General features: G+C 42.1%; 3 protein-coding genes across 4 annotated transcripts; all 3 read left to right on the forward strand.

Moving 5' to 3' along the window:
- The first annotated feature begins 406 nt into the window (after nucleotides 1–406).
- On the forward strand, nucleotides 407–1,897 carry pirt (phosphoinositide interacting regulator of transient receptor potential channels). 2 transcript variants are annotated; one of them, XM_085272697.1, is made up of 2 exons: nucleotides 407–901; nucleotides 1,169–1,897. In XM_085272697.1, exon 2 carries the CDS (start codon nucleotides 1,183–1,185, stop codon nucleotides 1,588–1,590), a length of 408 nt encoding a protein of 135 aa, XP_085128823.1. In that variant the 5' UTR covers nucleotides 407–901; nucleotides 1,169–1,182; the 3' UTR covers nucleotides 1,591–1,897. The 2 variants fall into 2 exon arrangements, with proteins under 2 accessions (XP_085128823.1, XP_085128822.1); XM_085272696.1 differs by having other exon boundaries at nucleotides 407–678.
- Nucleotides 1,898–5,723: 3,826 nt separating this feature from the next.
- tmem238l (transmembrane protein 238 like) lies at nucleotides 5,724–10,713 on the forward strand. Its single transcript, XM_085272143.1, has one exon. It carries the CDS (start codon nucleotides 5,727–5,729, stop codon nucleotides 6,198–6,200), a length of 474 nt encoding a protein of 157 aa, XP_085128269.1. The 5' UTR covers nucleotides 5,724–5,726; the 3' UTR covers nucleotides 6,201–10,713.
- Nucleotides 10,714–14,704: 3,991 nt separating this feature from the next.
- Nucleotides 14,705–32,559, forward strand: foxk2b (forkhead box K2b). The gene is made up of 9 exons (XM_085272145.1): nucleotides 14,705–15,206; nucleotides 24,787–24,981; nucleotides 26,073–26,226; nucleotides 27,260–27,406; nucleotides 27,503–27,696; nucleotides 27,790–27,992; nucleotides 28,100–28,345; nucleotides 30,026–30,226; nucleotides 30,871–32,559. Exons 1-9 carry the CDS (start codon nucleotides 14,926–14,928, stop codon nucleotides 31,071–31,073), a joined length of 1,824 nt encoding a protein of 607 aa, XP_085128271.1. The 5' UTR covers nucleotides 14,705–14,925; the 3' UTR covers nucleotides 31,074–32,559.
- Nucleotides 32,560–51,518: the final 18,959 nt, after the last annotated feature.

Consider the following 51,518-nt stretch of genomic DNA (forward strand, 5'->3'; position numbering starts at 1 on the left):
CGTGTTCAGATCAATGGCCACATAGTGGCACTTGTCTTTCCAAAAGAGCGCACGAAGCGAAGCAGACACAAATGTAATATCAGGCCGGTTTAATGGAAGCAGCAGCATCAGATTGCAGCGACACCCCTCTGACGCTGTGGTCCCCTACACACCCGAGGTGCGAAATCTCAGAAGCTCAATAAGAAGACGACAAAGGAAAATCCCAAATTTGACCAAATTTCTAAACGATTTCCTTTACTTTCACAGGGTTAATTTTACTACACAGATCTCATGACCAGTGAACAACTTGCAGATAATTGCTCCAGGGTACTTAGAGATCAATACTGTACCAACATAACCGTCCGTATTGGAAAGCTTGCTGCATCAATCTGCCTATAACAGAGAGCCATTTCCTGCCCCTACTCTTCTTTGTATGGAAAGAGTTCAGGCTAGTAAGGCAGATATTTTCCTCTCATTGTCCTGTCCTGGAAAATTTGAGGCTTTTTTTTTCTGAAAAAACAAAAAAAAGGCTGTACTGGAGCTGTTTATTGAAGTTTTTGTGAAATCGTTTTAGAGCCCAATGGAGCCGTGAGTCTGAGTGGTTTGGGGGGAGTCTATGGATATCCTCTGGGGAAAGAAAGCCAAGCACCTCGCTCTGCATGTAATATCAGGACAAACCGCCTGCGATGGTAGAAGATGGTAAGGGGATGGTGGTCACAGGGTTCTCTTGAGTAGGTGGAGATAATGTAGGAGGGTGGGTAGATGTTTGCTAAATCTGTATGGCTGTATTTTACTGGGTTCTCTGGTCAGACGGTGGGCAGAGATTTTGTCGGCTTCTCCTTCAGGATTTGTGATTTTTCACTGTAACTTATTGTCAGTTCTTCAAAAATACAGACTAAGAGACTTGATCCAGAATTCGAAGGTAGGTGTTTGTTGACTTGTTTGCTCCTTTCCTGGGTGTGGACTCGTTTCCAGTGGGCAAAGAAGCTGTTTGTATTTTCTTTAGAATTTCTGATTGCAGCATAAACGTCCTCATTGTACTTTTGTGGATTTGTTGTGACACACAGAGTGTTTTGCTTATTGCAGTATCTTGTAAATGTTCTACAATATCCTTAGTAACGTTCGTGTATAGGAAAAAGACACATCCTCCCTTCCAGATTGATTTTTATTCCACATTGCTTCCATACAGTCAGCCAGGAAGTCATGCCAGGGAGCCCAGAGAACATCCCCCTGGGGGAGTGCACGCTGTCCCAGTCCAGGGACCAGCTCACGCCCCCGAGCCGCACGGAGAGCACAGTGTTCAGCCTGTCCCGCACCGAGTCAGTTTGGACTACGGAGAATTCCCCCAAGAAGTCTGAAGTCTTTTGGTTCCCCATCCACCTCATGTCTACCGGGGGCAGCTTCCTGGCATGTGGCATCATCATCAGCGGCCTTTACTTCGCTGGCCACTGCCGGAAAGTCACCAACATCCTGGGACCAGCCCTGCTGTCCATTGGATTGATGGTTTTTGTGGTGGGCGTGGTCCTGATTCCTATTACCAAAGAGAACAGGAAGCGGTCGAAAATGAAGAAGCCCCTGAGTTATTACAGGCCTCCGGTGTTTAACCTGTGAGGGCTGTGATGTTTTTCAGCACAACTATGTTTGGATGTAATTTCAGGAGAAACGTGGAGAACACTCTGAACTGAGGTTAATATTTTCAGCTCTGTGGAAAATGATTAATAGAAGACTGTTTGACAACAATTATGTTTATCTCTCTGGATTGACGACACTATTGAAGTTTCTAGTGTGCATGATGTAATTTCATTAATAACAGCGGCTGTTGAAAATAGGATGAGAACGCATGGACAGGAATGCGCTGCAGAAAATGCAATTATTTACACCTGCACAAACAATTTAGCAAGAAGATACAAGGCAGTAAAGTGTCCTTATGAATATTTGCAAAGAATAAAATAAAAATTATGCAAAGACTGACCGTGTCAGTCGAAGTCACGACATCTTCTTATTGTCACTTTGTGTTTTACTGTGTCCAGCTGCGTGTGGCTGTGAGTGTTTGTTGAAAGAACCACAAGGAAGGATGCTTTGAATCTAAATGTATTCATCCTTGAATTATGTAAAGAGTGATGATTTGACTGGTGTGACCTGAAAGCACATTTACATAAGATTTCAATATTAGGTAGCAGCCAATTTAAAGTAACCCCTTCACAGCCAGATTCCACTGTAATGTGCATTAAATATTAATTCCTTCTATCCACTGAAAATGCACTCTTTGGGCTAGCAGTGCAGATCATATTTAAAGTAACGATAATCAATATTTGTATATTTGCAAAGAATCGTATGACTGCTACAGAAAGGAATCACTCTTTGTAATGAATGAACAACGATTATCACCAAACTCCACGGTTCCCCTCGGCTCCCAGAAGCATTTTAGCCTCTTTAACTCCTTTGTTTGGTTTACTGTGTTGGTTCACCGACTGAGCTCTCATTTGTGATGACGGCAGGCAGCTTCAGAGGAAAAAGCTCCAAAGACCTGTGTGAACCCTTCCAGCGCAGCATTGTTCACCACAGAGAGTCAGACACAAGCTGAGCGAACACAATAAAGTGTTTTGCAGCCATGAGGCAGGTTTCTAACGAGAGCAAAGCCAGAGGTAATGGAAGAGGAAATATTAGATAGAGACACGTGTGCAAATATCTGGTAACTCACTCAAATTTGTTCAGAATTAAAGTATTTAATTTATATGTATCATTACATTAAATTCTAATGCCTGCTCAGCTTAAATATTTTTATTTAATATAACGACCACAGCAGATGTCAAATAATCAGAAGATGAAAATGTTAGAGAAACTCTGAATATTTAATTAGCAAAGACATTTAAGTTTGCAATCTTTGCTTTATTTAATCAGGATTATTTCTATTTCAATACCGATACTTCTACTCTGTGTGTTGAATTTGAAACAATGCAATATATGTAATTATTGATCCAATGTTTTCATGTGTCAGTCTGCTTGTGAATTAATCTTTGAGCAATTATTTATACATTTTGTCATACAGGTTGCCAGGTAACACACAAGACCAGGAACATATACAACATATGACATCTAAAAATAAATGTTGAACTAAAGAAATACTGATTTACACAAGTTGAAGTTACTGCAGTAGTGATTACTGCACCTTCAGTCATCAACATAAATCAAGTCTAAACGTATAAAATAACAGTGAAGCAGTGAAGTGGTTATTGGTGTGTTGCTACAGGTTTATATTGAGATATATAAGATAAGATAAGATAACCTTTATTAGTCCCACACGTGGGAAATTTGTTTTGTCACAGCAGGAAGTGGACAGTGCAAAAGTTATGACGCAAAAATTAGAATACAATAAGAATAAATACAGTACACAGCTGTACAGAATAGAATAAAATAATATACTATATACAGTAGAATAAAATAGAATAAAAATATACAATAAGATAAAAATAGAATACGAATGCTATATACAACTGAGTAAAAATACAACGATGCCAGAAAGGATTATTGCACTTAGTGTTATTGCATATGTATGGATGTGTGTGCTTGATCAGTTAAAGTCTTTATTATGGAGTCTGACAGCAGTGGGGAGGAAAGACCTGCGAAATCTCTCCGTCCCACACCGTGGGTGCCGCAGTCTCCCACTGAAGGAGCTGCTCAGTGCTGTCACAGTCTGCTGCATGGGGTGGGAGATGTTGTCCATCAGGGATGACAGCTTAGCCGCCGTTCTCCTGTCACTCACCACCTCCACTGGGTCCAGAGGGCATCCTAGAACAGAGCTGGCCCTTCGGATCACCCTGTTCAGTCTCTTCCTGTCCCCAGCAGAGATGCTGCCGCCCCAGCAGACCACACCATAAAAGATAGCAGAAGCCACCACAGAGTCATAGAAGCTCTTCAGGAGTGGGCCCTCCACTCCAAACGACCTGAGTCTCCGCAGCAGGTACAACCTGCTCTGCCCTTTCCTGTAGAGGGCGTCTGAGTTATGAGTCCAGTCCAGTCTGTTGTTCAGATGAACACCAAGGTACCTGTAGCTGTCCACAGCCTCAATGTCCATACCCTGGATGTTCAGTGGTTGCAGTGGAGAATGCTTGTGCCTGCGGAAGTCTACCACCAGCTCCTTGGTTTTACTGGCGTTGATCTGGAGGTAGTTCAGCTGGCACCAGTCCACAAAGTCTTGAGTCAGTCCTCTGTACTCCTTGTCGTCCCCATCAGTGATGAGGCCGACTATTGCAGAGTCATCAGAGAACTTCTGCAGGAAGCACTGGGTGGAATTGTGGGAGAAGTCTGCAGTGTAGATGGTGAAGAGGAACGGAGCCAGAACCGTTCCCTGTGGGGCCCCCGTACTGCAGACGACCCTGTCCGACACACAGCCCTGAGTCCTCACATACTGTGGTCGGTCGGTGAGGTTTATTTATTTATTTATATTTATTATATTTAAGATTTATAGACATTTAGAAATGATCCTCTGATGTAATCAGAGTTTTATTTGCAATAAAAAGATTATTACAATAATTTTTTAATCCAAAGTTCATGGTCTTCACATTTGCCTTGGATATAACAATACAAACCTTTTGGTTTTAGACAACAAAATAGCTTTTTGAATATTTCACCCTTTTATAGAAACAAACGGATTAATTCATGCTGAAAATAATCATTATTCACAGGCCAGTAGGATGCATTCATAATGTCAGAAGCACTGTATATGCAAAGTCTTTTCAATTAGTGCCGTTATAACTTGAACTTTAGTCTTTGAAGCTTGTTAAATTTTTTGATTATATTTTATTATTAATGCTTTTGACCTTTGTGTTGAGGAGTTGTTCATCCTTTATTTTTTAAATATAATGCAGAAGACTCCTGCAAGTTAAGTGCAAAGACTCAAATCAAATGTAATAGTTTAGCTGAAAATCAAAGGTGACAGTGTTTTAATCATTATTTCAGTTATGATGCTTTTACATTTTGATTTTTGTGAAGAAGCGGTTTCAGGTTTTTATTTATTTAGCTGTCATTACTCAGTTACGACCACGTCTGTCAGTGTTCATGTAACTGCAGTGTTTGGGGCGCCACAAGTTCCACTACTCAAGTTCTGATCACAACACTACTTAACTTTAACTTGAATGAAAAAAACACCCGAAGAAGTTCTAATCCAACATCAGCACAACAAATAAATACACCTGCTTCTTCCTGATATTCACAACATACACGATGCATACATCTGTATAATTTGACAGCCAAATGTTATGCTAAGGAGTCTTGTGAGTCCTGCATTATTTGCATTGCCCAGACCAGCCTGCGAGATTCTGGACTCTAACTACAATTTTGAATCCTTTATTAAATATCAATAAATATCAAAAACGAAACCTGCCTGCTGTATCTGCTTCCTCTGTCCCCTCACCACGTGGCAGATGTCTGCTCCACCTGGCTGAGCGCTTCCTCATAAGGGGTCTTTCTAATATTTCACAGCGCGCCTACAGTGAAAAGTTCCCTGAAATGACTGTTGTTGTTGTGAACTGGAGAATTCAGGATGTTTGACTTTTCAGTGTGAAAGTGAAGTGTGCATACGTGTGTGTTTGTTTTGTGTGTACACGGAATGCACCTGCGTGAACACATTGTTTATTTCTACTTTAAGGCGGGGCGTCTCTCTCCACAGGTGCGCAGCCTCGGCTCAGGTATAAAGGATGAAGCAGCTTGCCGTTATACAAGCTTGAAGCGGCTGTGATCTGTCTAGGATGGATGCGATCAAGTGCATCGGAAACTGCTTTCTTATGTTTCTCATCGCCGTCGTGTTTGACGTGCTCGGCGTGATCCTGCTTTTAATCGGGATCTTCGCCAACTTGCGCATCAACGGACTCTTTTATGGCGACTTCTTGATCTACACCGGCTCCCTGATCATTTTCATCAGCCTGGCCTGCTGGCTCATGTGGTACGTGGGCAACGTCCAGGTGGATGACGGCTGTAAGAAGAGGAACAGCATCGTGCAGCTGGCCAGGAAACTATCCGAGAGGTTAACCATGAAGCTGAAGGGAGGGGAGGAAAGCATGAAGTGCGTGGAGGATGAGGAGAGCAGCCATGGGGGATCCTCTCCACACAAAGCCAGCAGGGTGACGTGGGGCAGATCCACCGCCTACTCCAACGAAGGCTACGATACCTCATCGGACATCCCTGACGTGGAGAGCAAAATGGGCAAAAATGACACGACCTGATGTCATGATGAGTACCTCCATGTTAAAATGCGCATCTGGCCGCTTCATTGTGCCTCTTTCTGGAGCCTTCTGTACAGTATGCAGAGAAAGAGGGATGATACTACTGCAAGTTATATTTTCCAGGCTTCTCAGTCAAACCTAGATGGGCATTATGTCTGGACCTGTTCTGTCAAACATGTTTAAATAGGCTGTAAATCACAATGTTAGAAATACTGAGGCACAAGGCCCTTTATACTCTGTTCTTTCTCACTGAGCTTATACTTTGCTTTTCTGGTCTGCAATTTCATATTAATGACTTTGTACATTTCCTGGAAAGAATTCGCAACCATTTGCAGGGAAATAAGAAAGAGAGTTCACTCGAGGCATTCTCAGCGAATCAATTCAAAATGAATTGTGAGTCCTTTTCAGTCGCAGCACAGCGGGGCACTTTAACTTGAAAATGTGTTAAAGCAGAACTTTCTTTGTTCTTTCCAGAAAACTTTTAAAAGGAATGATTAGGAACGGTGGATCTATAGAAGATAAAACACGACCTGTTGTGCTGTAGCTGCTTCAGGCCCCAGAACCTCACTGGCCCCGGACTCTTTAGAGTCTTCCAACTAATAGTTTGCAGTAACTCTTTTTATGAATCACCTATTGTGACCCACTCTCTCCCATTTTGTTGAGGCTTTTATCTATTGGAGCTTATTTTCTGCTTGTGTTGCAAATTTAATATATAAAATTGTGCAATAAAAAGGAAAGAATTGGGGGAAACAGTGAGGACATCAGGGGCCCTGAGCAGACGGACAGCCTTGCAGCTAGAAATACAATTCTGGATGCTCAATGTTTATTTATTTATTTTTGCTTGTATAAAAAAATGAACATTAACATTCATTTTAACAATTGTTACAGATTTAGAGTCTACGAAAATCAGACTTTATATTATTTGTATTTTTTCTGTACCTGATTGTAGATTTAATATAAGCTGGATAAGCAGAGAATGCGCAGATATACCTCTGAGCCACAGCTACAATTACAAGGTGAAAGGACTGATTATTGATAGCCTTCCATTACTTCATTTTTTCCACTTTTCCACTGATAACTAGACACAGTAAAGATAGGTCATGTTTGCTGTTTGCTTTGCTGTCAGTTCAAAACAAACACTGGTCAGACTGGTTTGACTCAGCAGAACGGTGATGGCAAAGCAAAGCCAGACAAGGCATAACTTTACTTTATAGCACTTTCCATACGCAGATATGATATGGATTTGTTTGGGAGAGTACATTTCTGATTGTACGTTTATATTTATAGATATGTTTGGGAGCAGCAGCCTCTGTTTGATCCGGAGGTTCAAGTTCCACTGACGGCACACCTTATGCAAACGCGGCCTCTGCAGGGTTCAGTTGATCAAGCACTGAAATGGCTTCTGACAAACAGAGTCAGTGTGACTGACAGCTCAGCTCGCTTTAATCAGAGCCGCGGCGTTACAGTAAATAAAGCTGAATCCGTCTCCGCTGTGCACACTTCCTCTAACAGTAGAGAGGACAGCGAGTCAAAGCCGGAGACAAAAAGACAAATAGTGGCAGCATGACTGGTCAAACAAGGTACTCAGAGAAGTTTCCATTACGTGCATTTCCTCTTTGCGGCTGCACTTTATAATACGTGTCACTATTGTCGAGCTGCACGAACCGTGAAATATCAAATAGTTGGAAATGCTTTAATGCAGTGTATCCACCCTGCAGAGCTGCTCCCAAGACAAATACAAAAGGTAACTAGAGTATATCTCCAGGGATAAATCTCTAGTCAGTGAGACTGAAGCGACGAGGAGGCTCTGAGCGATCTGATAAAAGATGCGACACCTCGAATCGCTTTGGTTTCATTAGCTGAACAGAAAGATCCGGGGTCCCTGAATAATTACTGCAAGCTTATCACCGTGTAAACACAAGCTCGGTGGCAGCTGATTATGAAATATATGTGCATAAATCTGTCACACTGGTTTGAGACAATGGGTTGAGGTGTCGCAGTAATGACACGTGGAAGGTGCAAAACAAGTCAGCCCTTCAGAGGAATGAAGGCGTGCTGTGGGGTTTTAAAGATCTGTTAATGAGCAAAACCCGTTGTTTTGGTTTTTAGACCAGTTTTTCCACAAAGCTCTGCTATGAAAGAAATGTAGAGGTGTGCTGGATAAAAAAAAGAATGTTCCCCAAGACAGGAAGCACAGACTTTTCAGTCTCATCAGGCCTTCAGACAACGTCCATCTGCCCGTCTCATCCGGCCCGGCTATGGAGCCAAATAAGTGCAGCAGCACATTCCTGGCGCTGGCTTTGATTTTTGACATCGCCGGCCTGATCCTCTTCTTCATCGGGATCTTCGCCCCGTTGAGCTTCTGGGACTTTTTTGTGATATCTGGACCTTTGCTGATCTTCCTGAGTCTGATCTTCTGGATATTCTGGTACATGGGGGACCTGACTGTGTCTGAGGAGGAGCTCAACTTACCCAAACATGACATCCTGTAACTACAGTGTGAGTGAAACTGGACTGAGTCGTGTCTGGGTGAGCTTCTGATCACTTTCCAGCTGATCGCACGAGCAGGTCAAACTGAGCTGACTCTGTGGTTCTCTGGAACTCACTGAGGTTTTGTGCTTTACATCCAAATCCGGCAAAGACCAGGAGCACATCTGACTACTCCCAGGACAGAAAGAAAACTCCACCATTTGTCTTCAGGCTAAAAACAAGTTTCCGGCGCACTGGACAGCAGCGATCCCCACACTTTGATGGAAATATATTTGACAGCACTTTCATGCATTTGAAAACTTGTGCCAAGTTGATGCATTGTGCCTTATTTATGTCACTGTTATATCTGTCTATATATTGTGAGTTTATATTTATATTTCAACCTGACTTTGCACATTCATGTAAGTCTTTGAAACTAGTAACTAAATATGCTCTGGGATGACTGACGTGTGATCTTTGTGTGGTAGCTCCTCAAACTGGCCAAACTGGCACTGTGGGTTTTGGGTTGGGGTTATTTTTAGTTAGATCCACCCAGTCTAAACGCTCTCACACAAAGAAATGTAAGTAGAGAGGTCAGAAACGTGTTCACTCGCGAAACAGCGGCACACCAGCAGCTCATTTAAAGTAGTTTACCTTAAAAAGAAACAAAAATGCGCAACCTGAATGCTGGATTCAGTTTACGCACCGTAACAGTCACTAAAGGGAGTGAAACGAATACTCTTTCTCCGCACCCAATTCTTCCCAGCCTTAATCAGCACTCAAGGCGCCATTAGCTCCCTCAGACATGCGAACTGTTATTAATGTGTCCATTTGGTTTCTGCCCCTGAGAGAGGAAATGGAGAAGAGGCGTAATGGGTCTCTCTCTCTTTGGAAAGAGATGGAAACCCCTCCTGCTCAGCTGCTCCTCTCCCCCCGAGGACACCACCTTCTCTATTATGCTAAAATCCCAAAGTTGCCTACATGGTATATGTTGTTGCAATCTTAATCACAGCCACACGTAACACAATCAATACTTGCACTTCCCATGTGACACGCTGTTTATGAGGGGGTAGAATGAGGCCATGAGACTCAAATTTCAATCCTGGGTGGTTAGCACAATATGGTAAAGCATACACCGCGTCAGAGAAGCGCCTGTGGTTTTAAAGAGCTTTGTCCAATATTTTCTAGCCATTAGTGGACGCCACTCTTCCTGGATTGTAGCGAAAACTGGCCTGACTGTCACTACGGAAAGTATGACGAGCATAAAGATCAGGAAGAATAAATTTGTCTTTCGTTTTTCTGCCGTGGTTTCTGCTAGGCGTCAATGAATCATTTTGAGTCCATAAATCATGAATTGTAACCTAATTTTTGAGAACTATCAATTACTGAAAATCTCTGTTGTGTATTAATGTATTATCAGATAAACATCAGCCCATTAGGAAGCTTTTTTTGATAAGCTGCACTCTTTGAATGTTGTTATTAAAAACAGATGAATGTCTGTGTTGGCGGTAGGCAGATAAATCTTTCTTTTGGCAGGCGATGAAGTGATCATAATGTGTTTATTATTTCTACTTCTCCAGCCTAACAGCTTAAAATGGCTGTTGGCTTCATGATGTCATCGTTTCAGCACCAGGGAAGGTGTATGTCTCCCCCCAGTGGTCAGTAAGGTTTATGTCCCTGGTTGGAATATTGTTGACACTACTGCAGAACGGAAAAGGAAGAAGAAATGAAACCACATGATCTCGTTTTTGGAGAGAAAGTGACCCTGTATTTATTTAGATTCTACTTACAGTTGAGTGCAGTGAACTGGCCAAACTATTCTCTCTATTAAATCTGTGGAAATAATATTTGTGTTTATGAGGTGAAATACAGCCTATAAATAAAACTGTTTGAGTTATTACACTTAAAAGGTGGAAATTTACATTAACTATACTGTAAAATTACAGCTGATTATGTCTTTAATCAATATATAGTTAAATAAAAATAAAAATAGTTTGTGTTTGCGTCATTGCATTTGTACAAAATTATCTCAGTAAAACCATTTTATAAAATTAATTTTACATCTGATTTTACTGTTACGTACACCCTGCTAGCTCTGGGTTGGACCCCATTTTTACTTTACTCTCTGGATTGCTTTGATTCTTCGTGGCATAGATTCAACCACCATCACACTGTTCCTGCAGATTTGACAGCTGCAATCTCTGATGTGAGTCTCCCGTTCCATCGCATCCCTACAGCGCTCTGTTTCATCGAGATCTGGTGAGCATGGAGGCTGTTTGAGTACAGTGAACTCATCGTCATGTTCAAGAAACCAGTTTGACTTAAGCTTTGTGACCTGGTGTGTTGTCCTGCTGGAAGGAGCCATCAGCGTGGTTATGAAGTAAGTAAAGGGGCCCAAGATGTACCATGAAAATACCCCCGATGCATCACAACAACAACCACCTGAACAAATGACACAAGGCAGAATGGACCCATGCTGTCATGCTGTTTACGCCAAATTATGAACTTACTATTTAAATCTCACAGCTGAAATTGAGATTTACATTTTCCAGTACGCTTTTCTGTAAACTTTGGTGGTAACTAGTGATTATTTCAGTTACTGTTGAGCTTCATATCAGCTCAAAGCAGACATTTTCCTCAGACATCTGGCATCAGCAAGGCATTTTTCTCAAAGAACTGCCACTCATTGGATATTTCCACAAACCATTAAATATTCAACAGTTTCTAAACTACTCAGACCAGTCTGTCTGACACCATAAACCATGCCACGCCCTAACAAAGTGGCAGGTGCGTATGTATAACGTGTACACTGGAATAAACCAACAGGTGAGCCTTTATTTATTTTTGAGGTTTATTCAAAACGGTTGCTTTTCTTTGTTTTGGACATTTAAAAACAAGAAGGAATTGACCCTGAGTAACTTTCAGTCAAGGCAAATGCATTACCCTTCCAAGTGTAAAAAAGCATAGTATTTTATGTGGATATCAATCTCCAACCTGTTGGAAATAACCAGTGAGAACCTCTAAAGTATATGTTTTCAACAAACCTCCCGTTCCTGTTTAAATATCTTTATATCTGTCCTGTACATTTTAGAATTTCACCAGAGCCATTTAGATGTTTCCAGAGGTATCGGTGTTTAAAACCAAATTAAAGCCATCCCCGTTTACTCTTTCATTTGTCTAGTTCCTGCATGGTCTAAATGGTCCTTTTTATTTATTTATTTTTATCTTTTTTATGTCTACTTAATCTTTACTATTATTTCATTTTATTTCTACTCCTTTTACCTCTTTTAAGCAAGCGGCAACAAAAAACTGCAGTTCCTCTTTTGGCCACGTGAGGCTGCTATAGCAGTGAGTCAGACCCCTCAGACTTCCATATTAAAATGTTCAGCTTTACAGCACAAATATGTTTACAGAATGATACAAAATACCTGTCCTTTATGGATAGGTTGCTCTTGATCAACACTATAAGGAAGATTATTTTTTATAACTCAAATGTGAATGATGAAGCTAAGCCTTGATGGTATTTTCCATAAATCTGTTACAAGTCACAATGACTACATCAGTTTTTATTTGGCCATTGTGTCTCTAGCAGTTTCTCTCCATGTCCAAACCTGAGTATAATTAAAGTTTTATATTTTTTTGAAATCTTCGTGAAGTTAGCCATCTGGGCACATGTAGCTGGTGCATCGTAATGTAAGGATGTTTGCACAACTGTGGAGTTCGAATGTGCATATGTGTCAGTTTGGGATAATGTGGGATACGGTAAGGTACTATAGATGTGTAAAGTTCTGTACAGTCTAGCAACTAGCTGTGAAATTAACAGAAATTCTCAGTTTTCTCCAATAGTCCAGAAGACAACACCTTCTTCCTGTTTTTACTTTTGTTACTCCTGTCCCAGACACATCTGGCCAATCAGCAGACTGAATACTCAAATGTGGTCTGCGGTGATGCATGTTGGTTCACTTGGAGTTCAATTCCATTTTTCTCTGTGTGAAAACAAACCACACCACAGGGGGGAAAAAGCTACAAATTAAAAAGAAATCATCGACTGATTTGGACCAGAGTAAACAAACTATAGGTGTGAAAACACCCAAAGGCTCAGTCACAAAAAACAGGAAGGCATGCAAACATCTACACGGGCCCTCTCACTCACAGTCCAGTGATGAAAATGATGTTAAACAGACCCTTGCATACTCACAGGTGTGACAGGTGTCCCCATGCTTGGCCCATTGACAGTCTGAAAGATGGATGTAGCCACTTGGATGTCACCCACTGGTTTGTGGAGGAACCCTGTTGCTGAGCACTTTTGCTGTTGCTGTGTTGGTGTTTTTGAAACTGGAAGTGAGGCGTGACAGCTGGATCTGATTCTGACTGACTGGAATTGAGTTAAAAAGCAGTTCTGACTCACTGCAGTCACAGACTGCTTTGAGACTGTTTAACATAATGCTGCTACTGATTTTCTTCTACAATTTTCTTTCTGAAAGACAGCGGGTCAGGTTGTAATTGTCTGGGGGCCGGTGCAGGACTTATTTTACGTAGCATTGGTGGCTGCAACTTTAGTGCTGCGATTCATACTGGTTTCAGTGTTGCTTTAGTTTTTTTTTTTCATTGATATATAACAAATCTATCAAACCTCATAAAGGGAGAAATTATGATGAGCATCCAGGCAAGAGGAAAAGATCACAGAGGAGATTCGTGGAGTGAAGGAGAGGGCTGATGTGACAGAGGAGGATGGTGTGAATAGGGTGAGATGGAGGCAGATGATCTGCTGTGAGAACCCCTAAAGAACACAGCCGAAAGAAGAGCAAGAACATAGAAGGTTTTAACGTACAAGTACAGATTACATTGCAAAATAAACAACAACAACAAAGGGGAAAAAAACATAATTGATGCAACTGATGTTGGCATTTGGTGCTATATTTCAATTTTTAAAAAAAATAGACAAAGCATTGGGAGAACGAAGGGTGGACCCAAGCGTACAGCACCACATAAGCCAACAGCTGTAATTTTGTCTCAAGCAACCCTCAAAGTGAGCGACCCAAAGTTTACTTTAGCCTCTTGATGTTCTGTGATATGCCATCCGGGACTAAAGGCTATATTATCAAGTCCACAAAATAAAACTGAATCTTTATTACTGCATAAATGTGGATTTCCAAGCTTTTTCTCCTTCATTCTTGATCATCTGTTTGCTTAAACTGCTGCAGATTCCAGCATTTTCCTTTTGTTAAACTTTCCCAACACTCTGACCAACTGTGTATTCAAACCATTGATATGTTAACTAACCTTGGCTTTACCTCGTGGATGCACCCACAGGCTGTTAACACCTAATTATCACTTCGCACCCGATCAGATGTCTGACAGAGACATTGACTAGTCTCGTGCGCGCCTGTGCCAGCCACTGTTTACAAACAAGTGGCATGCAGATGGAGGGGTCATTCACCTGCAAACCGTTACAGCGCGGGGCTACAAAGCTGCAGCAAACCAAAATGAGGTCTGCCTGTCTGTGATGGCCGCCAGATGTGTGTACTGATTACAAAGCGTAACTATAATCACTTAAAAATATATCTAACCTCATATTACAAAGTAACAAGATGCTGCAAAGGAAGCGTTGCGCAAAACCAGGCGTGGATTCTGTAGTGGAGGAGGAAGAGAAACGGCGCATGGTGGCTTTGCGCTGATACCCCTCGCAGACCGTGCCGAGCTAAATCCTTCAAACTCCCACAATATAAGCGTCAGATTCTCGCCCTGGATCCTCGATTAATCGATTATATCGACGCACACTCGCAGATTATAGATCATCGGTAGAGGGGGTGATTGCTGCGACTGATTGCACGTGTAGAGCCATCGATCCGCTCCTTTGCTCGTTTTTCGTCCCCCCGCAGCTTGCAGCTCTCCACCCAGCCATATGGGCCCCTCAACCGACCTTGAATCTGTCCTCGGATTAATTCTCGCGTGTGATTGGTCGGAGACGCGGAACCGCACCAGCTTCCCTGCTCGTGATTGGCTTTTAGCGCTGTCAGTAAAGCCATATCCTCCCCTTGCTCGATTTGGTAGCTAGCCTTTCTCTCGGCGGTGGGTCGGAGCCGCTGTCCCTGGCCTCGCATGTTCCCCTTTAGATTCCTGTTTTGAATTTGATGCCCCTCTTGTAGTTTTGCTTTATTTACACGCGCCTCTGAAGGACCACAGTCGGGCGTCCGTACTCCAGTGCTTTAGTTTCCCCCTGGTATTTTTGGCGTTTAGAGACTTTAACCCGAACATGGCTGTGGTGAGCGGATCGTCTGGGCCGGTTGCCCGGCTCGAGGGCCGTGAATTCGAATACATGATGAAAAAGCGCTCTGTGACCATCGGCCGGAACTCGTCGCAGGGCTCCGTGGACGTGAGCATGGGCCACTCCAGCTTCATCTCGCGGAGGCATCTGGAGATATTCACCGACGACAGCACCGGAGATTTTTACCTGAAATGTCTGGGTAAAAACGGGGTGTTTGTAGACGGAGTGTTCCTCAGACGGGGCGCCCCTCCTCTGCAGCTACCACGAATGTAAGTTACCCCTCTCAGTGAACATGTGGGCTCCCATCTGCAGCAGCCAGGCGGCTAAAGTTAACAACATTGGGTTTATGTAGGCTAGCAGTGGAGTCGACAGCACCACGTGTTTTAGCATGTTAGCAAGAACCCCGCATCCTGTTCCCAATGCCATTTTTCTTTGTTGACATTTTTGTTAGCAGCAGTGTTATTTAGCCGCCTGCCTAACTGCCACATTTCAGCCATAGTTAGCTAGTTAACCTAGTTAGCTAAAAATAATCAACTTAACTCGTAGCTACGGGGACGCTGTTGTTGACATTGAATGGTAGTGGTTTTTTCTCTTTCTGTCACGTGGGCACCCTTAAGCGAGAAATGCATTCTCGTGATACTGTAAACATCCGTCATTTCGGCCATGTCAACACGTTAGTTAGCGGTTAGCTGTAGCCTCCCTGTACTTGTGAATGGAGCTTCTGTTTGACCCCTAAACGTAAACAAACCTGGCGTCCCCGCCCTGTCTGCTCACAGCAGCTCAACCTGCAGGACCTTTGACCTCGGTCCGCACATATGGAGGTCATGACAGCTGTGTGTGCCATCCAACTGTTAAACACGATATTCACGTCTTTTCTGACATACATTGATGTCCTGAGAGGCTGGTTTCCGAGTTGCAGGTTGTAGCCTGCTTCTCGCCATTGTTTAACTATTAGGCTTGATGACGTTGTTTTCTTGTGAAATACTCTATCAGCCAGACCGGGGACAGGTCTGATTGGTACTTCAGTTTGGTTTCTTTGTTCCAGTAAATCCCTGTATGAATGTAGCCCATGTTGTTTATACAGACACACTTACAGGTAATATTTTTTTAAGGCATTATTTTTTGGGGGTACTGATTTGGCATTTTCAGAACTGGTGAATTGGCTATGAATTATTAGTAATTATGGAAACTGATAACTGGTATAAGGACTCGATACACATTTCCAGTTAAACCACTCCTCAAAAAAAATTATATAAAAGTAATATAGCAAGCTTAAAAATAATATTGCCTACAGTCTACTAATATAGAAATGGTAGGATAGGCTAGCCTCCAAATCATAGGTGGAGCCCAGCCTTCACCAAATGTTACTGCAGGAAAGTTCATTATTCTGGATTTCAGTGTAATGGGGAAGCTGTTCAAAAGGAGCGGGGTTGTGGAGCTGCATGGTCACATTGTGATGTTTATTGCAACTTCATTGATAACCGCTACCTTACCTTTAAACACAGCTCTGCTGAATGTGCTATTCTGGGCTCCGGGCTTTTTACCCCTGACATGTACTCATTCTGGCAGATTTGTAGGAGCTACACTGCTGACCAGCCCAGAGTGGGGACAACTGTCTGTTTTTTTTGTTTTTGTTTTTTTTTTTCCCTTTCTTTTTTTAAATGCCAAATATTGAAATATATATGCCAAAAACCAGCCCTAGCCAGGAAATAGCCATACCAGTAAATCAATGTTTTAAATGCTCAGTTATGGTTAAAAAAAAAAAAAGTCATTTATTGTTTAATTTAATTGGCCAGTTCCCAAAATGTGCTAGTTTTAACGATCATTCCTTCATTTGTACTGATTCGGTTTTCATAATGGTGTCACTTTATTTTGTCATGTGATTATTTACTTTATTTACATTTTTTTTTCTACTGATGAATGAAATCTAAAATATATATGAATTTTAGAAATGAAGTATTTGAAGACATCACCTCGAAACGTTTCTGATCTGTGAAGAGACCCAACAATTAAAATAAGTAATATTTTAATTACTATCCGAAACTCACCTTCAACATAAATATTTGTTGCTGGACACCCTTTTTAAAATTTCTATACAATAATATATGTAAATCTCTGAAACAATTTGGTAAACTTTGAAAAATATATGTAGAGTATTAATTTTTAATTTTAAAAATTGCAAGTTTGTGAAATGTCTTAAAAATGTGCTGTTTTTAGTGTATTGTATTCAACCCAGATTTTTCCAAACCTTACCTGTGCTGAATACCATCCATACTATAGTCAGTAAAAAACATAATTAGATAAAATTACAACCAAAACTAAAACAAATCAGTTTTAAACAATAAAAACTAGACTGAATTGAGTAAACCCAGTCTGGAAAGCAACTGAAACTAAAGCGAATTTAAAACAAAATGTCAAAATGAAATGATCAGAAAATACAAGACTAAAGAACTTTTAGTGTGATTTTATTTTGGGTGTAATTTCAGCCTTGTAAGAAGAAGAGAGGGAAAACAACGATACATATTTTTCCTTGAACAGAAAGTATTCAGTCAGCCTTTTGCGTGTGATTCGGTTTAAAGAAAGAAAAAAAAAACTCCTGGTTTCCATTTTGCCAAAGCAGTTATCTGGGATTTAAGCGTGCCAGAAAGTGTTTAGTTTATTCACTGCAGTGCCCGGCAATGTCGACAAGCCTGCAAACTTCTGCCAGCTCTGGTCAGACTTTGCACACTGCTCTCAGCTATTGTGCAATATCTCAATATGAAAACACGTTTTACACAACACGGACTTGTTTTGACTTGAAGCAATTTCCAAATTGTCCCTTTGCAGAAAAATCTTTTCTGCAGGCATGTGCTTGAAAGCTGAATACATTTCTGCACTGCTCTTTTTCGGCAGGATACAAATAGGGCTGCCACGATTTGTCGACTAGTCACGATTACGTCGACTATCAAAATCGTCGACGACTGATTTAATAGTCGACGCGTCGTTTGAAACTTTGTACGATCACAAAAGACGCAGGAATAAGTGGCAGGATTTAAGAGTGTAATAACGGACTGAAACAGAAGATGGCAGCATTGCATGTACAATGATGTCAGCTACCGTTAAACCCCGAAGAAGAAGAAGCAGCTGTGTCCCAGAATTCATAGCGCGGCCCAGCTCAGTTTCCAACAATGGCGGCAGCTAGTTAGTTTTAATGTTACTCTTATTATTCTTTCTGGGTCACAAAATAAACGTTTAACATATTTTCAGGCGAGAATGTAGCTGTGTAAACCTCAAATATCTGCTCAGTTTATCAAGACACCGCATATTTTCAAAAGCGCTCCGACGTTTTCGGAGACATCTGTTACCCACTAGCTCGTTAGCTAGCCGGGGGCTAGGCTCACTAGCGCCGTGAGAACACCGGACTCCCCGCAAATCGTTTTCAAACCCACCGCCGTCTTTCGCTACTCAGGTTAAATATATATGAGTCACTTAGATAACTTAAAATGTTATTGTTTGGCTTTTTTTTTTTTTTTAGTATTTTATTTGTTCCTGAGTAAATCAGTTTGTCTGAGATTAAAGTTATAGTTTTTACACAGCTGAATAAACGTCAAGCAGACAGCTGATTATCAGAAGTGTGAGATGCTGGAGAATATACTCCAGTGTCCTGTTATATTTTAGATAGCAAGGAGTTTATTAAACTTCACCGAAACAATCTGCAAATTTCATTAAAATTTAATAAACTATCATCTTGTCTTTATTTTTAGTTAGCACAGACCTTAAACACTTAAAGCTGTAAGCTAATGATAGTTATATAAGAGCAGATGCTGCTGGTGCAATAAGCTGTAGTTTTACGTCCAATGGATGATGATCTGATTAGTCGACTAATCGCAAAAATAATCGGTGACTAGTCGACTATCAAAATAATCGTTTGTGGCAGCCCTACATACAAACATCAGTGCATTCCCAAATGTAAAAGGCCTACAAGGATCAAGGAAGGAACAGCAGGGGTGTCAAATTCTCATATTGATCAGGCCAACTGTGAGCTTATAATCGCGGTTAATACGACTTCCATGAATGGAACACCACCCAGCTCGTGCTCACGTGTTTTAAAAGTAACCTTCATGTCACAGAAGACCCTTAAAAGAGCCTCGCTGCCCACGATAAGACGGGTGTAGCTGAGGAAGCAGATTGACAGCATGAGAGAACTCGTAGAGCCGCGGCTCAGGGGACAGGTCGGTTGTATTCCAGGGATTCCTTTTTGGTGATGTAAACGGAGTGAACAAAAAAGCAACAGCCTTCCCTTTCCCATCCTCCCTCCCCCTTCCCTGTCCTCTCCCACACCCCAAAATTCACTCCAAGTTGGTGCTCTTCCTGTCTTCTTTTGTTTACATTCTCTTGTGCAGGCTGGGTGGGGGTGAACATCAAGCGAAAGTCTTCAGCGAAACCAGCTTTGTTTGTTGCCGTCCTCACAGCTTAGCAGCGTAGCAACTGAGCATTTGGAGTTGAAGCCTCATTATTCACACAGAGGAAAATGAGAAAAAAAGGCTTCTGTGATTGCATGTTAGAAGGGGGGTGTTGGATACCGTAAACAGCTTTCCCCTCTCTGAGCCTCATTCAGACTGTGAAAATGGATATTAGAGTAGCCGAGGTGATTAGCACTTGTTACTTTGTGTCTTGCAAACAATGTCATTTTGTTACCTCTGAAATTAGGCCACCTCTGATCATTTCAAACAACACAGAAATGTTTGATATTTTTCTAATCTGTTTATTTAGTCATGAGCAGAAATGACAGATTGATTCTGATTGGATGTTAACGTTTTTGTTCATTACCTAAAATTCTTCGGAACATATTTGAAACTTACCTGCTGGTCCTTAAAGTTTATGTCACTACTGTGTCTGTGACTGGCAGCAGTTTGTCTGGTAAATGTGACGATGTGTTAAATCCTCTCAGCATAGTGTTTGTGGCCTGCGTTCATCCTTTTTTGAAACTCTGTAATTTTACTTGTGGATCAAGAGTGAAGTAGCCCCTGTCATCACAGTCCATACCTTGTACAGCGTCTGGGTTCATTCAGTGCACTTCAGAATCTTAACTGCACGTCGCTGGAAGCTGATGATAAATGCGTCTGTCGAATGCTAATTGGTTGACATGTGGGCAGGAAGGGAATGGGAGGACTGTGGGGCGGAAGTTTCCGAGATCAAAAAATACAGAATGAAAAGCACAGACAGTGGCTGCAGTGAACATTTGAAATTCAGCTCTTTTATTTTTTTTATACAGTAGCTTCGCTCTTCTCCACGGCTGGCTGATGGACCAACAACAGCACAAGTACGAGAGGCCCACCGACTGGTTGTTCCACATACTTTGCTCGCTGCTTCCATCTCTGCAGGTACACGGCCCATCCCCCGACTGCTAACAGATAGCAAACGCAGTAACCCTGCTGAACTTAAATTCCTCGTAAGCCAACTTTCATCAGATTGGTTACCCTTAGCAAGCAAAAAATATGAACAGCAGGTAGGTGGGGGTTTCGATTCGGGCAGCCAGAGCTGTCATCATATTAGTGATAACCCTCACTAACATCATACAGAGCTAAAAGTAGGACAAAAGTTCATTTTTGGCTCCAACAAATAGTAAGCACATTGACATTGGCGGCAATTTCTGTTAGCATCCACAACTGGAGCAGTCTCAATGTATGACAGGGGGAAAAAAACATTAATGGTTCCATTAATGTATAAATGCTGTTATAGCACCATGGAAACCTGTTGTTATGTGGTCAATGTTAGTGCTGTGGAACTAGGTCAAAGTTCAGAGTCCGGCTGGATTTACACTTCTGCGGGAAATCTGTCCCAACTTGTTGTTGTTACCAGGTCCTCGTAACCTTACATCACAACTGTTAAGTTATTGTTGCGTGGAAATTACAGCGTAGGGTTAAAAGGAGTTTCGGGCTACAACTTAGATTCCTTGCTGCTGCATAAATTATGTGACTGACAAACTTTCCCGACACGTGCCATGTACGCTAGCTGCGTGTTGCTAGTTTTTCTACTGCTACACTTTTAAAGTTGTGCACCGCGATTATTAACAACAAACACTGGTTGCTTGGTTAGAGGCTTCAAGACCTCCTTAACATGTTTGCTTAACTTCACCCCCCAACTGGTCGCGGGAGATGACCGCCCCTCCCTGAGTCTCGCTGTGCCAGATGATTCTTCCTGTTAAACGGGAGTTTTGCCTTCCCACTGTCGCATAGTGCTTGCTCATAGGGAGTCATTTGATTGTTGGGGTTTTCTCTGTGTTATTGCAGGGTCTTTACCTCACAATATAACCCACTGAGCTGATGTTGTTGGAATTTTGTGCTGTAAATATCATCAAATTGAATTGAACTTTGGTCAAACAGTACCTTAAAAATACTCCCACTGTAAATTAAGACATTTGTTAAATTATCAAAATGGTTTCCTTCTATACTACTGCTACTTTCTGACCGTTGATTAACCAGCTGATTAATGGCCTACCTGTGCAGTATAGAAAGCAGAATAAGTATCATATATATTTCAAAATGCAGCAGTGTTCATTGACAGCAGGATGGTGTGCAGCGAAGACAAAGCAACCAAATTATTTTTAAGATTTTATGATTTACTGATATATTTAGATTTCATTGTTCCCACCCTGTCAGTTGCTACTCGCTGAAAGTGTCTGATGTTTATTTAAGGATCTTCTATATCTTTAACAGATCTACAGGGAAGGCACAACCCTTCCTGGAAAGGGTGCATGAATAATCAAAGCGTCCCCCCTCACCTCACCAGCCAGGCTCCAAAAAGTGTTTCAGTCTCCTCCTGTTAGCGACAAAGCTAATTTGAGATGTAGGTGTCGAGGATAGAGTTCTCTCAGCAGATGCCAGCTCAGTGAGGGCCTGGCAGAAAAAACCCTGCTGTGCCTGGCAGACTTCAGCTAAGTAAAATGTGTCCCTGCACGGTCTCCAGGGCGTCAGGCAGCCATTTAGAAGAGTTCTTTCTAATCAGACTGTGACTGCTGCGAGACCTCCTCCTCGACTCTTTCCCTTCATCTCCTCTCGTGTACGGCAGCCGTGAAGCTGCTGTCAAATCCAGAATCGTTTCATTAAAAACATCCACTTGAAATCTTAGTTTCTAAGATTTTTTTTTTTTTTTTTTTTGCACGAACTTGAGCGTCAGTCATAACTTCACGTTCATAGATTGGATTAATAGTAACTGCAAGGTTTTATATTTGTCTGTCTTTTCCTTGCTTAGGTGGTTGCATTGTTTTCAGTCAGAACGCAGCTTAATGGTGTATTTATTTCCTGACCGAGTGTTGGACCGCTTCCCATCCAGTGTGTTCTTAGTCTTACTTCCCTTATTTTCCAATTTCTGTGTCAGTGAAATTGTCTTTTCTTCTTCTTTCGTCCTTCATAGCTGCTACAAATCACAAATGAAAAATTTTCAATGCAGGTGTTAGGCAACAGCCAGCCGGTTGGTGAAACTGAGGTAATCCTGGGCCTCGGTGAGGCCTGCGGTTCATCCGCCGACTGAAACGGCTTGTTTTAGCTCCTCTTTTTAATCACTCGCTTGTGATTAAGCTGCCCCTCGAAAAAAGATTTGAACAGTGGGTGAGTGGGGCTTCTGTGCTCACAGAGCTGTCTGACAGGGAGCCGTTTGGGTCTCATTGGGATTTCTTGTACATATGTTGAGACTTGGTAATGTCCAGTTGGTGCATCTGGTCGCTTGAGTTCAGAACCAACTTTTAAGCATCAATAACAGAGTTGAGCAACACAGTGGCCTTACCTATAGAGATTTCCCTCATGTATCGAAGACGTGCCTATTAGGCGACTGGTGAGGCTGTTGGCCATTGATGTAAGTTAATGTATGGTTTAAATGTGACTTGTAATCTTAAGCACTAAATACATCTGAATACATTACTCTTGTTGCATTAACCAGGCAGGTGTGTGTTTGTGATGGGCTGAAATGAATTGGACAAAATTTAATACGTTATTATAAAAAATGGGATCTACTGCAGGTGCCACTCCTGAACTAGATAAAGACTGAATGAACCAACAGCAAGAGAGCCTAACTGTGATACCACAGTTTCAATAATAAAACTTCAGTCTTTTGTTGAACACTGAACGGTTTCCCAAAACGCCTGATTACTCCTCGGATGATGTTCAGCAGTATAGGGACGGATGTTGAAAAGATTGTATTGATGCCATGTCTTTATCAGTTCTGGATAACTGGTGTAACTGTTTGTATTTTTATTAGTTTTTTGAGGTGCGTAAAAGCCCCGCTGCCACGATCAAAGGAATTGGCAGCCTTTGATTCCCATGGACTGGACCATCAGCAAAAGCAACGTTGTTATTATATATGTATTTTTGTAGTAATGAAAAGAGCAGCGATAACCTCGTTCACTAAGAGAAAAACGGAACATGTAGCAGATCTAACCTAGAATCGAAGAGACCACAGTCGATTGAACACTTCCTCATTTGACGATGCACCAACAACAATTTCTGCATTTCCTGCAGCGAGTTGGAAGGCAATCTGGGAAAATAAATGAAGGCTGCAAGGAAGCTGGATAAAACAGATGAGTGAATTAAGTCCCACACTGTTTGCATATTACATGTGGCTGATGTGACGGTCTTAAATAACTTCCTGAGCTATAACTGCTGGGATTTTAATTAATAATTACCCGTCCAATATTTAGTTTTGTTTTATGAAGCAGGCTTTCGTGTGTGCTGTGCAAACTGTGATTTTCATGATAGTCACTGTATGGCTGTATAAGGCGTATCCTCAGAGTTCTCGGAGGATCTCAGCCCATTCATTGTTGTCAACTCTCACACCCACAACTTCTTTTTTTTTCCCCCCCCAGACAGTTTGAGGGTCAATGACATGCTCATTCCTTTCCTGTTCCAGCAGCACTCTATAACATTAGTCCCTCTTGTTCTTCATATGCAGTTTTGTATACGTTGTGTAACTGTTTATGTAAACCAACACTCAGTATTTCTGTTTATCCTGTAGTTTAAAATAAAAAATCTGAAAATGAGTAAACAGCTGTGAGATCCACAGCTGTTGGGATTTCTTTAGATCTCCTATATCCGCCAGTCTAAAATTCACAACCTCTGGACCACACCTGTCTGAATCTTTGAACTCCTGCTGCTGCATCATGTATACAATCACACACTCAGCTGTGCAGTCTGCCTGTACAAACCTTTGTGAAAGACGGGGTCACGCTAAAGAGTTTGCTGAATTTGAGTGTGGTACTGCAATAGGATGCTGCTGTTGCAACAAGTCTGTTAAATTTCTTCACTCTTAAATTTTTTCTCTTTGCAACAATAAAGCTCAGAGTTGATCGTGGAATGTCTGAGGACCAACGCAACTCCACCAGCACTCTGACTCTATAAGCGCAGAGCTCCAATCCTCCGCCGGCATCGGCACAAAAGCTGTGCTGGGAGCTTCATGGCGTGTGGCTGTTCGTGCTGCATCAAAGTCATTGAGCAACAGATGAATCGTTAAATGACAAAGTTTCTTCTTTTTTTTTCCACTTATTTCTTACAATTTAAGGAATCGCATTGACAGATTTCTTTCATTTGCTACAGCAACATTTCCCAATCATGTTTGTAAAAGAATTTGAAAATATTGAAGACTTACTGTTGTAATTGTGCTTCTTCTTATGTTGTGATCTCTGCGATTCAATGTGCAGTTAAAACTTCTGTTCATTGACAGACGTTGGCGTGCTTTATGTGTAAATGAGTTTGAGCGCTGAATAATACCTCACAAACCTCTAAACCAAGAATGTCAGAGGTTCATGTCACCTGTGAATTACAGTTTTCATTGACAGCTGCTGAGTTTTTAAAATTCTGTGGGTTCCCTGTTTTGCAGGTGCACGTTCAGGTTCCCCAGCACAAACATCAAGATCGCATTTACGGCCCTGTCCAGCGGGAAGAAAGTGAAGCGAGAGGCGCCCGAGTCCCCCGTGAAGCCAGTGCAGCCCCAGATCTCCCCGCTGACCATCAACATTCCAGAAAACATTGCTCACCTAATGAGTCCTCTGCCATCGCCTACTGGCACCATTAGGTATTCATTACTGGAAATGATGTATTCAGCAGTAGATGTGGGATTGAAGTCTGAATTTATTTTTTTTTAAATGGCTTAAATATGCAAATTCTAATGTGCCTCACAGGTGAATGCTGGGTATTTAACCAGAGTGCATATTGCATAGATTTATGCAGGAGAGAGGCGTGTTAATAAGAGAACCCTGAATTTAAATGTGGGAGAATTCAAAAAAATGTGTTTTTAAAAAAAACTATGAGTTGACCCGACACAGGCAACGATGGAAAAGAGTTAAAACTGGGACAAACTCTCTTACGTGTAAACAAACTTGTATGTTTGTATGTACTAGAATTATTTTAATAAGCAAAAATCAATATTCAGTCAATTTAACTGAAGATTACATTAGTGGCTGATCCTGGATCAGTGCACAGGGTTATAGAACGCTCTCCCACGCTGCCTTAGTTTACCTTAAGGTGTCAGCTGACCTCGACATGTTCACTGTATATTGATCAGCTTAAGCTTAGTCCTCCAGCCACAGGGCTCGGAGAGGAAAGCGGATCCATCTCTCACACTCAGATCCTCTCAGCCAGATGGCTGCTTTCTTCTGACATGTACGCCATCTGTAAAATGTAAACATTAGTGTTCTGCTGTTAAGAAACAAACATTTAGACCGACGCTCGAGGCAGCAGGTGCTGTATATGCAGGGGTCGTGAGGCAGTGCATTTTTGTTTGGTGCACCCGCATCTCCAGAGCCAGACATGAAATATGCAAATCATCCTTTACATTAGGCCTGTTCGCCCCCTGGTTTTTCACACTGTTCACCAGATAATTAGACTTGATTAAGGTTTTAAAGCTGCGCTGCTTTAGGCCTGATTGTGGTGATTGCAGTGTTCCCGTGCGATCTGGGTGGTAGAGCGATTTGCATAGATGTCGTCGGAAAGCGTGTCACTGCAGCAAAGACTGCGGATGAGCAGAGCCAGCGAATGTAGTGACACCATTTCTGAAAAATACCAGGCGCTTATGTTGAGGTTTAATCCAAACATAATGTTGGCTGTTTATGCTTCAGCATAAAATCTCCTGGCAGCTGACTGTCCTCTTTTGTTTTGTTGCTGCAGTGCTGCTAATTCCTGCCCCTCCAGCCCTCGGGGTGCGGGCTCCTCAGGCTACAGGATGGGTGGTCGCATGGTCAGCTCTGCAGAACTGCAGCTCATAAACGACAACTCCCAGCCTGAGAACGATAAAGAGGCCTCTGGAGGGGACAGTCCCAAGGTGAGAATTCCCAGCCCGCTCCAAACTTCAGCCTTGGTCCAACATTTAATCACTTATTTCACTTTCCTGCGTCACACTTCACTTCAGACTATGTAACTCATTCCTTGCTAGATATCTTTTATGGATAACATGCAATAGGGCATGAATATGATTCTTGAAATATAAAATTATAATCCTTTAACTCAAAATGCAAATTATTATTGATGTTCACTGACTTGTGTATGTGTGATGTGTGGTGATTTATAGTGAAACAGCTTGAAACAACCTTTTTATTAACCTGATGGCATCTGAATGCCTCCTGGTTCGACCCTGAATTAGTATGTGAGTGTATAACCTGCGATGCACAGTTCGTGCTGGCCTGCAGGCTCTCTGCGGATGCCCCCACGGGATCAACCGTTAGACTTGAAGCCAACAACCAACTGTTGCATGCCTCTGAAAGCAGATGGTGAGAGTGATAAAAGCAGCTGCTGGCAGCCATTAACAGTCCTTCTACAGGTTCACCTATTAACACCTGATGAGTTTAACTTCTGACCAAAGATTCTCTTTTGGTCATCTCAGCTGCACTAAATGGTGACGAGCTTTTAATTTACAGCTTTTAAAGCCGCTGCTGTAAAAGAAGCAAACATGAATGTAAAGGTGGAAACTAAGATGAAGACGCTGTGACGGTCAGATTAATGAGATTGAAGCATTTGTCTCCTTTTCTCCTCCTCCTTCTTTTTCTTCTCCTCCTCCTCCTCCCTCTCTCTCCTTCTCCTTGTCCTCCTCGGAGCTTTTGTCAAACATTACCAGCAGCTGAGGTTATTTTGCAGCCTGCAGCTGTCTCTAGTCTAGTTTCTTGCATACCTTCAGCATCGGAGCTGAAATCTATCACGACGCTCCGTCGCTGTGGGAAAAGTGACGCATGTCTGAATGACAGTCACTTTAGGAGAACCAGCAGTGTTATGTATTCATGTCTGTTGAAAGCTTGCTTCATGTGCGCTGCACAGGTAATTTGCTCTGGTGTCTAAATCTGCGTCCTGTCCCTTCCCCACAGGACGACTCCAAACCTCCGTACTCCTATGCACAGCTGATAGTCCAGGCCATAACGCTGGCTCCGGACAAGCAGCTCACACTAAATGGAATTTACAATCACATCACAAAGAACTATCCTTACTACAGGACGGCAGATAAGGGCTGGCAGGTGCGTTTCTTTGCCTCAGTGTACAGATTCCTCAGAGACGGTCACACACGTGACCTCAGTCATCAATAAGTAACTCGAGACTGTTCTCTGTTGCAGAACTCGATCCGTCACAATCTGTCTCTGAACCGTTATTTTATCAAAGTGGCACGGTCGCAGGAGGAGCCCGGCAAAGGTTCATTCTGGAGGATAGACCCGTCCTCGGAGGCCAAGCTCATCGAGCAGGCCTTCAGGAAACGAAGGCCGCGGGGCGTCCCCTGCTTCAGGACCCCACATGGACCCCTCTCTTCCAGGTTTGGCTGCATCCTCCCGTGACAAATTTAATGGTACATTTTAGCGGACGTGGTGTGATTTTTCTCATTCCAACAACTCCTTCTGACTCTCAGGAGTGCCCCGGCATCTCCCAATCACTCAGGGGTGCTCTCTGCGCACTCCAGCGGTGTCCAGACCCCTGACAGCCTTTCCCGAGAGGGCTCCCCAGTTCCCCTGGAGCTGGAGACTTCCTCTGCTCCCACCCCAGTGTCCACCACAGCAGTCCAGCCCAAACTGGCAGTGATCAAGGAAGCACGCTTTGCACAAAACACACCAGGTGTGAGACGACACTTTGCGCCACACATACTGACTGCGCGACTCTTTTCTGTTTCTTGTTCGATGTGTTAAAACTTCTGTGCACCTCGATTTTTTTTGCTGTGCCAGGCTCGCCTGTTAACAACCAGCCGGTACTCATAGCAGTCCAGCGTCAGTTACCTCAAACCATCAAGCCAGTGACTTACACCATGGCCTCCCCAGTGAGCACCAGCACCTCCCAGCCCACTGTCCAGACTGTCCACGTCCTGCAGCAGATCCCCGCAGGGTCGCTCAGCCCCGCCACTGTCATCGCCCAGCCAGCCACCATCATCAAGAGCGAGACGCAGGAGAATGGAGAGCACACAGAGGTCAAAGGTGAGCCAGCAGCTAGGGCATTAAATTCTCTACAAGGAGTGTTTTGGCTTTGAATTTTGTCAGAGTGAAATGCTTGGCTTCTAACCCTGCTTCAATTCTTCACCATATTACACAATATTACCTTAATCCAAGACTTGGGGATGGTTTCCCGAAGAGAGATTTTCCTTCTAACCATGTAAAATAAAGATTTCCTTCATCAGTATTAATAACTGTTGTTAATTTATTACTAATTTAAAGAAGATTTTGGCGAAATATTGACATATAATGAAAAGATGAGCAGCGAAGGAGGTGCCAGACTTCAAACAAGACATGGGCGCCATTTTTACTAGCTTGTAGCATTCCTACAACCCCACTGTGCTCTGTGGGCCCGAAGATGCCGAGGGTCACCGTGATTAGCCACATTGAATCTTTTTAACTAATTAATAGGCTGGATAATTTAGTGGCTTTGCTCTTAAACTTTTATTCTTCCACAACTCAGAAACAAAGTCATGATTAAAAATATGATGGACTAATATAAGCGACCAATATTTAGACGGTTCATGAAGTTGTGTTTAATTTGAGACCCTTTAAGCTGCAGGGTTATCTCATTATCAACAGCTAAAGGCTCTGATTTCATGTTGATCCAGTTCCAGCAGTTTCTAACACGCGCTTTCATTTTTAGCTCATCCAGTCAAAGGATTGAGCTCATGTCATGGCAAAGTGTCCATCTGTTTGTTCATTTTGGCTAGTTGTGCAACACAGTCAGTCAATGACAAGAGAATCTAAAGTAAAGGAAGATTTGCATTAACCTGCGATGGAAGGAGGTAAAGTTTAAGTCTCTACACAGACTTGTACTGTGCAACAAAATGAGTAATCATAATAAAATGACATGAAATTAAAGGAGTTAGTAGCAGAACCAAGTTTAAAAGACTAACTCTTTCCACAGGAAGACATTTGAGCCCCGCTGTAGCCTTAATAACGAGTTTTGATACCTCAGTAGTTTCTGGGTTTTTCCATGGTTAGCTGCAGAGACCACCATCACTGACCTCTGATGCAAACACACTCGCGTTGTTCTATAAGCACGTCTGATATGTGACAAACTCAACTTCAAGGGTTACTCCCAGTCTGCTTCCAAGAGCTAAAGAGTTTAGCATCTCAACCAGAAGCTTGGAAATTCGACAATCTTGTATTTATTTTCTGTGACAATATTTCTTGAACCAGACTTCACGTCTTCCAAAGTTTCACTTGGTTAAAAGAAGCAGCTTTTAAAACAGTCATTCAGCTGCTGCTGCCATTCATGGTCGCAGTATTTTTGAATGCATCAACTTTCTAATCGGATCAAGTGATCCGATTAGAAAATTTCTCAAAAATGTGACAGTCTAATCTGAGATTCTGCCTTTTTTTTTTAACTTTGACAGTTGTTTGAAGTCACATGATCAAACGTGTCATGTTAAGAAAGGTTGGGGGGGGAAGCCCCAGGATTTGGCACAGCTTCATGAAAGTCACCTCGGTGTTGTTCTGAAAACATTTCGCTGTTTGCTGTACCCCAAACACCGAGCGCCTCAGCAGATCTGATCGCTTGCACTCGGTGTTTGTTTGGTGTCACACAACTGACTGAGCCCTGCTCATACCTCATTCTAACACTTGTGATGAGTTTCCACCACTAAAGCCGGTGTTTGTGTTTGTGTTCCTCATCCTCAGTCAAAGTAGAGACGGTTCCTACCATCACCTCTATAGGTCCCTCCAGTCGGATCATCCAGAGCTCCCAAGCAGCCACCCCCCTGCAGACTGTTACCATAGTTCAGCAGGCCCCCATGGGTCAACACCAGCTGCCTGTTAAGGCCATCACACAGAATGGCACCCATAGCATCACCACTGCCATCCAGGGACCCTCCAGCTCAGGTGAGACACAGGAACACTTAGCAGGGACATCAAGGCTGGTTCAAGTCGAGATGTTTTAGATGCTTAGATGGAACTGAGACATTATTGCTTTTACGTCTGGTGGTGTATGGGGTATGAAGCTTAGAAACAAGCATGCTCTCTTGTTGCTTTTGGTGTAATGTGCCAGAATAGCCACTGGACATTTAAGCAACTATTCTTTTCCTTCTGGATTTTGACATCTGGATGTTAGAGGACAAAATAAAAAAATAAACTAACGCTTATTTTACTGAAACCTGTTAAATCATCTTTATAAACATGACCACAGCATCTAGAGGGAGAGATCCCTAGTGAAGCCTCCAATCAGAATAAAGCATGCTACAGGGGAGGGGGAAGTGGGCTGGCTTTCACAAAGGCTAATAAATGAGAACTATTTTGAACAAACCACACAAATTGAAGTTAAACACGAGATCCAGCAGCAGCGTCGCCACAGAGAATTTTTCTGCCTCCTCTGGATCTGAAAAGGTTTTTGGTGTGCTCACTTGCGGCAGCTGATCCAAACCACACATCCCACAGGCCTTCTGCTTCTAGATGTTATTGAACCACAGCTCAACAGTGAAGTGTTTCCTCTTTTAACCCTCGTCTTCCTGCTTGTTTCCCCCAAACAGCCTCAGCTGTGGCAAGCCCCCTCCACTTGCTGGCGGCCCACGCCTCCGCCTCGGCCTCCCTCCCCACCAAGCGGCAGAACGGGGACCAGCCTGCCGAGCAGCCGGAAGCCAAGCGCAGCAAGTCTGAAGAAGAGCCTGCCCCGGCCGGCGCACCAGATTCAGTCTCGTCGGCAGCTAACGACCAAGGCAGCCAACCCAACTAGTTCGTTTCCACACGCAGCGCGCCACCACCACCACTCGCTCCCCCTCCTAATCCACAGTTTCTCTCTCTCTCTCTCGTCCTCGTTGTTAGTTTTGTTTCTCCTCCTCCTCCTACCACAGCCGCCCGAGGTGCCAAACGGAGAAGATTCTGTTCCTTTTCATTTTGGATAATCTTGTTTTACACCATCAAAGATTAACTAAAAAAAATTGTCTGCCCCTTTAAAGACTGGAATGTGGGTTGAGAAGAAAATATAGGAATGGGACAAAGGTGAACTTGTAGGTGTCCCACCCCCCTGAGCCCCTGAAACTGGAGAGTGACTGAAGCGAGACCACAGGAAGCCTTAACAACAATTAACACTTAAGAGCTGACCTTTGACCTCAAGTGATCCCACTAGGAGAGGCCCTGACTCGGCTCAGGCTGGATGCTGCCTTTCTGCCGCGTCTACCTCAGAGCGGATCGGAGACTCCGGCAGCCAACAGAGAACATCTCTCCCCACTGACCCGTCGGGAAGCGTGACGTGACCAACCAAGCGGCGAGCGCGATGAGCATTCAGTGGTTAGATTTAAAAAAATGAATTTAAATTAGACTTTCAGAAAGGGATCAACTCGGAGCCAATATTCCTGAAACTCTGGCAGCTAGCCTCTCATGATACTGACCTTCCTTAATCGCAGCTGTACGTAGATATGCGGTATTTTGTTGTTCAAAATGTGGAGCGTAGGGTCTTTGTTTTTGTTTTGTTTTTTTAAACTGTGTTTTCACTTACCTAGAAGAGAAATAATTTAATTAAAGGAAGCGTACAAAACGGTGAGGTCGGTGACATTTCGGTAACCAAGATAGAAATCTCACTTTCGGTTTTGTTCTTTTTTTTTTTTTTTTTTTTTTTTTTTTTTTTCCTGTTCAGTGAAGCAGTAACTTTTTTTCATAAACTTTATTTCCCTCGTTCTGACATATCCGTATGAAATTGCTTCGTTACGCCTACATATTTTAATACGTGCACAGATAACCGATATAAGCATATGAAATCTCCTTGTGTAGTTCCAGATGTTGACCTTGCATGTGTCCGACAACAGATGTTGTTAAATGTAAATTGAAGAGGAAAAAAAAAGACTGCTTTGTCCCAACCAGACCTGCACTTAATTGAATGTTTGTGTTTTATTTTCCCTTTTGTTTTTTGTTTTCTGTTTCTCCTCACACCCGCCGCCGCCTCCTCCTCCTCCTCCTCCTGGTCCTTCCCGGCTGTGTTGACGTTGTGGTGTTGGCTAACCCCGCCCAACCCCCCCTTTTGCTTAATTAACTTTTGCTCTGTTCTGGTGAACCAGCGAGTCTTTTTCCTTTTTATTTTTTATTTTTATTTTTTTTCTTCCTGATTGTACATGTTTCAACCAACAGTAAAAGGAAACAAAAATGTTTGTTCTGCTTCAGTGGAGAAATGCTTTTTTTTTTTTTTTTTTTTTTTTTTTTTTTTTTTAATAAATTAATTTAACGTCCTTTTTTTTCCCCCCCTTATCTTTTGCTTCCGTGGTGCATCTATATAGTGTGTGTGGTTCTTTTCCCCTTTCAGTAAATGGTAAACAATGTGGTTATAGTTCCACTCCTCCACCAGGGGGCAGCATTGGAACATCTTTAAATATGTCAGCTGGTGAGAAAAGCATGTTTATCATGTTCTCTAACATATTAGTGCTCAGTTGGTGACCTCATAAGTCTTGAGCCACTCCTCCTTTTTTGTTGTTTTTATGTTAAGAAAACGGGGAAATAGGTTCTAACATCCATTGAAAAACAATATAAGACAAAAATCAAGTTGTTCATTTGACCAAATTAATTCTCCACAGCACCACAACTCTTTCAGACAGCTTCCTTGTAATTTAAGTACTCATAAGGAATAGCTCTCCAGGCTTCACTGACATTCAGCCTCTTTGGATGTCGGCTGCCTTTTGTTCTGTTCTAAGGATGATCCCACACTGCTTCAGTAATGGAGGTCCAGGCTCTGGAAGACAATCAATGACTGATGGTGTTCTACTATGCTTTTGTTTTCCTTTTTTCTCTATCCAAGTACACTTTCACTGCATTTTCAGTGGGTTTGGGGTCATTGGGGCAGCTCTATTTTTAAGCCTAAAAATGTGGATGAAAGTCTGACAGATCTCTGGGTTCATAATTCCATCAGTTTTGACAAATCTCCAACACCACTGACTGAAATATAGTCCCAAACCATGACAGAGCCTCCATGTTTTACAGACAGCTGTCAGGAGAGCTAGAACAAACACTGACTTTTGCACCTCTCCTGACTTCATCATCTCTCTAGACCTATTAATTCTTCTTCAGTCTTCCACTTGTCCCGTTTCCTCAATTTTCTATCTTTAAGGACGTGCTATACACAGATGTCAGAGTATGCTGTTTGCTGTGGACTTCAGAAATCACATTGTTGGTGAAAATACTATTTTATGTCTATCAAACCCAAAAGGTTTGGGGGGGATGTTGACTTTTGTCTCAATCCCTTAGTCCTTGAATGATTCATAGATTACTGTTAAGTGGCTTAACAGGACAACTCCTGAAAATGATCAGGTACAAGGACTGGACTGAAGATGAGTGAAAAGTAGCCAAAGAAAATCTTTGAAAGATCTTCAGAAAGCCTGAAGAACTATTACGGAAGACCACTCAAAACAAAAAAATTAAAAGAAATTAGACGTTAGACTTCATTCGAAAACTGTTCCTTGGAAGCAAAATCTACAGAAACGAAAAAATCCATCAGAAAACGTTGGTTCAGGTTACTTTATTTGGGGGTATTTGGTTTACAGTATGTGTCTGAGCCATCCTCATATGCACATTTTCCAAAGGAACAAACTGGTAAGGTTAGTATAACAGTGGAAAACCAAATTATGCACACAACATCGTATTAGAAAAGCTTTTACGTCACCAGAACTCTCTTATAAAGCAGTCTTCTGCACTCTAGGACTGAAATCCTCTGGAAGGAAACAACTGACACTTGTGCCAAAAAAGTGTTCAGGTAACCGCGGCCCAGCTACTGATGTTTTTGCCTCGTGTACAGAGATGTTGGGTCAGGCTGTGGCACACCAATCAAACCCTGATAAGAAACAGAAACTGCAAAACTGAATGCACCGTGACACTAAATGAGGTTCTGAAGGGTACTGTATTACAGAGAGCTAATAATATGATGTTGGTCAGAAATTAATATGCTTCACGTGTTTTAGCATGCAACCTTAACCTTATCAAAAAGTATTTGATAAGGTTAAAGTTATTTAAACCACTCCAACTTGAATTATACAGTGCCCAGTCTGGACAGTGGTATCCTTAAAATGCTTCAATAATTAAAGACCAAGATGGTTCTTTCAGCAAACACATGGCAACAGTGGAGAGGAAGAACGTCCTGAACAGAACTATTCTCAGAGAAAGACTGCCAACTACTGAAGACTGAAGGGATAACTCCAACCAGGATTTAAAATCTGGGACTCTTCACCGTTTGGTCTTAGAACTGAAGAAGCTTCTCAGATGAAACATCTTCAAGAAACTTAAAGATGTCCAGTCGCTTTTCTTTCCAAGCTCCTTAAAATACTGAAAACAGAAGATAAAAGTTACTGGAATACACTCGGGACAAGGAGAATAACTAAAGGATGGTTCAGTGTAACCTGAACTCTAAGCTTTAATCATGAAGGAAAGTTGGAGATGAACCAAAGAAAAGTATTTTTGTTGTAGGATGGTGGATGCTGTAGCCTTTTCCAAGATATAGGAGCCCGGATGGTAAAAAGATAAACAAAAGGGCAGGAGGGGGGGAGATTAAATCATGTTGCACAACCAAACAAAAATTTTGTGACAATATTTTGTCTAAGTTTCTGTTGCCAAGGATAAAATTTTATAACATAATTTAGGGCAGCTGAGTCAACCTTTGGGTTAGTTTGTTTCCAAACGATATTAAAAACTAGGGACTCAGTACACCTGATGTACAATACGTGACGTTTCCAAGAACAAAGACCACATTTGAGCCATCGCACACATACTGTAGGTGTTTTAGGTGAAACCGAATCACCGACCAAGGAATAAAAATTCCTGGTTTATTAGACTAAGAAGCAGCAGAGCTTATAAAACATCTGCTCGCTGATGGTTTGTTTCTGTGTCGATGTTGTTCTGACGCCCAGGCAGCGGTGAAACAATTATCCTGTCTGCGCCCTGCAGAGTTCCCACATTCCTCCTTTGTGATGAGGAGCTAAATTAAGCCGCTTTGTCGAAGGTGTTTCCTCACTTGGGCTGCCTTGTACTGTCTGGTGTAGACAATGCTGTGCAAAAACACTTTGTATCCTCCTCCACGGTGCCCTTAACTAAACTTAACTGTATTAGAGAGAAATTGGGTTTCTAGCAAGACACTGATGCAAATATTTGACCACAGTCACTCTGGGATTACATCAAAATAAAGACGGGTTTCTGAACAGGATATATGCACTTTTAAAGACACAAAAACACTGAACAAAGTTGAACACTTGAGGCTGGTTCCTAAATCAAGTCAATCCCCACAATGTGGTTTTGCTGTCATGTGACTGATAACCATCTAAGATTAAACAAATAATCAATTTTAGAGGTTTGACAATCGAAGTGATGATGTAGGGTCTGGTGAATAAAACCCTACAGACGCAGACGTAGAGACCAGTCGGTGACAGCACTATCAGCCCTACTGGCTGGCATTTGGTTCCTCGAAGTTGCTGCCTGTCATTCTCAAACAGGATCAAACACCAAAAGCATCCATACGACTGTTTTGGTCGTAGCAGATTGCCAGATTCAGATTCAGCAGCATAATACAGTTGGTGGTTATATCATGTCAGATATGGCAGACAGCTCTCAAGCAATAGGTGCATAACATCATATGAGACGTTTTGAGCTTATTATCAGCTCATGTTATGATTTTTCAATAGCAGATTTGTTCAGGGGAAGTTATTGGTAGAAAAATCCTATCTGAATGCAAATGCTAGTTGGGTGTTTCATCAGCTAATACAAGCATACTAGCTTATGGGCAGAACTACTCATTTTAGCCAATAAATCAGTCATAGCCAACACATATTCAAATCTGTTGCTCAATCCACAAATGCATTTTCCTCACAGTTACAGCTACAGTTGCCTGGATCGTCACATCTGTCAATCGAAGCAGCCTAACTTTACACCTTACCAGCATTCAAAAGGATACACTCACACACTCTGCAACTCATAGAAGCCAAAACGTTTTTTATACAAGACTGTAAACATGTTTTGGACCCTCAACAATAGTTTAGGTCTCTTTGCGTTAGCTTTGGTTTTAGCTCAGGATATTGCTGTTTGGCATAAGCGCTTCTCTCTTAGGATTTGTGACATAGTGTACATGCAACAGTGCAACATGAGAGTGCAGGACAGACTGACTGCAGGTCACTGTGTGTGTCATCAGTTATGTGGAGGTTGTATTTTTTAAATTTTTAATGTCCTTTTTTATGACTTGCTGGCTCTCTTTCATAAGGATGGAAATTTATAAGAATTTAACGATTCAGATTCCAGGAAGCAGTTCTCTATTCCCATTCCTGCTCTTTCACGGTGTCTTTTGTCGTGTCTCCCTCCCCTCAACCCGAACCGGTTGCAGATGGCCAGCCCTCCTTGAGCCTGGCTCCGCAGGAGGTTTCTTCCTGTTAAAGGGGAGTTTTTTGTTCCCACTGTCAACCATGCTTGCTCATAAGTGAGTCATCTGATTGTTGGGGTTTTCTTTACATTATTGAAGGGTCTTTATTTTACATATAAAGCGCCTTGAGGTGACTGTTACTGTGATTTGGCGCTGTATAAATAAAACTGGATTAATAAAAGCATCTCTGTGCAGTTTGACCTGTAAACAAACACATAAAGAAACAAAAACTCTGAACTCCGGAAGGTTTCAACTCCAGAAGAAGATACGCATTACTTCTCAGACTTCAGAATAACAGAGTTATGTAACGACTGCAGCAGCTAACGAGTCTGCTGAGCTGATGATGAGGCTCTGACCTGTGGCTTCAGACAGGAAAAACTGTACAGCAGAGTCTCTGCGGAGCCCAAAGAGCCTGCTGGCAGACACCATGTGGAGAGTAAGAAACAGCAGCATTTAATACACTGGAAGGAGATGGCGGGTGGGGGAAGATTGGCATCATGAACACATTTGTGTTGCCTCCACTGCTGGCTGTGTAGGTGGCGTCTCCATAGAAACCAGAGCTTGTTACGGCTGCCTGTATCGAGTGTTGATACTCTGGAAGCTGGAGGAGCTTAGAGAGATGATGAAGAGGGAACCATCTGCCCAAAAACAACCCAAACCACCAACACTCTGGATGGTTTGTCTCAATGAAAGTTGTTTTCCAAAGTATCACATGTAACACATCAGTTTCCTAAAGACATAACTGTTAACAGGCACTCAAACCTAAGGAGGTAAGGAGGACACTTCGTATTCTGAGAGAAAAAAAAAACATTTTCCTGGTCTCTAATCCTCTGGTTGTATCTGGTTTCTAGCTTTTTAAAGCTGCTGTTTCCATAAGGACGTCTCCAGACAACAGTGGAGGATGCGAGGGCCAGCAGAAAGTGGATATGGCTCTTTCTAGCATGTCAACATAGGAAAAAGTATACGAAATCAGAAACAGACACGTCAAGAACTGACGCTCAGTCCTGGTTACACAAAAATCCCTTTCCACGTGGATTTCCTCTTGTGATCCTTCTATTTTAAGAAGCCAAATCTAATTATTTGGTAATTATTTCAATCCCTGTTTTGTCATCACAGAGAAAAACAAGCCTCTCAGTCAGCTGAGCAGAATCAGTTTTTATCCACTGGGAGCTGTGGTTACTGAAACCAGAGCTTGCTCTGGTTTACTCGTGCTGTTTCAGTTGTTACTTATCTCTGTGGTGTGTTGTTCTAAATTGAAGATAATTTACAACGAGGCACATGTTTTATTACTAATTTTTATAAAATTTACACTCTTAATGTTCCAAATCATAGTTTATGTCCTCTTATCAGCCTCTTAAAATAAGTTCTTTGTGGACAATGCGTTTATTGTAATATCATTTAAGCTAATGAAGCTAAAACTTCACAGCAGAAATATTCAGCAAGAGTCACTTTTCCTATCATGTCATGTTATTGCTGCTTATACAGAATTCTTTTGTTATAAACGTTAATTTAAGAGTTGTTTGATATGCTACCTGTCATATGCAGCAACAACATAAAGACAAAGCAGAAGAAAAATGCAGTGTCTTTTGTAGCCACTTGACCTTGGCTCCCAACGTGAATTTGGGGAAGACTGATGTTAAACTTACATGGCAGTACCACTGAATTAAACATATTTACAGGCTGGTGCTAAAAATGGTTTAGAGTTGCCCAAATATACATGTATACCTGAGTATAATGATAGAGGTTTGCTGTGGATCTAATAAAACACCTGGCTGACCAGCTCTGCGCTAACCTATCACTGTAGCTAGCAGCACTCATTTTCTTTGTGCTAATAATTGATTAATTATGTAAAATAAATATTGTTTTACACCTTAAATAAGTTAGTTCTTTGATCACACAAGTCTACAAGCATTACCATTTAGAATGATTTTGCTATCAGTAACATTAACAGGGAACAAAGCTACAATTAGCAAGCTAGCTATAGCTTACATAGCGAATGTACCATTGTAGCATTAGCTACATGTTGCTGGTATCCTGAGCAGTTTTTATGGTAAGTTCCTCCCTGATTGATTAAATAAAACGAATTACTGAACAGCCATACATGCATACGTTACGATCATTATAGTAAGATGAGGTCTACTGTTTTGAAAGTGAGCTAACATTTTTGTAAAATAAATGCCACGAAGACTGCATTGGATGAAAACTGTGCTCAGTGCATCAACCATTTAATCATTAGTTACTTTTCCTCCTCACCCCCAAGTGGTCACAGCCCTCCCTGAGCCTGGTTCTGCTAGAGGTGTCTTTCCGTTAAAGGGGAGTTTTTCCTCCCCGCTGTCGCCAACTATTTGCTCATGGGGGTTCTCTGATTGTTGGGGTTTTCTCTGTATTACTGTAGGGTCTTTACCCTACAATGTAAAACACCCTGGAGTGACTTTGTTTGTTTGTTTGTTTGTTTTTGTTTTTTAATTGAATTGAGTTGAACGAAACGATTTCCATGTTCTGTTGGGACCAAATTTTCAGCTGTCACAAAAAAGATGTGGAGAAACTGACTATTAAGGAATAAACACATTTAATTCAATCAAGACAATTTGTCCCTCACATCTTAATCAGAAAAAAATGACACAAACTAACTGCATGTGAACAAACAGCCAAGATTTAAGTGAGAAACTGAGCTCTTATTTATGCTCTTACTGACCACATGATGGCAGTGCAGAGCAAAGCATGCCAACTAGCACTCTTGGTCCACACACACACACACACACACACACGCACACACACACACACACACACACACACAACAAGTGCTGGACCAAACAGCAGTGGTCACAACACCGCACAGCAGAAGTGCCTCCTTTGGTGAATGTAATTTTTTTTTCACTCTCTCAGCCTCTCAACTGCCCTGACATCTGATGGCTGATGCTGAGCAGCAGCCATTTCCGTAAGCAGTGAGTGAGGAGAATGGGGATAGAGGGATGAGAGCTTGATGGAGACAGAGTGGGAGAGTTAAAAAAAAAACACAGTGAAAGGGAGCGAAAGAGAGAGATAGAGAGATGTGGGTGGTTTTGAGCAGAGAGGAAAGATGCTCTGCTCTGGAAGGCTGTGTGGGCGTTCGTTGCCGGCGAGGAGCTCGGGGATGAGCCGAGCCGCCTGTGACCCTCTGTGGAGATTTTAACCCCTGGATAACAGCTGCTCCGCACCTGGCCTGGACCAGATCCCAGAGCCCCAAACATGCAGGACTCCCACAAATCTCAGTGTTTTAAAAACCTCTTTCACAGCAACAGCAGGAGCAAATAGATGCTAAGAGCACTCAGAGGTATTTCACTGAGAAGCCTGACACACACAGTGCTCTGATGATGTTTACATGCAAATGAAATGCTAAATAATATCGCCATAATACATATGAGGTGCTTCGGCTTTGTGTCAGCTTCACGAGGACCATCCTTTTGCTTTTCTTTGACCTCATCTCTCTCTGTGCAGTGTTTTATCTCTCCATCTCTGGTGGATTGTGTACTGGGTGACCGTTCGCTCTGGGTGTCAGAGGCCCCGGATGAAGAGGTGCCTACAGATCATCGAGTGGTCTTGAAAGCATCACATGAGATCCTCTTGGATGCACATCAGACGCAGCTCTTGTGGTGAATTTTATACCAGAACATTGCTTCGAAAAACAGATTGTTCCAGTTGTAAAGCAAGAACATAGAGACACTGAGCAAACTGTGTTGACTCTTCAGCCTTTTTTTAAATTATCAGTGCGTGTTACAAGGTGCATGTGTGCAAAATGTGTAGATGCACAAGTGTTCATGGCTTGTATCCTGTCATATAAATCATGTTTATATTAGAGAGTTGACAGAAGAAATGTGGTGATTGAAGCAACTCTTAAATCACCCAGTCTGAGAAATCTGAAAATCTTTGTGGAGACTTTTGTTCTATAATTTTAAAGATTGTATGTACATATTTTTAACTCATATTTTTGTCACTGAAATTGTGTTAAGGGAAGACGCTTAAATAATTTGTTTCATACCTTTTGCGTTACTTTGTAGCACAAGTCTGAGGTCATGGTTCTCAGCCCCGAATCGGGGAAGTGATCACTCATTTTTGTATCTCCTGCACAAACTAAAGTCAGCATTAAATAAATAAATGAATCAAATAAAAATCAGAATGTGCAATACCAGAGAGATGCTCCTCTTGTCATGAGGTTCATATGAGAGCTGGACCCAAAAGCAGACGCCATGCACTCACTGAGAACTATGTACAAGACTTTATTTACGAGGATAAGAAGAGTGAAGCAGAAGCTGGAGGTAACGGGACAGCTTATGAGGAGGGCTGTCCCGAGATAACCAGGGAGAAACAGTTACTGGCAGGTGAGTAAGGAGAATCTGACAAAGGTGCTGTTGGCTTACATGCAGGGCCAGGCTGAAGAGCTGTGGGGAGGGTTTCCGTGGGACAGGGGCAGTACAGGGGGAGGAATGGTTCCCTGAGTTGCCAAGAGCGTGAGGGCTGGCAGGATGACAGGCAGGTGAAGTGACTGGATGATGATTTCCTTAGTGAGAGCTGACGACGGAGGTGGAACGAGGAAACCAGCGCTGGAGGAAGTGAACAATAGCCGGTGAGTCCAGGGCGAGATGGTACGGAGACCTGTGCACGAGGAAGTGGAGTTAAATATGAAGACAGGACGAGGGAAGAGCGGAGCCTAGACGAGGCCCAGTTACCAAAGTAGGTGACTGAACAAACTGGCAATGAGTAGCTTAAATAGTCTTCCTGTAACTGACCACAGAGCGATCAGCAAAAACTCCTCAGCTGCTCCCACGGACCATGACACCTCTACGAGGAAGCGATTGGCGAAGGAGGGAAAGAAGAAACACTTCCAGGCTCAGTACGGGGGAGTTATCTGCCTCGGCTGATTGGCAGAAGAAGGGAAAGACAAAAGAGAACTGAATGACTTATACAAAGAAAATAATCTAGTGAAACAGTGACGTCACTCATCTGCAAGCATTTTAAACCCTGAGGTTTTTCATCTTGGTCAGGACCTTCTGATTATTTTGGAGCCAGAAGTGACCATATTTGGATAAGCCAATGAATTTTTCTGAAAATATAATTTTTCTTTCATTCATTCAGTAAATTTGTCTTGTCACGAGCTGAGCAGGTGTACTGTGGGTTGTTGTGTGGATGTGGTCTCAACTCAATAGTCACCACCAGCAGTGCATAACATGAGGAGTGTGCTTTTTCCATGCCGCCATTTGGGCTGCGTGTGCGTGTGGTGTATTTTATCTATATCTTTGACAAGCACACAAGCAGCAGTTTAGGGTCTTTGACTACAACACATGTTCAGCAAATCAAGATATCTTTTCCTTGTCTGGGTTCAGTTACCCTACAATCAGCAGCCAGGCTATAGGCGGTCACATGATGATGGTCATTAACTTGATGAGAGTGGAATATTTTATGTTACAAAAACACAGAGGCTGAAATGAAGGCGGCCACTGCAGCCAGTGCAGCAGCGTGCATGTATGATAGCTGAAGGTATCATACATGCACGTATTAGTATGGTGTTAAACAGCGCTATATCATTGTGCACTTAGTTTATATGATTTTACAAAAGTAAAATCAGGCCTGTTTTGAGCCAGGAGGGACAGCCGGTAAAAACTGTGAGTGTTAAAAGACGGGAAGACCTGAGTCTAATTACAACTGCATAATTTATTAAGTTAATGCGCCGGCTTGTTTAAATATGTGTTTAATGTTTAATGGCGTCATAAGTTATCGATCATTAAATAGCATACGTCAGACATAACCACAGGTTAGGTGTGCTGCATAAAATGCCATAGTTGCTCCATAACAGCTTCTTATAAAGTATGAATGAATAAAATGGCCTGTATTTGTATAGCGCTTTACTAGTACCTAAGGACTCCAAAGTGCTTTACACTACAGTCATCCACCCATTCACACACACACATTCACACACTGGTGATGGCAGCTACATTGTAGCCACAGCCACCCTGGGGCGCACTGACAGAGGCGAGGCTGCCGAACACTGGCGCCACCGGGCCCTCTGACCACCACCAGGCAACAGGTGAAGTGTCTCGCCCAAGGACACAACGACCAAGACTGTCCAAGCCGGGGCTCGAACCGGCAACCTTCCGATTACAAGGCGAACTCCCAACTCTTGAGCCACGATCGCCCCCTAGGTGATAGAATAGGTACTGGGTCTGAAACGTGAGGTCAGTGCAGTGAGGAGGCGACCTTTGTGGTTAACAAAATACTTTCACTTCTGTCTGTGGGAAAGTACTTTGTACTCCAGTCAGAGATGTCATCAGATGATGGTGACAAAATGGTGATAACATTCTATAAAGAACATAAAAAAGCAATAAAATGTAACAATGTTGCAAGTAAGAGATTAATGCTGGAGAAAGATGTTCATCTTGGGATTTAGTGGTGAAAGTTATTTTTGCTTAACTTTATTGTAACATCAAGTTTTCTCTTAGTGCTTAAGCTCATGGCTGCACAGTACAGCTTTTAAACTTTAAACTGGATCCATTTAAAGATGAAAGGTTAAAGATGACAGGTCCTCTGTGCTTGATCCGTCGTCTAGTAGTCGCAGTTCCAGCAGTGTTAGAGACGTAGCTGCAGATCTGAATACTTTGCAAATATAAAACATATTCGTAACTAACCCACCGCTCACCTGAACTCAGAAAACACTTCCCTCGTGAGTTTATAGGCTCGGTCACATGTTTCAGGGCACGCCGAATAAAATTTTTTTAGGGATTTTGACTAGCCAATAAGCATGTGGCTTCACAGTCGGATCCCTCCCTCCTTCGTTAAATCCAGTTTTAACCATCCAGGATGGCGACGCTCAGCTCGAGGCCTCTCAACACAAGCCAGTATGTGGTGTCAGCGTGGCTACGTCCATTTTTATACCGTTTGTGGTTAAACCTGGAATTACCTTGCTAAGCTCCTAATCCTGTCTGACCCACTTGAGTTCAACTTGGGCTCTGTGTGGCCCTGAAACTAGAACACGTTTGAAACCTGTGTTCGGGGGAAGGTCTGTTTTCTGCATGTCTCACCATCTACAGTACAATCCCCGAAAGCACATTAAAATATTTTCACAGGAGCTGTAAAGGATCACTCTGCTGCTGCGTTCAAACGTCTCAATAGAGTTTATTTACTCAGACTTCAAGGAAGAATCTGCATCATAATAGCCGCTGCTGTGACCCGTGAACTGCTTGGTTTTATGATTATATTGGCCTGCCTAGTACACTTATCTCACGGTGGATTTGCTCTACATCTGCTGCCTCTTGATTTTCACTGATTGCAGAAATTTAGAAAGCCCGATGACCCCTCGTGTTCAGGAGACATTTTCATTGATTCACTGTTTATATTTAGAGGCCTGTGTGTGCTTCTTTAATTACCAAAGTGTGCAGAAAACATGATAACAGCAGCTTTGAATTACGCTGAATGTGTGAATGTCAGAGCATTTGGCTTTTGAAATCATCATGTTAATTGCCATCAGCAGTTAAATGTGTTGACAAGGAGCAACTGCTGGTGGAGACTGATTAAGGGAGGCAGACATTTATTTCGTAACACTGAACAGACGACAACACGAGATCTCATGTCTGCTTGGCCTGGTAACAAGATCCCCATGCACCAGAACACACTGAGGACTGTGCGACATCGGATATTAACCTCGGAGAGAGATGGTTCGCCTACAAAAACCCCCCGAAAACCCCAAATTTGCCTCCTCTGCCCCCTGGAAATGTTGTAGAGATCCACTCAGCCCTGTGTGGAGTTTATTTAACAGTCAAGTCATTAATTCAAGCTGCTGTGCAAGAAATACAGCAATGATTATTTTCATCTGCAGAGAGGTTCTTATTCTGTCTTCGGTTAGATGCAATGCTCCTGATATTTTATTTATCATCACAAAGGATATTCACAGTATCTACAAGCGCTGTCATTTGAAATCAAGTACAACTAGACGGGGACGCTATAATCTTTCCTTTATTGCCAAAAGTAGTTTCACAAAAACAGATAATGGCCTACTTTTTACACACACAAATATATAATCAGCCAATCACATGGCAGTGATTCGGTTTATTCACATTAATCTGCTGAAGTCCAAAGGAGAAAGGTGATTTCAAGGGGCTAAAAAAATATATTAAGATATCCAGTGAATAGAAGTTCTCTGTAAGGAAAAGCCTTGCAGATGTCAGAGGTGAACAGTGGGCAGTCAGAGGGCAACAGTAACTCAAATAACCACTCGTCAGAATAAGCAGAAGATCATCTCTGAATGCATAATGTGTTAAGAAGAGGAAAAAGGTCGTCTAGCCTGATGAATCTTAATTTCTGCTCTGATATTTAAACTGCAGGGTCAGAGTTTGATGTTCACAACATGAAAGCAGGGCTGGTAATCACACAACACTCCCCTGTTCACTGTGATTTACCTTCAGATTTGAGTGTTTAAATGATCTTAAAGAAACTCAAATCATATTAGTATGCACCAAAATCTATTTGTGTGCCTCTTTTAACTAAATACAAGCTAAAAGGTCCACTTAGAGTAATAGATTTTGAGTGCCTCATCAAACAAAATATTCCTATGCCACTAGTGCCAATTAAGAAGGAGAACATTTTAGGAGGAACTGTAGCGGATTGAAACATTTTAATGCATAAAGTCCAGAGCTTTAATAATTTTCCGAGCTGTTTTCTTCCTGCTTTTTAATTACAATCTTCACTAGTGCGACTCTGAAGGCTCTTGAAGATAATTTACCAAGGCCACGTGAGAGGCACTGCGCCGCCGGCTCTCTAACCTCCTAATTGGTCGGTGTCACTCTCTCACAGCACTCAACTCAAAGATGGAAAGCCTCCTTTTAGTTCCCAAGGAAACAACGAGGCCGCTTTTCACACTGCAGCAGGCTCTTTTTCAGCTCCCGCCAGCATAGAGTTGTGGGCTTCCACACAGCCAACACAGACAGACAGAATGTTTTTCAATCAGAGATTTTTCTTTGAGTCATTTAGCTTTTTTCACTGAGATGAATAAACTCCAAGTTCTTAGTAAACAATCTCATCCTGCACGTAAGACTTCCTGTTGCTGAATGATCACATCTCCCTCTACGTTTCCATTTTATAATACTTACTTCATGCTTGCTCGTTGCATCATGTCTCCAGGACTTTCTGATGGTGGCAGCTTTTGTAACCTGTTATGAATGTTATGAATAATGTGTTGTCATGAGGAAAATGCACCTGCACACCTGTGGCTGGCTGTGAACTCTGCAGATGTGCAGGCAAGTCACTGTAGCTGGAATTTAAAAACTTTAAGACAAGATCAAATCTTAGCCTTGGTTATGAAGAGTTTTCCTATTTAACCTGGGTGTGAGGAGAATGAAGCCATGTTTGGTTTAAGATAGGGTACCTAAGTTATTCTTCTACAAAAACAAATATCCAATTTCAATCTAAATATATGCAGATATATCAGAAAATTCAACATCATGTGCATTTTCATCCAAAACATACACAGATATTATCATTAGGTTTAATGGAGGTATTAATTCTACATTAAAGTAACCAGTAACCAGCAGCAGGATCCATATGAGCATCCCCCAAAGCAAAAGTTGTGCAAATTGTGATGGTTTTTCATTCAGTTATCTTCAAGAACTTGAAGCACTTACAATTTAACACCACACATGATTTTGTCTGCTTTTTTTAAATGAATGTGAGGAAGGTTACAGTGTCCTCATCATCTAATAATTTAAGCTCTTCACAGGGAACTTGAAAAGCAGCTGAATCCAGCGTGTGCTCTGTGATTTGGTTAGCTCTTTTAAACACAACCACTAAATAAAGAGGTTTCAAAGGTTTTTTGTTGGTGCAAAAAAGTATCTAAGATTACTTCAGTTATTTAATTAATTATCTAATTAATTCAGAGCCAAAGCTGATTAAATGACTAATGATTAAATGTAGGGTGGTGTATGAACATGGAGAATGAAAACAGATGAGTGAAGGTCACATGATCTGTCACTTCTCACAGCCGCTGTAGGTCAGGGTCGGAACGTAGATCAACACTTTCACATTTAGCTCTCTCCACCACAGCAGACCGGTGCTGCGTCTGCATCACTGCTGACACCACATCAGCCCATCTGTCAGTCTCTCAGTCCACTCTCCTCTGAGTCATCAACGAAACCCAGAGATACTTAAACTCGTCCACCTCAGGGCAGCAGCTGGGCATCCCTTTTAACCAAGAACCATGGCCTCGGACACTGACAAGCTAATTCTGAACTGCGCCTGTGTGAGCTGTAGGTTGAAGCCAAAAGAACCCCATCGCCTGAAAAAAATTACATTTTGCTGTTTCTTCAATTTCATGTTCTTTTATTTAACATTTTCTTTTTCTTTTGTATTCACTCGCTGTACCCACGTCCTCATTTTAGGTTTGACAGAGTTTTAGTAGATAAAGGTGAATGGCTTGGACAGGAATTGATTTGCAGTTTGGGGAAGGCCAAACACGGGGGCTGGCAGATCCCCGTGTACTAAATAAAAGCAAAGAGGTTAAAGAATTGAAAAGGAGAGGGAGGGTGGGGCACATAAACAAGAACGAACAGCTGTAGAACTGGGGGAACATATATAGATGAGAACCTATACAGAAGGAGAGTGTTTGGAGGCGTGGTCCCGCTCCTGAAATTCAGATACTTTATCTCCAATAGTTTTAATTTGTCTTCTCTGGGATGTGTCACCAATAATGATGAGTCTGTCTACAGGCAGGAGGTAAAAAGCGTGGAGAGATAGTTCAGTGGTAACTGTATCTGCACACGCAGTTCAAAGTTTGCATGATCCGCTGCACGCAAATCTGTACGCTCGGAAACTAACTGTTCATTTCTTATATTTCCAATTTTCCTATTTATGCTGCATTTTAAATATGTTTCATGTAAATGCATGCACTGGAATGACAACACAAAGTATTTGTAACTCCTTTCTGCAAAATAAACAACACTGTATATCTCTTGCTTTGGATACTTAAGGATCTGTGGGACCAAAATCCAGATAGACAGAAACAATCGTATTGAAATGTGTAATTGAATTTTTAGAGTTTTATGTTCTGCCTATAACAGAATAGGTACTGTGACAGCAAAGCAACAGTTACGATTCTGAGATGATTAGAGATTTTTATTCTACAGGGTGGGCCATTTATATGGATACATTTTATTACAATGTATCCATATAAATGGCCCACCCTGTATTTTCAGGACTTACATGGCTGACCTGCTCATGTTCACATGCAGAGTAGTTGAAGGTGACTTACATAACCACCTACAAGCCGTCATTTAACAGCAATAAACCCGTGAGGTCACAGCGACTGCTCGTAATGATTAGGGGACTCTCTGGAGAGGCTCCGATCAATACACTTCACTCTATTTTGTAATGATTGAATAAGACTGATTAAAAAGCACTGAATGTTTCCTTCAGAGTCTCAGGCCCCCTTTGTTGAGACCTGAACTAACTGGAGGTTTTCATCATGGTCTTTGTCACTTGAATGAAACCAACATTTATTTTCAGCTCTCAGTCTTGATTCAGTCTTCGTGTTACCATTATTAATCTGGATGAAAGGCACTATCAAATTAGTATCCATTTAATTGTGAAAAGGGGGTGTTTCTTTGCTTTTTTCATCCTACAGGCTAAATAATAATAATTTTCAAATGATGTTAGCGCAGCTGCAACCTCTTTATTAAAGAAGCAATCAATTTGTCTAGCAGAGAGCTTCTGTGACTTCAAATTTGTTTTTTAAAATGGCCAAAAGAGAAAACAGTTCCCGTAAAACCTGTAAAGTTAACCAGTATGTTTGTGAAGGTTCTCAGTCATCCAGGTCATCGTAGTCTAAAGAACTTAGAAAGAAAAGCGTCTGGACTTCTTTTAGTTTCCTTTAAGACGTTTCACCTCTCATCCAAGAAGCTTCTCAGTTCTACAAGCAGCTGGTGGAGAGTCCCAGATTTAAGCACTATGGGAGTCTCCCCAAGAGGACCCCTTTTTGATCCTCCACCTAATCACACGAGCTAAGTTGTGAAAATGGGTGTAGGTCACAATCAGCCAGGGTTTCGGGTGAACCCATTGTGAAGCCTAGCCCACTCTATCATGTGATTTCCTGAGGCCAAATAGCCCTGGATGTGAGTGGGCGTTAAGGCGTCTGGAAGGGGATCTCAAAACTGGATTATAGATGGCAGACAGTTGGTGTCCAGTTGGTAACCAGTGCAACCAGTGCTCCAACCACAATCGAACGAGACGTGAAAGATACAGCCCACAACTAAACAAAATGATAAGTGCATCAGTCTCTAGTCTGTATTTTGCAATTATTACTACAAAATGCAGACAAATTACTCGTAAGTATTTTGTACCAGATGATGGGTGGACACCATCTCTCATGTTTGGTGGAGGAAAGTAAAGGTTTTCGGTGCACTAGTGGTGATAAAGTAAAAGTGTGATGATTCTGATGTCGACTTCACTTTTTCACTGTTTTTTTTAGAATGAATATTTTGGAAAAACACAACAGATTCAGTGTGTATATATGTTACAAGTTTGGATTTGGTAAATTTGGAATTTTGTGTCATTTTTTTAACAACGCACTCGGGCTGTGATGGACGTTTGAGTGAAAAAGTGAGGGAAAAGGAAGATATGTTTTAGGGTGTGCCCTGCTGATACAAATAAGGATTATATGAGCAATGAGCATGTGAAGTGTTCATAGCTTTTCAGTGAATATTTGTATTCTTCCAGATGTTTTTACTTTACAGAAAGGATTATTTCCACCAGACTGTAAATGATTCCGTTAAATTGTGTCATTGTTTTCATTGTGTTTCCCTACGGTTCACTGGTATGGTCTCTGACCAAACTGGTTATACAATTTCTGGTCAGATCTCGAACGCATTCTTGCCTCATCTGGGCTCGCCACACCTCTGGCGCTGGCAAATGTTGTGTGGGCCCAAATACCAGAACACACTCGACATTGGGCCAATATGAGATGAACCTTGGCCTGAGCCGAGACAGCCACACTCACCCAGTCAATGGTGTCGGTCAGGGTCAAACGCAGATCAAAGAGAACTGCAAAGAGTTGGTCACATTTAGGCTGAAAAATTGATACTATATATGTATAGAGTTACTTTGAATGGAGGAGATCACTTCAACAGCCTCTGGATACTAATTCATTCATTTTTGGCATCAGAGACTTACTGACATCAATTCAATGACGTCATGCTGAAGAAATTGGAAAGTGTTTAGGCTTTTGATGCCGTTTCATATTTGTTTGGTCTAATGTTTGAGCTTTTGTCCGTAGCAGCAGCTACACAGAATAAGCTACCTCCCTCATGGACATGGAAAGGGGATGCTTGCCTTTGTGCTTAGTTCCTTGATGTGAATCACCTGTTAATAAGTTCTGTTTTAAGAAAGCATATAAATACAGGCAGGGTTTGCTGGTCTGTTGTTTTTATTTCATTAAAAATAATGAGGTTAAAAGGATACGTTGGAAACACTAAGGAGGTACATAGCTCTCCACTCTCTGACAGATGTATAGGCCTAATAGCCTTAATCTGTAGTATGTAGTCTTACATGCAACACCCAAAGGCAAATGCCATTTATTTGATAAATGGTCTGATTTAGTCAGTACTTAACATCATGGACTCATACTTCCACAGTCACTGTGCTTAATCCATTAGTCTGTCAGTGCACCCCAGGGTGACTGTGGCTACAATGTAGCTTGCCATTGCCAGTGTGTGAATGTGTGTGTGAATGGGTGGATGACTGGATGTGTAAAGCGCTTTGGGGTCCGTAGGGGCTAGTAAAGCGCTATACAAATACAGGCCATTTACCGTTAGTCATCATGACATCTACCTTAGTTTGAAATCAAAAAGCAAATTGAAGGTCAAGCCAACCCAGGCTTTTGACAGCGGGCAGTGACAAGCTGGTAACCCTGGGACGCCGGTCACACGGAACCTCAGCCAACTGTTTACTGATCTATTTTTAGCCAACCTTGCGTACGCTCACATGCATATATATCGCTGTTAGATGCAAATTGCTGATGAAGTGTCCTACTTTTCCCTCTCAGACATACATATTACAGCGTCTCCGAGCTGTGCTACGTGACTGATTCTGTGTCACTGCAAGAGGAGCAGCAGAGGAAACACCGACTGTCACATAAAAGAGTTGTGCAACACCTTTGTCTGAAACATTTCACATCCTGTATATGGGTTAATGTGTGACCTATTTTGAGCCTTGGCCACTAGAGGATAATTTGAGAACAGCTCCTGCAGCACTGGGCTCACACTGTCAAGACATAATTGGCACATTTTCATGAGGACATCATAGTAATATAATAGTGTTATTTACACTAATCCACACATATCTGTGCAAGTTGTTTTATCAACGAGGGCATAGTTACAATATTTGCAGCACTAGCTTAACTCCGTTACTAAGAATATAGCAAGTTCACAAAGTCTAAGCTCCTGTGTTGTGCCTGTCTGTAAATCTTTAGTTTCTTTAGCTGTTTATGCTCCAGCAGAGGAGGTCAAATCAAAGCTAATGGTACAACACAGCTAAGTGACCATGACAGCACCCCCCATTTTGGACTCGGCTCTTAAGCATCGCTGAAAAAGTTCATCACCAGTAGTTTGCATGCTAGACGCCAACTCTCAAACTATTCTCCAAGAATCAGAATCAGAATCAGAATCAGAATGGGGTTTATTGCCAAATGTTGAGCAGGTTTACAACATTAGGAAATTGCTGCGGTGCTTCAGTGCAAACATGCTGTCATAAATAGCACTTAAATAGACATGGAAAAAAATAAAAGTAGGG

This window comes from Mchenga conophoros, linkage group LG4 (genome assembly GCF_057382185.1).
Source record: "Mchenga conophoros isolate Kocher_MC1m ecotype Shallow Benthic linkage group LG4, M_conophoros_male_GT1.1, whole genome shotgun sequence".
In the NCBI taxonomy this organism is placed as follows: domain Eukaryota; kingdom Metazoa; phylum Chordata; class Actinopteri; order Cichliformes; family Cichlidae; genus Mchenga; species Mchenga conophoros.

Coding starts and splice junctions, on each gene's coding strand:
- tmem238l (XM_085272143.1), top strand. CDS start 5,727: ATGGATGCGATCAAGTGCATCGGAAACTGCTTTCTTATGTTTCTCATC.
- foxk2b (XM_085272145.1), top strand. CDS start 14,926: ATGGCTGTGGTGAGCGGATCGTCTGGGCCGGTTGCCCGGCTCGAGGGC. Junction 15,207..24,786: donor CCTCTGCAGCTACCACGAAT/GTAAGTTACCCC, acceptor CCTGTTTTGCAG/GTGCACGTTCAGGTTCCCCA. Junction 30,227..30,870: donor CCAGGGACCCTCCAGCTCAG/GTGAGACACAGG, acceptor TCCCCCAAACAG/CCTCAGCTGTGGCAAGCCCC.